At 38.7% G+C, this 72089-nt stretch overlaps 5 protein-coding genes and 1 long non-coding RNA gene across 6 annotated transcripts; 1 reads left to right on the top strand and 5 right to left on the bottom strand.

Annotated features, from left to right (window-relative positions):
• Positions 1–2294: 2294 nt before the first annotated feature.
• On the bottom strand, positions 2295–5705 carry LOC113286186 (serine/threonine-protein kinase HT1-like). The gene is made up of 6 exons (XM_026534873.1): positions 5452–5705; positions 4812–4938; positions 4132–4327; positions 3737–3861; positions 3465–3623; positions 2295–2969 (listed from the first exon to the last, which is right to left on the bottom strand). The coding sequence occupies exons 1-6, from the start codon at positions 5646–5648 to the stop codon at positions 2580–2582; spliced, it is 1194 nt and encodes a 397-aa protein (XP_026390658.1). The 5' UTR covers positions 5649–5705; the 3' UTR covers positions 2295–2579.
• A 25644-nt stretch (positions 5706–31349) lies between these two features.
• On the top strand, positions 31350–34549 carry LOC113289309 (deSI-like protein At4g17486). The gene is made up of 4 exons (XM_026538542.1): positions 31350–31725; positions 32788–33045; positions 33302–33589; positions 33939–34549. The coding sequence occupies exons 2-4, from the start codon at positions 32835–32837 to the stop codon at positions 34208–34210; spliced, it is 771 nt and encodes a 256-aa protein (XP_026394327.1). The 5' UTR covers positions 31350–31725; positions 32788–32834; the 3' UTR covers positions 34211–34549.
• Positions 34550–35548: 999 nt separating this feature from the next.
• Positions 35549–36681, bottom strand: LOC113286185 (homeobox-leucine zipper protein ATHB-40-like). Its single transcript, XM_026534872.1, has 3 exons — positions 36482–36681; positions 36042–36355; positions 35549–35937 (listed from the first exon to the last, which is right to left on the bottom strand). Exons 1-3 carry the CDS (start codon positions 36555–36557, stop codon positions 35689–35691), a joined length of 639 nt encoding a protein of 212 aa, XP_026390657.1. The 5' UTR covers positions 36558–36681; the 3' UTR covers positions 35549–35688.
• Positions 36682–41092: 4411 nt separating this feature from the next.
• On the bottom strand, positions 41093–41738 carry LOC113286184. The gene is made up of 3 exons (XR_003329157.1): positions 41595–41738; positions 41380–41443; positions 41093–41190 (listed from the first exon to the last, which is right to left on the bottom strand). It is a non-coding gene; the product is annotated as an uncharacterized LOC113286184 (long non-coding RNA).
• A 17535-nt stretch (positions 41739–59273) lies between these two features.
• LOC113291492 (lysophospholipid acyltransferase LPEAT1-like) lies at positions 59274–60320 on the bottom strand. The gene is made up of 2 exons (XM_026541017.1): positions 59796–60320; positions 59274–59399 (listed from the first exon to the last, which is right to left on the bottom strand). The coding sequence occupies exons 1-2, from the start codon at positions 60318–60320 to the stop codon at positions 59274–59276; spliced, it is 651 nt and encodes a 216-aa protein (XP_026396802.1).
• Positions 60321–66710: 6390 nt separating this feature from the next.
• On the bottom strand, positions 66711–68153 carry LOC113286183. The gene is made up of 2 exons (XM_026534871.1): positions 67327–68153; positions 66711–67191 (listed from the first exon to the last, which is right to left on the bottom strand). Exon 1 carries the CDS (start codon positions 68053–68055, stop codon positions 67372–67374), a length of 684 nt encoding a protein of 227 aa, XP_026390656.1. The 5' UTR covers positions 68056–68153; the 3' UTR covers positions 66711–67191; positions 67327–67371.
• Positions 68154–72089: the final 3936 nt, after the last annotated feature.

The raw sequence follows: 72089 nt of genomic DNA, 5'->3' as shown, positions 1-72089 counted from the left end.
TCTCTAACACATGGTATTATGATTTTCAATGTGCCTAAGACATCTCATATTCCATTACCTTAGATACATATGGATCAATTGCTCTATCTGTAGGTATAAGGGAAACTCTATACACAAATTGTTTTTTTGCATGTCCAAGTGGATGGACAAACTGACTTTTAGGCACGGGGAAACATTCATCGAAACAGAAGAAACCGATTGTCTCATATTGCCTTGTCAACGGTCTGATTACAATGTCTACTTTTTTCCACTCTATAAATAATCAATCCTTTCAAACATTCAAGCTACTCCAAAATTCAATCTTCTCTTGAATTTTTTCCGTTATAAATCTTTCTCTTGAAATGTCTCATAAGGCTATTTCTCTTTTTTGTGAATCCAAACTCGAGGCTATTGTATACAACCTCTTGTTTGAAAAACGTAAATCGTGCACAAAGCTATCCTCTTCTTGAGTAGATTTGGGACCACGACTCTGGCGGCCATTATTTTGGGTTTTTTTTTCTCTCCAAATTTCAAAAGATTAGGATTTTGAGATTGAAGTGAAAATATAAGAGATTGTTGGTGTAGAAGGTGGAGAATGTGTGATTTTGGAGTTGAAAATTGTTGAATTTATATGGAGTGGAATTAAAGTCGTTGGATGAGTGTAGCCGTTGTCGGTGAAATCAAGGACGGTGTGTTAATGTGAGATGAGGGTCGTCTTAATGTGAACCGATGTTGGTCTCAGGTGAGGTCGACCAGCCCTACTTGAAACACTCGTCTCAACCTGAGACACTATTGGACAAACCCTTTTATTTGAGAGTTTCTTTATCCATTTTGAGTGTTTGTCAGTCCTATTGTAGGTACAGATTAGACAAAATTTTCCATGCCCACTAGAGTTGCTCTAAGGCCAAGCACTATGATGAGGGATTTCCCTTAGCTATAACTTATTTAAAGCTAAGGAAAAAGGGTCTCAGGGCAATTTCACCATGGTGTTGTGTCATCCCTTAGCTATATTGCAAGGAAACTAAATAGTGTAAATCGAGAACTTAGTTTTCGCTTTTTTTTGTCTTTTTCTAAAAAATTATCCTGGAATATTTGTATAGGTTAAAAGATAATTAAGAGAAAAAAAAAGAGATAATAGGTAAAAAAAAAAGGAAGAAACTTTAGTGTAAAACTTTGAAAACCATGAACAAATACTCAATTTCCATGTAAAATCCCACGGATACTCAATTTCCATAAAGTAGAAACTTACACTCTATAACCCATACCAGATGTGATGTACTTTTAAGTATAGCTAAAGAATATCGCGACACTTAAGCTACACGGAAGACCATAGTGGATGGATTTCGCTATAAATAAGGGATAGCTAAGGAAAATCCTTCACCGTAATGCTTGACCTAAACGTCTCATAAAAAATGAAATAACTCTTTGCTATTCTAGATTTTTATGTCTTTCTTCACTCAGATAGAATAAATCATACCTTATATTGTTTCTTTCTTTTTCTAGTACCCAACCAAATTGTGATATCATAATAATATGTAAAACTTGGAATTGTGCTTCTAGGAAAACAAAGATACTTTTGTTGTCGGTATACCGGAACACCCTCTTAGACTGGTTTTGTATCTGGGGTTTCCAGCACATCCCATTGTACCAACTTCAACGGTCACCGTATTATTAACGATATAAAGACAATTATTGTCGTACATTCCTCTATAATATCTTACGAAGAGCTTCTCGAATGATTGATGTGCGTATTTCATATATGTCAACGTCGTCATGACTTTTTTTTGGTAAAAAATTCATTATATAGAGATAAATTCCTAAATATGGGGATCTAAAAAAATTCATCCCCAACCCAAATCAATTTTAATCTTTTGTTTCTTAAGTGTCATTTAGTAATTGGTCAACAATCATTTTATAACTTATTTCACTAACATAAAAATGACTAGGATAGGAAGACATTGTCATGGTAAATGTCTAAACTAGACATTTATCTTGGCAATATTTTCCCAAAATTAAGTCACGTCATTCCACATTCATTTAAGAAGTTACGGTTAGAGAAGAATTTTAGAAAAAATTGATGTGTATCCTATGTGGATTTAGATATTTATCCTCACATACATTCCATTGGAGAAGCTCTAAATTTTAAGGAGTCCGAGTAATTGAAAGTGCGACTGTTACCACCTCTAGTGATTAGCCAAGATAACATAACCTAGACAGAAGGATATCATTAAGAAACTCGAGCAAGAGATAAGGATCATAATTCATAAAGAAATGAAAATGACAGCAAAATAACAATAACCACTGCCTGTAATTGTTGGTAATTGTTTCTTTATTTCTCAAATTCATTAAGACTCCTCTTTTTTGAGTAATTGTTTCTTTATTTCTCCTATGTTTTTATGAACATTTTCATTGTTTTGAAGCTCCTCTATGTACAGCATCTTTATGATATAGTAAGGCAAGTGGAAGAACAACCACTGCCTGTATACAACCTATAAATTCGTCTCTCTAACCAGTAAAAAAATAAAAATCTACAGAACAACAGTTCACAGATATATCTGATTTTCATCTTTCTGTCCGTTGCCCCGGAGGCAATTGGACTATCAACCCAAGGAACATTTACCAAAGCAACTGTCAGAGCCGGCGGATGAGTGCTTCTTCCTGATGGATAACAGCTTCGTGAAGATAACCTTTTCGCCCATCTGTTCCTTAATCAGTTTATGGGTATCAGGGGAATCAGGTTCTACCGGACTGGAGACTCGTTGAAGTTGCTGCTGCTGCTGCTGCTGCTTATTTGTTTTATCCTGACTTTGATGTTCAAGTGCTTGTTCTGGAGGCACCAAATGTAGTGCGGAGGTGATGGAATTTAGGTAGTGTGACAGAATGATGCTAATCTCTGTGAGCTCTGGTCGGTTTTTTGGGTCTAGATCCCAGCAAGACTCGATGAGAGAGACAAATTCCTTTGGGAGCTTCTCTATGTTTGGCCTCACGTTCTGCAATAAGAAAAGCATACCAAATAATAGATGAGCTATTAATCTTTGCAAACAGTAGTTTTATAAGCAGTGAAAGTGCAAGATAGCGGCAACAATGCAAATGAGTTGTTTTTCCAACTTGTTTCAAACAGTAACCTTATTTCTTGGGACTTCTTTAACTGCAGTGAAATAATACCATAGCTTTAATAGCCCAAGAAACTTTAAATATGACAGATCTAGGGGCGGAGCCAGAATTCTAGAAATGGGTGGGCAAGTTACCAATCAATGCACATTTGTGGGGGTGCAAAAGGGTTTAAAATTGCAAAAATGGGGGAAAATTAGCTTAAATTAGGCTTGGGAGCTCACATATGAGGGATTTGCAATTGCACACCCACCTCTCAATGGGGCTCCGCCCTTAGACAGATCAACTAAATGGTACAATTCCCTGAATTCATAAAAGATAACTTGGGTCACGTTTTATAACGAGTTTTTAAATCAGAAAACAAGATGGCACACCTTACTAGCTACCGCGAATGCTGCCTGCATGCTGGACATTCCCTTGTATGGTGTACAATTTGTGAGCAACTGCCAGAACACTATGGAGAAGCTATAAACGTCGACCTTCTGATCATAATGTTTCTTTTTCCCACGTTCAAGTGGCTCCATGCTATATAACTGATTTAATGTGGGGTGCCAAGAGAAGAAGGTGAAAAAACAGCAATAGTAGAATTCTTCACATGATATATGTTCAATAAGAGCAGGCCAGTATAGTTAGACCGAATGAATACCTCAGGAGCCATCCATTTGTAAGTACCAGCTTCACAAGTCATCATTTCTCCAGCTGTCTTTTCCCTGGCCATCCCAAAGTCAGCCAGTTTAAGCTTCAAACAGTCTTCTGTGAGTAATAAGTTTGCTGCAAAAGAAATTTTTTTAGACATGGTTTTACGTTGTTGGTGATGCTTGAAGTAAGTCCCACAATCCAGCAGAAATATCCACAAATCTCTATTTGAACTGAAGTTGTTCTTTAGCAAAAGATAAACTATTAAGGAATGCAGGAGGCACCTGCAATCATGGGATTTGCAGCATAGATGATGCATCTGTATAACAACTGATCCTTAATATATGAATGGTATATCTTAAAAAGGAAAATGAAAACGTAAGAAACTGAAAAGGAAATGATTACCAGGTTTGAGATCACGATGGATGATGCCATTTAAATGTAAGCATTCCATTCCCCGAGAGATATCTAAAGCAAAGCTTATAGATTGCCTAAGTTCAGGACGACGAGGGCTCATATTACGCAAATAACTTTGTGGTGAACCTCCTCTCATAATCTCAGTGACTATTATCATTTCTGGTTCTACTGCTGCGCCAATGAACTGTATCAACACAGTAGTCTCTCAGTTCGAAAGCTATATATATTCAATGTTATAAAAGAATCGACATGCTCAAAATATTACAGTTAGCTGCTGAATTTCTATCACACAGTTTTTGAAAAATAAGCAATTAGGATTACTGTGTCCACAACAGACCAAACTACATGCATATTTAGAAAGAAGAACAGTAAAACAAAACAGATAAGACATCAATCCCTCTTGTCCTCCTTACATGCATCTGTAAAACTTATTGTCATCGCTATCAGCTAAGACATTAAAACGATAATCGCACATACATATTTGGCAGCAAAAATAAAGGGAAGCAATTAATTCATTACGGCATGCCTAGTACAAACGCCGCAAAATCTAGAGCAGGCCGGCTAACAAAAACAACATATATACACCTTATTATTCGGTGTACGGCTTAATTGAAGTCCATTTTCAAAATCAACATCAATTTAGAACAAATAACTATAACAGTAGATACCTTAACTAGATTATCGTGTTCTACACGCGATAACATCATAACCTCCATCACAAACCTATCGCTGCGTTCCGAACTAGCTTTAACATCTTTTTGTATCATCTTAACAGCAACATCCATGTCTTTGTACCTGTTTATGTAGAAAATCATTATGTAAGCTGTCAGCTAGCAAACAAGCACTGAAAAAAATACTCAAAATGCTCGATGTTGTATTGGAGCCTAGGAAAAAAAAAAATTTGATGATTTTTTTTTCCCTGCTAACAAACAATCATTTTTCTATAAAGCATTGCCCTAGAACAACCACACCAACACTCAATGGGAGGATCATCATCAGAAACCCATTACAAATAATAGGGCTCCACAAGTCTATAATCAAATCATAATTGCAGAAACAAAATTAGTAGTAAAAACCCATCCTTCACCCATTCATTAAACTTAACAACGGCACGAGAATTCTCACTGAAATTCCTAAAACTCAAAACCCCACAATCTATTCAGTATCAAAAATCCACAATTTTTAAATTCAACATAGAACAGCAGAAACCCTTGATTTGTTCGCAAAAACAAGAAAACCCCACTACGAAAAACTAGTTTTTTATACAAGAAACGAAGAAATTAAAGAGATTTGGTACAAGAAACTAACCGGCCATGGTAGACAGTGGAGTGAGAACCTTCGGCTATCTTAGACAGAATGGAGATATGCGTATAATCAATTAATAGGTTTTGGTCGATTTCAATCTTTCTGGGTTCATTTTCGCCAAGATTAACACCACTACTGTTACTACATTGATGATTGAAATAAGAAGAAGAAGAAATAGAGGGTTCTTCTGAATAAGACATTCTCAAGTCTTTACACAGTCAAAACACTCAGAGAGAAACCAGAGAGAAAGAAACAGAAAGAGGAGAGAGAGGGTATCAGAAAAGTAATGACAGTAGCGGATTTTGTCAGATATTTAAATTTTAAACGGGAAAAAATGAGGGACAAATTTTCTTCGACTTTTGTTTTTACTGGCTAAAAAAACACACTTTAGAGAGTGCGTGTATGGTTCTTTTGTGCCAAAATGGCTGCTTAAGGAAATTTATGGATGTTCCGCGGATAAATACTAATGTACATTTCGAACTTAATGGTTGGTGTTTTTGGCACTTTATTAGGTCAAGTGATATTAATTGTTACCGGATTTTGTCTTTCTTGGAGCGGATTTTCGAACGTGCACCTTCCAAAAGAGCACACTTTTATTTTGTTTCTTAAACAGGATGTAGATGTGTTCCGACTTGAATTGGTATTAGGTAAAATCACTCATTTTATAAAATACGCGCCGGAGAGTAGAATAAACTCATCTGGAATCAATAAATTATTAATAGACAATGAGTTAATTGCCGACTAATAATAATGTTTTTCATTTTGATAGACGATAAGTATATAACTATTATGTTTTTGTTATTAATTTCATGTTTATATTTGCTATATTTCGTACGTTATATTATTCTTATTTTCTTTTAATTGTCTTATTTTTATCAATAAACTCATTTGGAATCAGGAAATTTTTGTTAGGCAGTTAGTTAATTACCGACTGAAAGCAACGGTTTTTAATTGTTACCAGATTTTGTCTTTCTTAGAACGGATTTTCAAATGTACACCTTCGAAAAAAGCACGCTTTTCTTTTGTTTCGCAAATTATGATGCAGATGAGTTTCGACTTGAATTGGTATTAGGTAAAAACCAACTCATTTTATAAAATATCTTATGGACATTTTTAGAGATAAGTAGATTAAATTTGAGGAACTGCTTTTTTTATCTTAGAAACGAGTACATTGAATTTGAGGAATTGCCATTTTTTCTGTCTGTTTAATAAACTCATTTGGAATCAATAAACTCTTGTTAGGTGATGAGTAATTAATTACCGACTGATAATAACGGTTTGCATTTTGATGGATGATAAGTGCATAATTTACTATAGTTTGATGGTAATAAGTGCATAATTTACCATACTTGTCATTTTTGTTTGTCTTATTTAGATAGAATCATCCAAAAGAAGTGAAAAGAGTGAAGAGTGATAAAATGGACATAGAAGTGAACATAGACTAAGGACTAAGTGGAATTCGACCAAAATTTAAGAATATTCTGCTCTATGTGGCAGAAAATGAAGATGAAGAGACAAAGGCTTCACAAAAAAGAATGAGACCATTCTGAGTTCGTATTAGGAAGTTATGGCAAAACAATTTTCAAATGATTCAAGACAGATCCCACACTTTAATAATTGCAAAAATAACTTTTCAAGGGAGAAAACTTGGTTCCGAAGTAAGCCCAAACCCTAAGATTGTTAGGGGTATTTAAGGCGACTTTAAAACTTCTTAAGATACGTTTTACTAGGTCGTATCATTGAAAGATAGAGAGGAGGCGATAATCTACACTGAAAAGACGAGGCTACCAAGTACACCATAATTTTTTCGGTATCAAGTCTGATAACTTACATGATCTAATATAAACAGAAACTGTCAAGAAGATAGCAAACCATAAGGTACAGTCTTGGTTCGAACCGAACACGGCTATAGGGATCAACCTAAGTGTTTGCGGTTAACGTACAATGTATTTACTTTTGATTATAACTAAAAAAATAATTATAATTGCATAGAGTAAAGACACAACAAGATTTTGTTAACGAGGAAACCGCAAATGCAAAAAAACCCCGAAACCTAGTCCAGTTTTGAATACTCTCATAATTAAGTCGTTATACAAAGACCACTACCAACTTTGTATAGTAGAGACCAAGTAAACTACTTCTAGTTACCTAGTTTCATCAGTATCCCTGCGCCTACAACCAATCTGGCCAACACACGTGAATCGTAGTATATAGTCCATTATCTTAAGTTGTTTCACCCGGTTTGAAGACTTCAAGCACTCAACCCTTTAGATCATCTTTCAAACAGTAAAGGACTAATATGTCTGGTAACCATTCTTCTTATCTCAAAAAGTTAATCAGAGATTTTATAGTTGAGTTTCTAACAAAGGGTTTTCAGTTTAAATCAATAAACTTCTTTGACGGGTTAGATATTCCAAGATCCGGATTAACAAGTTAACCAGATCAAGTCAAACAGAAATATGTGATTCATGTACTGAAGAGTATCACCAAATGATATCTTATCGATCTAAATAATACAAGTTAATCAATCGCCTATCAAAGATAAACGAGATCTAGTAAGTTCCCAGTCGATCAAGTTTGAGAATGAAGCAAATTAAAAAGATACGAAACCAATAAGTAAAAATCTTATTATCTTTAAATCTTCAAAGTCTTCATCTATACCTGCACAATGATTCCAATTTATGATCGATCACACACATAACAGAGTCTATTAACAATAGATGATCACAAGTCAACGTCAGATCTAAAGACAGATCTGAACTACCGTTAATCTCTTATTCTTTATGAATCTACTTACTTCCTTGATTGCATAACCACCAAGGGATAAGTGGTGAAATTTAATCTCTATGTTCGTACATGGCTAGAGAAGTTATAATACTTATGTTGAGTCATATTGCACTAATTATTCTCTTGTTCGTAACTTACATAAAAAATACTTTTTGTAAATGATTATTTTTCTCACAAAAATCTTATATCTTAGAGCCTCTAATATTAAGATCGTTATTTTTAATTTCTTTGTTCATAACTGGCGAGAAGATAGAAAAATATTGGGATACGAATTTACTTTGTTCGTGACTGACGAGTAAGTTTGTATGTACAAGGGAAATCCTTCTCTTGTGATTATAGTCAAGGACCCAAGGTTGCTCATGTTGTTCTTTCGGATTGGTGAGAGTTCTTTTGAACTTGTGCTCAATCGTAATATCTTTATTAGGAGTGATCGCTGTCGTATGCGTCAAAAATAATATTACTTTCTCACTACTCAAAATATATAAATATAGCAAGCGCAAGAAAGGATCGTTCCCACAGAGAGGACTAAGGTTGTCAAGTTGTTTCGGTTTCCTATAATAACAATTGGGGTTTTATGATTTTAAAAAGTAAACTAAAATAAAAGCAAATAAAGCACGCAAATTAAGATGTAAAGATATTGGTTAAGGATTCATCTTCATTCACAAACATTCTTTTTAACTATAACTAGAATTGATATTTAATCTCTTTTTTATCAAAGGCTCTAAGATATCATGATCGCAAGTATATCCCGCAAATCTCCTCCTGTCATCAACAAACACGTTAAAAGATGCGAATATGAATTCTATCTTAGAGAACAACTTAACGTGTAAAAGCACTAATCAAATTTAATTCCCTAGATGCATTAAGTTCTATGAAATCAGGCCAATCAAAGCAATCGAACGTGTAAAAGCACTAATCCGATTTAACAAAGGTTATGACTCACTTGTGACTACTAGGATGTATCACTACAAGCAATAATCACAATTATGCTACTTGTAGCCAGGAATCTATCACTTTTGCGTATAATAAATCCTAATCTAGAAATAGAGATGAAAACAAACTCGATTGATTCTAGACTCAACCGAACAAACATTCAAATCATATAACAATATTAATGGTGAATCATAAACGATAATATGGAGACAAAACTAATTCATTGCATAAAAACCCATATTTGGAAATCCAACTTATTCCTTAAACCAATGATAAAATTAAGTACTCGTGTTAAAGGAGTTCATCACAAGAATGAAAAGAAGTTTCATGTTTCTAAACCCTAGAACCAAAGTAGAGAAAAAGATGAGATCCCTCTCCCTAATGGAGATATGTTGCTTTTATATCACCTTCAGGTTCTTAACCTAGGTCGCACCCATTTGCTAAACAATGAAACAACCCATGAGTGAAACCCAGTCAGACAGGTCCAAGTTATTTCGAGTCAAATCATCCACCTCACTGAGTCAACTCAGTGATAACCGATTCCGCCGGAGTTTTGATTATTTTCTGGTCAGTTCCGGCCGATTCCAGGCCTTTCAAATCCTTGCCTGCATTCATTCCTACGCATTCATCTATATGCATCAGCAGGCCTTCTCTTGTCTCAGCTCACCTTTTAGTTCAGATCTCTTTGTCACTGCCACTGAACCTTGACTAACACCAGCAACATATCTTAGTTCAAGCTTCTTCCATCAGTTCAACCACCACTGTTAATCTGTAGCTGCATTCTGACTCCAACAACAACTTTGGTACTTCTTTTGCGCCACAACATCGCCAGTAGCAACACCTGCACCTCAACCATCATCTCAGTCATCCACGCAAGTACCAGCTTTAGCACCCATTTCAGCTCCATAACCTGCTCAGCTCATTTGTAACCACATCATTCTGCACACTCCCATCCTATGCATCTCAAACACTTCCAGTCCTATGCATCTCAAACAATTCCAGTCCCATTACTTTGTACCACCACTTGCAGTTAACACAACCATCCTCTCATGGCAGTGACCACCAATCTACATCCTCAACTCCAATTCAGTTACAAGAACCATTCCCACCTAATTCATCCACCAAAACCCATCTTTGCCATTCATTCCAACTGCAGCTGCAACTCTTGTCAGTTTCTTCTAGCCATTACAACTTGAAATGAAATCTCAACCATCACACATGACCATCTCCCACTGCATCGTAACTAGTGCAAGCAACTCAGCTCAGGCCAATTTCCCGTATGTAACAGTAGCAACATACAACTGGACCTCAAGCCAACATCGTAACCTGCAGCACCTCATTCATTCTTAGCTTCATCTTATAGTTCACCTGCAACATTGCCTCCAACAGCCTTCTGTTACAGTTGCAATCAAAGCAACCATCTCAAGCCTGCATTCCTGCAACTGCAAGAGCTCCTGATTCACTTCCATATCATGCTATCTTCTATTCCATTGCAGCTACCACATCTACATAGCATCAACTAGTCCATCCTAGAAAACTGCACCACCTTTTCCAGTCTTACTGCAACTGCATCACTAGGCATCAACACCAGCTCCTGCAAACAATCTTCATTAGTCTTTTCCCGTTGCCATTTCACTGCACCCAGCTGACCAACGTCTTCACTGTCTTCAATACTGTCTCTACCAACAGCTACTTCTTATTCTTGGCTGTTCAGGCATGAAACAGCACCAACTATTCTTTCTCCATCCACTGAAACCGAACCCATCTGCTCATTTAAAGTTGCACCTTCACGAACTCAGCTGCATCTCTTTTCGAACTGCACCTGCAATCACAACTCAAGTGCAACTTCAGCCTGTTGCAAAAACCAACAATCACCACCAACAGTTCAGCTCCCAGCTGCATATTGAGCTACACAGTACCCATCTCAGCTTCTCTTGAATTCCTGTTTCAATTGTACTCAGAAACATCATCTCCTTCTTAATCTTCAGAAACCCATCTTCAATTCCAACTGAAATGAACCAGTAACAAGCGTAGTTCTCTGATTTCTTCTTCCATTTCTCTAATCGACGGAAACAACAAACCCATTCTCCAATTTCGACATCCTTGCAAGACAATCATTCAAAACCCAGAATTTCAACTCGGAGAATTCAATTCCTAACTCAAACCCTAACTTCCTTCTTCTTTTCTGCCTTCATCTGAGTTGCACAAAGTTTGATCTTCTCCCTTCATAATCCATCTTCTGAGAACAGCCATTGTCATCCCTGGTTCTTCATCTTCTCAAATCGAACTCATCTGCTGAGATCTCGAATTTCATCTCAATTACCACCATCTTCTATGAATTTCACAGCAGCATCATCTCCTGCAATTTCCGCTTCAAACCCTTCTCGATATGATTTCATCTTCATCATTAACTCTGTATATTCCTCAATTCCTAACGCTCACAATGCCTCCATTTCTTGTTTCCAAGGGAGATGTTTCAAAGGATGAAAGAAAGAATGAGTTGTCTGAGAAACCACTCGACCTAATTAGGTATGATTAGTACGGCCTGGATAGTGGCAACAGTGGAGAGGATAGGGGCTGCCCAGATAATATGTGGTACGTCAGTTTCAGAGAACTGACAGCCTATTCTCTTTCTTGCTCTTTACGCTCTTGCACAACCTAGTCTGCTCCAAATATCGCATGTGAATTGATCTTTTTGCGCTTTTCGCTCCAAATGGTTAGTTTCTTCTTCTTTTTATCATAATGACTCCAAAGTACCTAAACACTCAAAAGCAAACATAAGATACATATTTTACAGGAAAGTAGCAAAGAAAACATAAATACTAGATATAAAATTAGGTGTTTACAACACCTATCAAGGAGAGTGGATGTGGAATTGTAGGAGATACTTGTAATTATACGTCTCCTTGACGCAAACCGAGTTTTCTTGGTGGAATCGTCTAAACTAAAAGATAGTATGTGTTCTCTAGTGTTGCACACTCTTCTGTTTAATTCATTGTGATCCCTATTTTTCGCCTTTGCAAATTTTGTTGACAAAAAGGGGGAGAATTATTATATAGTATCCTACTACAACATATAGATTCTCAGAGCATTATGAAAGTGGGAGTAGATTAGTATCTATAGGTTTTACCTATTTTGCAAAAAATATAAGTATTGACTAAGGGGGAGAACATATCATCATAGTATTGCTTCAAAGTTGCGGTGCAATTGAACTTTGAGGAAGGTATCAATACTATCTTCTATATAACAACCAATGATTAAAGTGAATTTTCATTCTAACAAAGATCTCTTTGAGTATTCTCATAAGTTTTTAATGTTATGGATCTTCAACAACAAAGGTGTTGAACAAACACACGCAGAACCATAAAAAAAACTTGAAGTACGAAGAATTCAAGGCGTTTTTTAAAGAACCAAGGAAATCAAGCATAATGGATTTTGAGCTGAAAAGTTTGTTTATGTTGAATTCATATGTATTGAATTGTTTTGTGACTAAAATTAATAAAGAGGGAGATTGTTAGAGCAATTCTCGGTTGAATCCACAAGTTTTTCTATCTCAAGCTTGTTGTCAATGTTAGATGATCAAAACTATTTGTTTATTTCTAGTCTACTAAGTCAAGTCTCTGACTAGGTTAGAACTTGGTAGTCGGGTATCAGCCATCACCCTCAAAGATTGAAGATCGACGAAGACATTTGAAGAACTTGTGTTCTGTATCAGGTATGTGAATAATGAACTGGTCTATTTTACTCACTATCTTGTCATTCTATCTATGGAGATTATGTCGTATGATTTTCTAGTGGATTTATAAAGAAGAAATTTTGAGTCAAGCTTGTCTTGTTAAAAATCTCGAAATATGATTCTAGCATACATGTTCAAAGGTCCTTAACATTGTTAGTTCGGAACAATTTATTGTTTGAGAATTAATTCGTGGATCAATTAAAAATAGAACCTACAATTGGTTTAATCATTTGTGAATATTTCAAATATCATAAGAGAGAGTTTCATGAACTTTTGATATTTCTGTCCAGGGTAGGTTGGCAAACCCATTTGCAAACCGTAGATATCTGATTTTAGAAATATAGGAAGGTTGGCAAACATGTTCGAAAACCTCAAGTTCAGTTGGGAATAGTTCACGAAATCGGTAGGCAAACCGTGTGTTAATGGTGGGTTTTAGTTCAAGGATAAAATTGTAAAACCATGTATTTAATACGTTATCAACCCGCAAGGGGTAAAGTCGTTTAAGAAGCGACGAGTGTAAAAAACCTCCTCGCTCACTGAGCAATTCAATAAATATATATATGAAATTCACTTAGAATGGTGCGTGTAGTAGAAATCCCAAATATTCTATGAATTCTATAATCTGTCAGCATTATTAACTAATGCATAATTTTCCTGGTATTTGCATGTGCTATGTTCCCATCCGAACTCTCAATATTGACACGACATGACGATTAATGCTCACTCTCAGCAGAGTAGCATGAATCCCGAAGTGGCAGTATTGGGATCTGCACAAAAATACTCATATGGGCTGCATCGCTCTCTGACAAAGAGATTTTCGTATCGAAGCACTTTTAATTAAAAGGTAGCTCGATCGAATATGTTTAAGTTCCTTAAGGAAAATCTAGAATGTCCATATCAGTCTCAAAAACGATCAAGACCACACAATTTGGCCACAAGATCCAACAAGCATAGCCTACTCCTAGCAGAACTAGGCAATCACCGTAGTGACCACAGGCGGGCCCACTAATGCCCTAGTCGAGCGAGTCCTATTGAATTAACTTCCCAGCGCTCCGAACGTCAACCCTAAAATGGGTGTTCACGTTATTTTGAAAGAAATCTCAAACGAGTTAAGACCGTCAAAAAAGGTCTTAAATACATCATGACCGTCCAACTTTGCCAGCCTTGTTGGACGGCTGAGATCTTCCCTAGGATGATCAAAGAGGCGTCAGCATGCACATTGGCGGCCCAGCATCTCACTTGGTCGACCGACCTGCCTGTGGCAAGCATATATGGCGTTATATCGTTTTCCCAAACTCGAGTGAACGCACTATTTCAAAACCCTAAATTTAGGGTTACAACAGTATATTAGTGTCGCAAATCATTACATCCGTACAACTTAGCCAGCCTAGTAGGACGACTTAGATCGTGTTTCAGACGATGAAGGAGGTGCATATGAGTTCACCACCGGCCCAACTTTATTCCCACTCGATCGACTTGCCCAAGGTAAATCAATCACCCATCAAACCGCTTGATCAAACTAGGGTGAATGTGGCCGTCTCAAACCCTAATTGGCGTTTGCAGCAACACACTACTGTCGCAAATCAATCACAACCATCCATCTTTGCCAGCCTAATCGAGCGGTTTAGATTTAATTTTGGGCGGCCCCGAAGATATCAATGTGATCATCATCGACTCACCTTCACACGTGGCCGACCAACCTACACAAACTAGGGATTGATCCCTCGAATCGCTCGCCCAAAGAGGGGTTGGTCGCACGACCCCCAAAACCCTAAATTACATCAACGACAATATTAACTGTTGCAAATCATCTCGTCCATCCAACTTTACTAGCCTAGTTGGATGATGTAGATTTATTTTCAGAAAACCAACAAAGTAGTATGGTGATCACCGGCCACCCCTCCTTCACAAGGAGCGATCGACCAAGCAATAACTTGTCCCTAGGGATACCAAACGATCATTCAAAGGTGGCCATCCATGCTGCCTATTTTAAGACGCCCAATCCCCGACTTATTCAATCGATCTCTAAAAAAACGATGCTTCATGCACATCGATTATTTTGAGCTACTTAAAGGCGATGTTTTACGTGTATCGAATACATACGATATTTTATGTCGGCTTCATAAACAACTTAGTTGTTTAACCTAATAGCACCATATGCTATTCTTTGCGGCAAGTCTCACGACTTGACCCACTTGCTCGAGACATCAAACATGTCACAAACTGGGAGATACTTACCGGAGTATTGGTCTGGCGGTTTACAGCGTGCGGCGTGCAACGCGCCCATTACGAAAATGTGTCAGGAAAATAAGAACGGTTAACAACGATGGGAGTAGTGGGTGAAGGTGTGACCACGTGATGATCACCACCTCTTACACAACTCCACTACTTAATCTTTTCCACTTCCTACGAGATCAAGGTTGCGCTGAAATGACTTGTATAAATAGGTTTTCAACCTATTTTCGACAAGGAGAACACAAGTAACCAGAAACCATTTTCTGATACAAGTCATAAACAGCCACACCTTCATAATTCAACATTCTGATCTCAAACACCTTCTTCGCTTCCCTCCCTAAGATCAACCCTTCTCCTTCATCTTGTGACCGAATTGAATCTGGAACGACCATTTCTTGGTTTAGGCTAGAGTCTTACAGATTGATCTCTCGAACTCAAAAATACTCATGTGCAGTACATTTGTTTAGGGTTTGAATTCGTTTCTCATCAACACACCCAAATTTACCAAAAACAGCAGAATCGTTTTTGCCCTCAAACAACTGGCGACCACAGTGGGAGACTAATCTCTCGGTTGTGAAGTCAATTTTTTCAATACCCAATTCAATTTTCCTAATTTTAAAATGGTAGATCTTAGGTCTGAATCAACAACTAATTCCGATGGTTATAACGCTGACAACACTCTTGGCGTTGATGTTCCTGTCAGCGGCACTATTGTGCAACCTACCAATACGATTAATGCTTCTCGTGGTACTACATCCTCTACCACCAACACCAGCGGAGCAGGAAGCATCCATTTGGGAGTGACACCTCCTATCATCATATCTAGAGACGCTGTAAACCCCAACATTTCTTCAAGTGTAACACCTCCGGCAGTCACCAGAGCAGCTGCTACTCCTCTATCAGGACGAGAGGCTGGAGGAACCAGGGGAAATCAACCCCATATTACTATCCCTGATTTGATTGGAAAGACAAGAAGTTCTCGCTAAATCCCATACAGACATGGCTACAACTCAGAAAGAGGTACTTACTTTCCTCAAGACACTGACGGAGCGGTTACCACAAGAGCCACGTCAACCTTCGGATCCGATAAGGACTACATTTGACGCTCCTGGCGCAAGCACTTCGATAGGGAGAGTCTTCATGGATGAAGAAGTGCGTGTTTCTCCTGAGCGACCGTGGGAGAGGAATCACCCGTCAAATTTCATCACTCGTGAGGATCTGGAGCGGATTCTCCAAAATTGAGTCAAAGAAAATCCAATGGACATGCACCAGCATCAACCCCTGTACTCTCCTGATGTACAACGAGTTCCCATTCCGAGAGGATACACCTCTCCTCATTTCTCACTCTATGATGGCACTGGTAATGCTCGTGAACATATTTCCCGTTTTATGGAATCTTTGGGGGAACATGAATACAACTATGTCCTCCGCCTGAAGGAATTTTCAAAGTCACTTACTGGAAGAGCATACACCTAGTACAATAACATCGCACCAAACAACATATCCAACTGGTGTGAGATGGTCACTGGTTTCTATAAGAAATATTTCTTCGTCTTTGAGAAAATCACTTTCTCAGAATTAGGAAGAATGTTTCAACTAAACAACGAGCATCCAAACGATTATGTCAAGAGATTCAGAATTCAATTGGATTGTCACGACCCAAATGTAACTGAGCAGTAGTTTGTGGAATCGTGCATTAATGGTATGGTTCCTATCTATCATGATTTATTGGAAAACATGCATTTCCAGACGTTATCCGAACTCCATGAAGCCGCCAAGCGTCCGGCTACGACCGCGTCAGCGCTATTAGAGAGAGTCAGACCGTTCAGGGGTGAAGATGCGCGCGAAACTCGGGGAAACAGACGTCTTATCAACTAGAAATATAACACCGACCCTTCTGTGAGCGTGGTAGGTGAAGGAGGAAAAAGTAAAGCTCCAGCAGCGAAACAACAACCCAAGCGTACGATACCAGTGCAGACAACCCCATCCCGGAAAGCCGTTAAAACTCTCGTGCAAGAAACTAGGGATGCTGCTCCAAATTTTCCACTTCCAATGAACGAAGTCATATAACTCTTGGAAGCGTGGATTAAAGATGATGCTATCAAACTACCTCCTCTCAGACGTCCGCCAACCGAGGAAGAAATGGCAAATCCCAAATACTGTCATTACCATAGGTTCGTCAATCACCCAACCAGTGACTGCAACAACTTAAAGCGCATTTTCAGAGAAAAAGTGGATGCAGGATAACTCCAATAGGAAATGAAGGTGTTCACAAAGATCTTCTTCCTGTCAGGAGCTGCATGATTTCTGGGGACTCCATTCACAAAACCGTACAGTCTATGATGGAGCATTTATGTGAAATACTGTATTTCTCCAAGGCATAGAGTAAAGACATATTTGCATCCCTCAACCGCATTGTATCAGGCAAGCGTTTGTTTCCAGTCGAGGAAGTCGTTTCCATGCCCCAAACTTTCCTGGAAGGCGCGACTAATAAGTGCAACTGGGGACTCTTAACCGTCGCTCATTTGAAGGATGTCGAGTTCGACAGCACACTGATTGACGTAGTCTCTGATTTCAACATTGTCACCTTCAAGACTCTGAAAGCTGCAAAAATTTCAAAACAGGAAGTTGTTCACAGCCCAACCATAATCAAAAATTCAGAAGGAGGAGACAGAGATGCCTACGGGTACATCGATCTTGAAATTAAGGTGGTAGATGCTCTAACACACGCTAAATTTCATCCAGTTAAAGAGTACCCGAGTTATGATCTGGTCCTGGGGCGCTCACGGATACACGACAACAAGGCGAAGCTAGGAGTATGTCCTTTGTCGATGTCTATACCTGAGAGGATCTCCAAAAGCCATCCAATCCCTAGGACTACTTGTTGCTGTACCAACCACTCACAAATGCGACGCAACTTCCTTGGGAGAGTCTGTCAGCATACTTTCGAAGGTTCCGATCCCGAGTAAGTCTTATTGAACAACCCTTTTTGCAATCAGTCCCTCCCCCTTCCGCTAAGGCTCGGAGACTCGCTTCGATCAACAACCCTACTGCCGCTAGGAGATGTGAATGAGATGCTGGTCCTTTCAATTGCTTTGTCAAAAATTTAGAAACTGTCTCGGTCAAAGACAACGGGCCCCAGAATCAAGTAGTTGTACAACACCCAAACCCATTTAAAATTGGAGATATGGTAGTGAAGGTGACCACGTTTAGAGTTGGAGACATGATAGTGAAGATGACCGCTCAGTTTGTTTTGCCTACAGAAAGGGAAGACGAACCATACCTGGTAGCCGATGTTATCTTGGGCGGTTATTGCGAGCTCATCAATGCTGACAAACTGGAAGGCATGACGATTCACTCACGATGGCTCAAGCCCTACAATAACTAAAACGTTGTGCTACTTTTTCCTCTAGCGTTCTCCATACCTAAAACGTTGGGCTACCTTTTTCTCCAGCGTTTTCCGTAGTATTTCTTCAAACAATTTCCTATTTCATGCAATATTTGTAATTCCTCCAAAATGATTGCGCTGCTTGCATTCATGATTATTAGGGTTCCAATTTTTCAATTAAGTATTATTTCCTTTTAGAAATCTCTTTACCCCTGAATCGTGACACAAAGTCTTGAACCGGTCTAAACCCTCATCATCACCCATCAGTTCAAACCAGAAAGACAAAACCCGAAGAACCTAAAAAGAAACATCTCATTCGAGAAATATTGAAGGGATACGTGCTGAAAGAAGAAAGGTCAAAGGAATCATATGATTGCTAGGGCAAGCGATTCGAAGAGCAGTCTACTCCAACAATGAAGCGGCCTCTCGATCACCACATGATTAGGTGGATTGCAACACGTTATCAACTAGAGGACAGGCAGGTTCGTGGTCAATATTTGATTTCTATTATTGTATCCCCTTCATTATTTTTGGGGTCATAAGCAATCATCATGAAGATAGCGCACAGTCACAAAAAATAAACACTACGTATATGTGGTGGCTGCACGGATTGATAAAATGGGGGATTCCATTATATCCCTACTGAAAAGCTCCGCAGTTAATGTCTTAAGATGACATGAATAAAAGGTATTGTTCAAACCAAAAATAAAAGAGTCTAACTTAAACTCAGTCGCCACAGAGTGTAAGGAGAAGATGTTTACAAGAATAAGAAGAAGTACTCAGCTAAAGAGAGGAAAAAGAAGAAGAGGTAGTAAAATGGGAGATCTAGTCGACGGAGAGATCAACAGTGCATTCGTCGGAGCCGTCAAGATGCTTCAACACCTTCATCACGAGCCGCCAATGCGTCCTCTCCTAGATCTTCCTCAACTTCCATTTTGGACACTGCTTCAGCATCCTCTTCACCGCCGCGATTTCTCCTTCGGAAGCTGCACCAACACATCTTTCTGCTTCAACGTCCTCTCCGGAAGTCTCTTCAGCGTCCTTTTCAAAAATGGTGCTAACAACCTTTGGATGTTCGGGTTCGTCCACGTCAGAGTCGAGGATTATGGATCGGATAATCACACTTATTTTCACTGAGAGGTTATTTATGTTCGATCCTTCGCCTCTTCAACCGGGCTGAAAATATCTCAGCCCTTGCGCTTGTCGGCAGCTGTGACGCTTCGTCATGCCTCCATTTCTCCTCCATGTTGACTGAAGCCAAAGAAATATTGATTACGCTCTCGAACGATGCCCAAGTGCAGAAGAGACATGCCATGTATAGCACGACCGGCTTCGCGAAACGAAGAATCTATTTTGGCCATCACCTCCTCGAACGGATCGGCCTCGGGTTTGTTGACTTCAAAGCTCTTTTCCGGAGAAGTAAAAGAGTCGTCATCACCAGCAGTCACCATCATATACTGCAAAAAGGCGTTATGATTGTATCAACAACTGGTATACACAAAAAAAATCATCAATCAAAAGACTAAATTGCATGGTGAACGTGGAACGATACCTGGAGCAAAAAAAATAAAAGAGCAACTCTGCGATGGGAAGAAAGACTCAGCGTCTTCTTTATATTTCACAAACCATCAATATCCGGGAAGAAAATGAGTCTCTGCTTGCCGCTATAAAGGCTCTAGATACGAGATAACGATCAAATAGATACCTATCTATCTGAAGACAACTGACGTGCGCTAAAAGGAAATGTATCTTGCTCAAGAGACGAGCCAGACTCTATCCTGGTAATATGCGTTAAAACTCTTCTTGTGAATTTATTTTATTGTCACCATCTAGTGCTTACCCCGCAATGGCATTATCATTGCGTGCTAAGCAGGGGACTTAATGTTGATGGTGGTTTTTAGTTCAAGGCTAAAATTCTAAAAATCCTATATTTAATGCGCTATCAACATACAAGAGGTAAATCTATTTAAGAAGCGACGAGTGAAAAAAAACTCCTCGCTAATTGAGCAATTCAATATATATATATATGAAATTTACTCAGAATGGTGCGTGTAGTAGCAATCCCAAATATTCTGTGAATTTTATTTTCTGCCAGCATTATTAACTAATGTATGACTAGCATGGTATTTGCATGTGCTATGTTCCCAGCCGAACTCTCAATATTGACATGACATGACGATTAATGCTCACTCTCAGCAGAGTAGCATGAATCTCCCGAAGTGCCAGTATTGGGATCTGCACAAAAATACTCATACAGTATGCATCGCTCTCTGGCTAAGAGATTTTCGTATCGACGTACTTTTAATTAAAAGGTAGCTCGATCGAATGTGTTTAAGTTCCTTAAGGAAAATCTAGATTGTCCATATCAGTCTCAAAAACGATCAAGGCCACATTATTTGGCCACACGATCCAACAAGCATAGCCTACTCCTAGCAGAACTAGTTAATCACCGAAGTGACCACCGGTGGGCCCACTAATGCCCTAGTCGATCAAATCCTATTGAATTAACTTCCAAGCTCTGAACGTCAACCCTAAAATGGGTGTTCACGCTATTTTGAAAGAAAGCTCAAACGAGCTAAGACCGTCAAAAAAGCTCTTAAATACATCATGACCGTACAACTTTGCCAGCCTTGTTGGACGGCAGATATCTTCCCTAGAATGAACAAAGAGGCGCCAGCATGCACATTGGCGGCCCAGAATCTCCCTTGGTCGATCGATCTGCCTATGGAAAGCATATGGGGCATTAAATCGTTTGCCCAAACTCGAGTGAATGTGCTATTTCAAAACCCTAAATTTAGGGTTGCAGCAGTATATTAGTGTCGCAAATCATTACATACGTCCAATTTAGCCAGCCTAGTTGGACGGCTTAGATCGCGTTTTAGACGATCAAGATGGTGCACATGAGTTCACCACCGACCCAAATTTATTCCCACTCGATCGACTTTCCCAAGGGAAGTCAATCACCCATCAAACCGCTTGATCAAACTAATTGGGGTTTGCGTCAACATACTACTGTAGCAAATCAATCACAACCATCCATATTCGCCGGCCTAATCGAGCGGTTTAGATCTAATTTTGGGCGGCCCCGAAGATGTCAATGTGATCATCGTCGACTCACCTTCACACGTGGCCGACCGGCCTGCCCAAACTAGGGCTTGATTCCTCGAATTGCTCGCCCAAAGAGGGGTTGGCCGCACGGCCCCTAAAACCCTAAATTACATCAACGACAATATGTAACTACCGCAAATCATCTCGTCCATCCAACTTTGCTAGCATAGTTGGATGATGTATATTTATTTTCAGAAAACCAACAAAGTAGCATGGTGATCACCGGCTACCTCTCCTTCACAAGGAGTGATCTACCAAGCAGTAGCTTGTACCTAGGGATGCCAAACGATCACCCAAAGGTGGCCAGCCATGCTGCCTCTTTTAAGACGCCCAATCCGCGACTTATTCAATCGATATCTAAAACAACGATGCTTCATGCACATCAATTATTTTGAGATGCTTAAAGACGATGCTTTACGTCCATCAAATACATACGATAGTTTATATCGTCTTCATGAACAACCTAGTTGTTTAACCTAATAGCACCATATGCTATTATTTGCGGCAAGTCTCACGACTTGACCCTCTTTCTCGAGACATCAAACATGTCATAAATCGGAGGATACTTACTGGGGTATTGGTCTGGCGGTTTACAGCATGCGGCGTGCAACGTGCCCATTACGAGAACGTGTCAGGAAAATACGAATGGTTAACAACGATGAGAGTAGTGGGTGAAGGTGTGACCACGTGATGATCACCACCTCTTACACAACCCCACTACTTAATCTTCTCCACTTCCTACGAGATTAGGGTTGCGCTCAAATGACTTGTATAAATAGGTTTTCAACCTATTTTCGACAAGGAGAACACAAGTAACCAGAAACCATTTTCTGATACAAGTCATAAACAACCACACCTTCATAATTCAACATTCTGATATCAAACACCTTCTTCGCTTCCCTCCCTAAGATCAACCCTTCTCCTCCACCTTGTGACCGAATTGAATCTGGAACGACCATTTCTTGGTTTAGGACAGAGTCTTACATATTGATCCCTCGAACTCAAAAGTACTCCTGTGCAGTACATTTGTTTAGGGTTCGAATTCGTTTCTCATCAACACACCCAAATTTACCAAAAATAGCAGAATCAGTTTTTGCCGTCAAACACTGTGACGAACCGAATTTCTTAATCTTAGTACTAAAGGATAAGGTTGAGGAACCGGGTTGGCAAACTATGTCCATCTGAGTTAATAAAGCACAGAACGGTTGGCGAAGCTAGCTCGCAAACTATGTCCATCTGAGTTCCCGATCCCAGTAGGGTTGGAGAACCCGGTTCACAAACCGTAGCTCCCTAACTGGTGAACTATCCTTACGGTTGGAAAAACATCTCACCAACTATCCTAGTAAATTTAGCAGATGCTCAAAGACTTACTTTTTTAAATATCTTAGCATTTCTATGACTCTCTTAAACACTTCTAATACTTCATTGATCACGTAAAACATTCTCACATAGAGTTTTATAATTTGTATGTTATATAGATTAGCAAAACTATGATAAAAGAAAATACTAAGGAGGGATTGCTTTATGAAATAAAAAAATAATAAGAAAGAGATTATTATGGAATCCTTCACCTTTACCGAACAGGACTCTGAAAACGTGGGGGTACCAAAATACACCAGCAACATTTTCTTAGGCAATCTGTATGGACTAAACCAAAATACAATTCTGAGAGTTAAAACTTAATGAATCTCAATCAGGAATAATATTCAGAGTTTATATATCTTTCTCTCACAAACAGAAAGTTTACAGAAGCAAGTCTGTGAACCTGATTATGTGTGAGAGTACTTGGACGATTCCAAAGATCAATCAAGTCGTATCCAACAAAAAAGGACATATATATATCTAATTTGATTGATTTACATACAACCTGTGATATTTCAATTGTAAAGATAAACAATATAATGCGGAAAAATAAAATAACACAGACACCATAAATTTTGTTAACGATGAAATCGCAAATGCAAAAAAAAAAAAAAAACGGTGCTAGTCCAGATTTGAAATACAAATTCTATAAGCCGCTACAGACACTAGCCTACTATTAGAACTTCGGACTGAAATGTATTTGAGATCGAATTAAACCGTCACAATAATTCAGTTACAGTCGCGCTCCTTACGCCTCTTGAATTCCAGCAGGAATCCGCGCAATTCATTCCCTTAGCTGACGTCCTTTGCCTAAAGTTGCTTCAACTCAATTGAAGACTTTAAACCAATCTGCCTCCCACAGATAAGCCTATATGTGATTTCCATTCTGATCAAAGATCAAGGTGGGATAGGAAATCGATTGCAACAGACAAAGTCAAGCAAACCTCAAAATCCGGTCTTATGACTCCCAAAGAGCAACCTTGATTATTATTCACCTCACAAGTATAAACTTGTGGAATCACAAAGTTTGAGACGAAAAAACTTTGTGATTTCTATCTATCTTGTTTGTTGGAGCAAGCTCAACAATCAAAGCAATATCAGGATACACGAATTGATCAAGATAAAGATAGTTGGACCTGGCTTCACGAATCCCTGGGTGAAGTATTTTTAGTCGCTAAACCCTAAAAAGGTTGGAAGGAGAGGCCGGATCAAGTTTACAACTAGGACACACAAGAATAGTGTAAGGGATTCAAAGATCCTAGTTGTTTGAGGTTTTCCTTATATAGACTTTCAAGGTCAAGGTTGCTTTAGATTTAAGATATGGTAGTTTTATAATAAAGCAATCAAAAATCATCATTAAATGAGAAACTTGACTTTGAGATTAACATATCAGAATATACACTCTCGTTAGAATGGACCATAACCGAACCGTGTACAATGACTTGTTAATGAAAGGTTAGCCGAAACTAGCCAATCGAACTATATGCTTAACCATTTTCATATAACACTGAAAAACTTTTAATCTTGAGTCATACTTGTGATCAATCATGTCTAGATAGTATTTTTAGAGAGTTGTTCAAATGACAGGGTAATTACGTGTACTTTACCTGTTCGTGAATATTTTTGTCATAGTACATGTATCTGATATGTGTACCCTTAAGACAAAACGGGTTCAGGAACTCACGGATCTTTTATGGTTTGCATACTGGGCATTCATACCTTTTTGTTTTTGAAACCAACGGATCTTTTCCGGTTTGCATACTAGGTATGCGTACATTTCTTGGTTCACGATTCAACAGACTTTTTGTGGTATGGATACCGGGTATGCGTACCAAAAGGTCGTTGCCGAACTATAGCTACGCTGGTATGTGTACTGTGGCTCCAGACTTATAACGGTTCTCCCAGTATGTAACTGGTATGCATATTGTCATGTATCCAGATTAACAATAATTATATCTCTCTCTAATAATCAGTTCGAAACATTCCGTATAACATCAATGATACATATCAGTGTTGCATGCTATTTTCAAATGATTAAATCTTGAATTATAATTTAGGTCATAAACAGTAAATTTTTATTAAACAAATTCATCAAGTATGAACAAATGGTCCCTAGATTCTATCCATCTAAGCCACCATGAAGTACGCTTTCAAGATGTAACTCAGTCAAATACTTTAACATTTTTGAATTTCAGTTCATCCCAATAGTTAAACTCATTATGCTCTGTTAACTTACTGGTCTCGTTTTCGCACACGGTTACTCCACAGAATCCCTCCGTAAGGTCTCATATTTTCCAGTTGCGTAGGATATGCTTGACAATTACGGATCACTCAACTCTCTACTAGCATTAAATTCATCAATAGATTAATTCAATTGTACGCTTGAACAGATCAATCATGAATATTAGATATGATAAAGACAACATTAGACATCCAAATAAACTTGTATAACTAATAAAGCTTCATGTTTAGAACATTGAATTCATCCTTAATTAACAAAATATTAGCTAATTATGATGCAAAGAAAGAGAAGAAGTAGATATATCACAGTTTCCCCTAAAGGGGTAAACCATAGAATATAGGTGTATGTCATAGCATTGTTCGGTTGAACCCACCAAGCGTTAGTATGTCAAGGTTGGTTTTCATATTTTAGTATCAAAACTCATAATTCGCTTGATTAGATTACTACAGTCAACTTCGTTAAGTTAGAGTAGGAAGTCTACAAATGTCGAGACATACAAGTATTACTCTGAAAACTTGAAGAATCCGAAGACGTATCGACATCAACGAAGACATCATCCTTCCACTTGAGGTTAATAATACATGACTTGACTTGTTTCCATTTCTAAATCATTGATTTCAAGTCATTTCTGATCGAAAACATAACATGTGAAGTTATATACATGAAACTATAGTATTAGAGACTTGATCATCTTATTACGATCAAAGTGTCAAGGAAGAATATGAAACGCGGGGGGTACCAAATACACCACCAACTTTTTTGTTCGGGCAACCCGTATAGACAAAAGCTAATACAATTGCAATTGGACCAACTTAATGTTCCTTGACAATATCTATATAGAGTTTATCTCTCTACCTCTTCTCAATCAGTATGTATGAGACAATGAGTATGTGAACCTAATTATTAAGAAGAGTACTTGGACGATCCCAAAGATCAATATAGTCGTATTCAAAAAATCCAATCGGAATTTTGCCAAGTAATTAAATTTGTTATCTATATTTCAAGATACGAATTCTACAAGAACGAGGCTTGTAATTGATCACAATTAGATGGATATATTTACTTAGATTTAATACATGCAACTTGCGTATATCCAATTATAAATATAAACAATATGGAAAAGGGAAAACACAAGACACCAATTTTTTTGTTAACGAGGAAATCACAACTGCCGAAAAACCCCGGGACATCATTCGGATTTGAACACCGAGATGTATTAACCAACTACAAACACTATCCTATATCAGATTTCGGACTGGAATGCAGATGAGACCGAATCAAACCCTCAAAGGGATTCATATTTAACCGCCCTCCTTACGTCTCTTGAACCTTGCAAAGTTCTACGCACTTGATTTACTTAGCTGATGTCCTTTACATCCTAAGAGTTGCTTCAGCCGCAGTAAATACTTTTGATACTAATCTGCCTCTAACAGATAAGCCTATTTGATTCCCCCGTTTAAATCGAAAGATCAAGATGTGGAAATATGTTTGCAATAGACAAGCTAGCAAACCTCAAAAATCCGGAACTTACTACTCCGAAGAGCATCCTAGATTCTTAACCACCTCTCAAGAAAAATCTTCAAAAGATCAATTAAGATCAATTATCAAATACTTATCTTAAGGAATCACAAATCCTGAGATGAAGAGAACTTTACGATTTCTATCTATCTTGCCTGAAAAAGATTAGGAAAACCTCGATAACAGAAAATCAAGATATACACGAACTATCAGGATAAAAGATAGTCGGACCTGGCTTCACGAATCCCCAAAGCGAAGTCTTTAGTCGTAAACCTAATCATGTTTCTCAGAGGAAATCTAGGTTCATAGAGGACGAATCTAGATCAACTAGGTGTCAGGGATCGAATTTCCTAGTTGAAAAAGCATCTCTATTTATAGATTTTTAATACTAAGGGTTGCTTAAAATTCAATCTAAGAGAACTTGGGAATCGAGCAAATACTATAGGTCTTGAAAAAATAATAGAATAAATACAGAGTGATACGCTTCTGGAATTGCATATAATGATTGTTCGGTTTGGTAAATATGCCATGTGAACAATAAACAATATAATGTTCATTAAAACACTTAAGAGTTTAATCATGATGCACACACATAACACTCACGAGAAGCATCAAATTTTGGCAGTTGTTAATTGATTTTTTTATTAGCTTATTTTAGTAGTTTATGATATTTTACGTTTTTCTTTAGGCCGTGTTTGACACCTTTGACAACATAAAACTTAACTGGGTTAGAGTTTTATCTTACATAATTAGGATTATCATAGAACAGTTTAGCAAAGACGTCTTTTGTTTTTCCATAAAATCCTGTTTGGGTGTATGTTATATTTTGTTTGTCTAAGAATTAATTTTACTATTAAACAGTTGATTTACCCATTATTAATTTTATTATGAAATTAGTTTTTAAAAAGAAAATATAGTAAAATTAAAAAATAAACGTGAAAATGGGTCAAATGAAAAAAAAAAAGAGGGATAATTACCTATTTTAAAGGCAAAATAACGGACTATTCCAGGTTAGTATATTGGTATCCTAGATATTTGGAGGAATAATGAAACCTTGCTTTTTTAGCCTACGAAAACTAAGGAAGGTTATGTTATCCCTATCCAAACTTAGAATAAAAACAAGACAAACACGTTTCAACGGTTATTTTGGTGATAACCCAACCTAGGATGGGATATCAAAGGGGCCAAACGCGACCTTAGTGTTTTCATGATTTTAGGTTTTCGTGGTGTCAACAACTCGTTGAAGAAGTTCGTCGCTCGTCAAACGCGGGAGAGAAAGAAAAGAAGCAAGATCTGAAGGTTTTCGTGGTGTCAACATCTCTGTGTTGATTCTGGTTGCTTTTTAAGTTGTGATGATTTTATCTTCAGATCTTGCTTCTTTTCTTTCTCTCCTTCTCATTCTTTCGTTCTTTTGCTCGTAGTTGTGGAATTTGAGATTTGTATCTTGGGGTTTGATAAGATGTCTTCTAAATTGATTCTCTTAATTTTAGGTTTCTTAAAAAGGAGTTCTGAACCCATAGGAAAAAGAAATCCTTGACTTTCTTCTTATTGCTTCTTCCTCTCTAATTTTCGTGCGGCTTGTTTAGTTTGATGGGTGTGCTCTTTCCATGTCCTGCTTCTTCTCTCCTTCTTGATTTCCTTTGAGTTTTCTGATTTTTGTTAGTTGACTAAGTTAGATTTTGTTGAAAATGCTCCTTTCTTTGACCCTTGCTCTTGTTCTGTTGCTCTAAAAAAAAGTGGTTTTTTGTTTTCTTAACCCCTTGGTTTGTCTTTTGAGTGTTTTTTTTTAACTTTTTCTCTGTCTTCTCGTTTAGAGATTGTAGAATTGGTTGATTTTTTTCTTTATTCTAAATGTTGCTAAAGTTTATCTCTCTGTTTTCTCTGGTCTTGATGTTCTCTAGCATCGCTTTTTCCTTTTTGCTTGTGTGCAGCCTTGTCCCTCTTGTCCCCCTTTGCTTCCATTTTCTCTTTAGGATTTTAGATTTTCCTATGATCTTAAGTCTCTCTTGATGTTTTTGGGGTCTGTTTTGCCTGAAAATTATGGTTAAAATGAAAAAATAAATCTCAATCTCCAACCCTAGCCCCACCGATATGACTACGCCCTCAGGTAAGTCCATCCTTAATACCCTTGAAACTTTTCATTTCGTTTTTGTGTTCTACTTCTCTTGTTTTTTTTCTAATCCTTTGTGTCCGAGTTTAGGAATCAAGCGCCTTGCCAGAGTCACAAGAGTCACAAGTTGGTTAGGTTATTCAGGGCCTATTTCTTACACTTTTATTTGGTTTCCTTCTTTACATTGTGAATTTCTTCCTCTTTGTATATGATGCGTGTCATTCAGGTCCACTAGCTTCTACAAATTTATAGTATCCGTCGATTTCCTTAGGTTTCTTAACACCAAGTTATTAATTGTTTGTAGTTTTGCTCTGTATTTTTGCTATTTCCATTTCTATTCGTGTTGTTACATGCAATTTTACCCTGAATTAGTTGAGACTGGACAGTAGACTAAGCTTCTTAACCTGCACTCATCTTGTATAGTTTCATCTTCCTTTTAGTAATAGGTTTTATTAGATTAAATTTCATGTTGGTGTTAGCCTTGAATTGTAGTTATTTCTATTTATTAGCTTCTCTCTTTAACATATATTATGTCTGTGTAATGTTAGCGTGCAATTTAATCTCCCTTTGTGCTTCTTCTTGGAATAGGAAGTTGAAGACTTCTGTAAAACAACATGATACTGAAATCAATACTGGCTATGTTCGACATGGTTGCATTTTTTTGAAGATGCTTCCCTCACCAACAAAATCTTCGATTGCGGGAAAGGCTATACCGTCATCCTCAATCATTAAGAAGAGATCTCTTTCCTGTACAGGTCGTAGTGACACTTTTATCAGACTAGTTCGTGATAGAAGGGCTCAGGAATCCATCTTTATAGTCTTATCTCGAGCAAAGATGCTCAATTTTCACACCTTGTTTGTGGATCCTTACACACTGCCAGTATTAGAAGACTACTCATTGGATACCGATGGAGAAAGCATGTTTCCTAGTCTCCTGAAGAATTACAAAGGCTTTGGTTGTCTCTGCTTTTTTAGTTGTAGGATTTTTTTAGGACTTATCGCGTTGTGCTCTTTTCCTTCGTCGAGGTTTTATCCTTTTGGTTACGGGTTTTCTTTGTCAAGGTTTTTAACGAGGCAACATATGTGTGTCCAACACCTCTTGGTGGTTTTATCATTTACCTTCAGTTTGTTTTCAATTTTTCTTGTAATGTTTCTTCTCGTATACCATTCTTATTAGATGGTTATACTTATGTTGTAATTTTCACTCCTTCGGAGTTTAGTTTTTTAATGCAATGTCTAATTCACAAAAAAAAAAAGAAAGAAGAGACCTCGACTGCATCTCGACGGGATTTTTTTTCCTTTTTTTGTCAAATTCAAATCTCATCTTGCCGAGTTTAAAGTCCGTCTCGAGCATTAACCGAAACTGAGATTCCTGACGAGATCTTCACCTATCGCTACACTGGGCGGAACGATAATCCACCTATAGAATTGGGTGATTAACTTTCTGCTCGGCAGTCGATTTCCCGCACACACAAAAAGAGAGGCAGATAGGCAAAACCCGTAAAGCATGTGGGCTCGATTTTACTTCCTGTCTTTCCAGGTGATACTAAAGTATTCTCTGTCTTTGACGAAGTTGTTGGCATTATCTTAATGAGTTCGAGAATCTAATGTTCATTGCAAGCTTCTATGATTACCAATGAAAGAAAGAGCTGTGGATTCTGCTGTATGATTACCAATGAAAGAAAGAGCTGGCAAGCTCTTGCATGGCTGTATACATATATACATTGTGAAAATTTGCAGGGTTGCCATTGCTCACTAAATTTTAACTCTTGAACTGAACGAGATGAGATTTACATTATTACATCTTGAAATGAAACTCCTAGTGTCATGCATACTGATGGCATTATCAAACAAAGAGCAAAGAGAAATGTGCTCGTAGATGAACAAAGAGTAACTGACAACCAATTAGCACCTTTCTATGCATTTAGCATCCCCGACTAGAGTGACACTAACAACCATGAGTGGAACCAACATGGTCCATGGAGAAGTTGCCCCCACAGCTGCTGGCAGACCAAGCACGCCTTACCTATGTTGCCCTGTCAGTTGCCCTGTCAAATCAATTTTCCCCCCAACCAATTACTCTTTGGTTTCCCCTCTGTACTAGTGGTAGGCTCTGCTGCCGGCGCTACAGTTCCAACCGCCAAATGGATTACGTTTCACCGCACCGGACGTTACCCTTAGTAAATACGCATTGAATTGCAGTACCTTGGGATGAATTAATATAACGTACACTTCATCATGTAATAAAGTTCCTAAAACGGAAAAACTTACCTTAATCTTGTAACATAAATATCAGCTATTTGTTCAGTGGATTTTGTCACAAACATCAAGTGAGATTATTGAAATACAGTGGGGAGAATAGAGAATGTTTATATAACAAAAGTAGTCTCTTTGGATAGGGAAAATAAAACATGCCTCTGTAATCCAAATACAAGTCAGAAAAAAAAATGAAGATTAAAAGCAAAGTAGAGTGAAAAACACAACAAAGAGAGTTAATAGAGACAGACAGAGAGAGAGGGAGAGAGAGAGAGAGGGGGGGCTGTACTTCATTGCCTCTTGTTTCATTGGAATTCATTTCCTTTATATCTCTTCTCTCTCTCATCTCCTTCTTTATATCTCTTCCCTCTATCTGGTTTCTCTTTTCTTTTCTTTCAATTTCTTTTAAGAGGAAGAGACTATATTCAAGGACTATACTGTGTCAGAAATGAGTAGATTTGAAGGAGAGCAAATTTGGGTGTTTTTGTTTCTACTGTGGTGATGATGATGATTATGAGAGAAATGGAACTTCAGAGACACAATGTAGGGTTCTCTTTATGATGATGATGATTATGATTATGACGAGTTTTTTCTTCAAACAGGTTAGTGATTCTCTCTGGGTTTTTCATTTTCTTTAAAGGGTTGTCAAGTTTTTTCTTCAGATTCTTCTCAATTATTCTGACATTGAAGGTTGAGCTAGATTCATTTTTTTTTACTGATTTTGTTGGGATTTTTGTTCTTGTCTTTAAATGCCAGATCTGTTCTTGAAGGTTGAGCTAGATTCATTTTAGATTTTCGTATAGATTTAGAGAATCCTAGTAAGGTGTGGATTTTTATTCTTTCTTGTTTGTATACTTGGTGAAACCCTATTAATTATCTTAGGTTTTTCTTTTCCTTCAGCTGCCTTTTTCTCTGTATAATTTTTCCATGATTTAGTTCTCTGAAGACTGCGTTTAACTTTATAATAAAACATAATTATGAAGTTGACAGTTTGGGTTTGTTAAAAAGATCTTCAATTTCTTTCTTTTTGTGTTCCATGTTGAAAAGGAGAGCTACTAAACATTTTGGGGATTTTCTAGGTTACTTTGGTAGGTTAATAGAGCTATCTCCATGGTTTTTACAAGCCATTTTTGGTCATGTTTAGTGATTTAGAAGAAGCAATTATGTGATTATTACTGAAAAATTAAGAATTGCCTAAAATTTGATATTTCCGTGTACTTCTTTTCTGTTATTGTCAATTAGGGGTTGTCTCAGTTTTACATAGTTTATGATTAGATAAACTTTTAACTTTGTCAGCTGAAATATACTAAATGGAATTATGCCGTGTCTTCCCTGTTCGAAGCCATAGTTAGCCAGTTGACAAGAGCTTGTTTGTACATATGAAGGGAGCTTAGGGGATAAGCAAGAGTGTAGTGTGCAGTCAGTGATTCTACTTTTGAGATGACCCATGGTGACACAAAGCCTACTTAGTGCTACTTTTGTGAAAAACATATGTTTTGGCTTAATATCTGCTTAGTGCCTTTTATTTGAAGATATTTTGAGCTTTTCTGGTCCAGCAATGCATGTTGTTTGTGTTCTTTTTTGGGTTTCTCGTATTGGCTTCTGTTACGAAAATTGACCGATACAATACATGTATAGCATTTGATTTGTTTCATTTTTTGCAGGTTGGAACTAGGCTTTAGTTTTTCGTGGTTCCACTTTTAGGTTAAACATGAAAACAGGATCAAAGAAAGGATGGTACTCCATTGTTCCTCTCCGCTTAAGAAACAAGTCTGCTACACGTTTCTGCTTGTTTTCTAAAGTGCGTTCATCAGGCATTAGACCAGGCAATACACCAGTTTATCTCAATGTGTACGACTTAACTCCCATGAATGGCTATGTTTACTGGGCAGGCGTAGGAATCTTTCACTCTGGTGTGGAAGGTAATATAGTCTACTTTCTAGTAGTCACATAGCATGCACCGCAGTTACTTCTTTGTAATTACAATTCAGGCAATAATTACCCATTTTTATGTACTAATGCTTGAAATGTGATAATACTTCCTGCATATGCTCTCTTTTTTGGTGGAGTATCTTGTTATTGCAGAACCAATCCTATAATGGAGAATCTATTTGATACTACCTTATCCTGCATTTTATCTTTTTATCTTGTGTCCTACTGATCATGTTCATTTTACAGTTCATGGCGTAGAATATGCATTTGGAGCTCATGATTGCCCAACAAGTGGTGTTTTTGAAGTTGAGCCTCGGCAGTGCCCTGGATTCAAATTTAGGAAGTCAATATTTATTGGAACAACAACATTGGACCCAATTCAGGTTAGGGAGTTCATGGAGAGACATTCCACGAGTTACAATGGTGATACATATCACTTGATCGTTAAGAACTGCAACCATTTCTGCAAGGATGTTTGCTACAGGCTGACTGGAAATCAAATTCCGAAATGGGTGAATCGTCTTGCCAGGATAGGTATGTGATTGCTCTTTTTCATGTTCACAAACATATTTTCTGGTGTGTGCTGCATTCTAGATGTTGCTTCAGAAATAACTTAGGCCAATGTATAATATTTTCCTCTTGGGGTGGACATGCAGCTTCTTTGATTTCCTTCTCCAGTTGTCTCTATATTTTCTTCACATTGCAATACGATGTTGTTGTTGGAGCTTACATTAATAACTTAGGCCAATGTATAATAGCTTTACTCCTTAGTTATTTGTTCTCCCTTATTTCTCCCCTTTTAACTTCTCTGCTTCTAAAGATCCACACATTTAATTTATCTTCTGCATTCAGATTCATTGTCTCGATTTCTTTGTTATGACAGGGTCTCTTTGCAACTGCCTGCTTCCCGAAGCCCTTAGAGTATCTGCGGTTAGAGTCCACGATCCCGATTCCAAACTGAAATACCAAAGCTACGAAGATGACAATGAGAAGAAGAGGTTGAGAACTACCACATTTAGTTGCTGGTCTTCAATTTCAACTAGGCAAAAGCAATTGTCAACATCATCAATGTTTCTGCACTCTCCCTTGAAAGGTTGCTTACCACAATGGGATTTAAGAAGGTCCAGTAGTAGAGCATCAAAGGTACGAACATAGAAAACCATTTCTAATTCACTTCAACTGGAAACTGTCAAAAGTGTGGATCTGCTTCAACCATCTCTCCTACAACTAGGCGGAAAAAAGAAAAAATCCCTCTTCACAGTTGGTCATTGAATCTCTTCTGTATAAAGCTTCAGAAGTAGAGGGCGACTGATGGTTGGGATGATTGATTTGTGTTTTGTATGCAATGTAGGCACATCTTGGGATTGGATTTCATTCTCTCCCTTGATATTTTGTTGGGGATGGTTGTAGTTATATATTATTGTAACCCGCTGTATTCCCATGTAGCAACAAACCCGGTCTCTGAAAATATGCTATTTCTGATTGTAAGTCTTATGCTTGTCACTGTTATGTGTGTTTATTCTCCGAGCTCCATACCGGCTACCGGATGGTTTCTGAGACTAGTTCTTTGCTTGAAAGTTCGAATTCGACGTGAAGTTTCAAGGTTATCGCATTAGAGCATGTTAGACTAGATCAGGAAGTAATAGAATTCATCAGCTCATTTAGAGGTTGACTAAAAAAGATTTGGATAGCGAATGCGAAATTCGTATTTCTTACCTATGGGAAGGGTATTTGAATAATGCTCCCTTAAAACAAATATTAAGAACTTGTTTGTTTGCAGCTGACTCGGTGTCTGAATCTGAGTCAACCCCTGACTCGGACCGAGTCAGCAGTCAGACCGTTTGTTTTTTATTTTGAGTCAGATCTGATTCGACCTCTGACTCAGACATAACCCCTGACTCGGATTCATTTGAATCAGGTAACAAAATACCCCTGATTCATGGGACCAAACCACTGACTCACTTATTTCCGAGTCAGATGAGTCAGATCTGACTCAAAACAAACATATCGACTCAGATTCAGATGAGTCAGGTGATTTCACTCAGATCCAGATGATTCAGATCCAGACGACTCAGATGAGTCAGGAGTAAACAAACATGGTGTAAGTGCTACCTAAATGTCAGGGTGTGTTAATTAATTTTCTAATCAGAAGCGATAGCGGTCACTGTTTACGTCAAGCTGTGTGTTTTCGAGGGAACATTATCACGTGGAATCGCCGGTTAGTTTTGTTTATCTTTGACCTCATTTTCCTCGAAGATTAATATACACTAGTATATGTTTTTGTAAAAGCAAAAACTCATCCGATGAATGGGATTATGGGACCATAATTTTGTTTTTTATACATTCGTCAATCAAGTTTAATGGTGATGAGCTAGCTTAAGATAGCGATGGCACAACAAATGAAAAACAAAACAGCCTTAAAAACAAGAAAATGATTTTCTAACATGTACCAAACTAACAAACACTGATGAAAAGGAAGAGCAGAAGAAAGAGTAAATCAAAATGCTAACCAATTGATAGATAGATAGATGATTAATTTACAGCAATATTTAGAACCTAGATTAAGTTAATTTACAAGATAGATAATAATGAAGATTGAAGAACCATACGACTACTTGAGAACTGGTACTTGTTTATTGCAAGCTTCCATATAGATCTTGAACCCATTCCATACCATGAATATAGTTAATATCTCCATTTGGAACATAGAAAAAGTTATTATCGAACCCGTCTGGCATGAACATTGGATCGCCACCATCAACTGTGAAACATGATGAGCTAGGACTACCCATTGAAAGATTGCTTGTATGATCAACAGATCGCTCCTTAAGCTGTTGTATTTGTTTTTCAGCTTCCATTAGTTTTTCTTTGAGCCTTGATACCTACAAACCAAAATAATTTCATCAATAATCTGTAAGCATTTCTTCAATATGAATGAGTGGAGAAAGATAAATATGTTTAGCTTAGAATATATGTATGTATATACCTCAGACTGGAGATGACATTTTTCCACCATAACACCATCATGAGCCCGTTTCAGTTCAGAGTATTCTTCTTCTATTTTCTTTGTCTTCCACCTTACTCTTCTGTTTTGAAACCAAACTGCTACTTGACGCGGGTCTAAACCTAATTCCATAGCAATTCGATCTTTCCTGTCTGATTCTAGCTTGTGTTCGTTTCCAAAATTTAACTCTAACAGCCTAACTTGTTCATCGGTTAGTTTTCTCTTTCGGAAACCAATATCTTCATTGATCTTTTCGACTTTGTTCTTCTTTCTCCTCCTCCTACATTTTGTTTCTCCTGTGTAATACAAACAACAACACATTTAGTTAGTAAACATAATAGTTTGAATGAAACCCATGAATGAACCCTGTTTTTGAACATGAAAATTATGACTACTGTATTTTGTATGTACTAATAACTAACCTTCTGTTGGAACCATTTGATTGTATGAGTTGGCATCACTTTGTTGGGAGTACAGGAACATTTGATCATCTTCCATTTCTCTCTAAAATTTCTTTGCTTGATTTGACTAAATATTCCTCACAATCTTCGTTAGTCTCTTTCTCTTCTGCTATCCAATGGCAGATAAGCTTTTGAGTTTTTTTTTTTCCTTCTTTTGTTTCTTTTTCTTCGAAGTTGTAGTGAGTTCGTGCATAGCATGTAGTCTATTTATAAGGAATAGTTACAAGAATATCCTGCATTTTCGAACAATTTACAGTAGTGGCAAATGTTAGAGCTGTGAGACTCTGTAATGACTTTTATATCCCCAACTGGATGTAAGATTAGATTAACCAAGCATTAGAGAAGGCCACTGTGGAGTGTGGAACAACACTTGAGATAGAATGTGAGGGGTATTTACGGAATGCTGTGATCAAAAAATGAAAACGGGATGTTTGGTATTACGTAAGCACGGAATATCTAGTACAACGCCACTATTTTTTCTTCCTGAAGCAGTCTGGTACAAGGATACAAAGTGAATGCGGACATATACATTATTCCGTACCCATTTTACCCTTGTTCTTCTTCCCTCGACAAAATTTTCATAAGAATCCAAAAGTAATATGTACGGACGCATATGGATTAGAGTTGTAGCCTTAATTTTTTAACCTAATCTTCGTGTGAACGGGTTATTCGGACAATCTTAAGGGTCCCCAATCTTAAACCTTAGGTACGTCGTTCTCTCCCTCAATTATTACCACAGAAATGGTTCAATCAGGGGTTTGTTTAGTTCCTTAATTTTTAGAGACATCACTTAGGTTGTTTCTTGTCCCATTATTGTCACCCTTTTTCTGAAATTTTGGCCATCTCTAGCTACGTATAGATACATGCCCATGCATTTCCTGCCTCTAAGAGCGTCCACAATGGAGACTAAACCCAAATATAATGTCCAGTTGATACGCGTAGTGGGACGGACCATCGATCAAAATTTGATCAAAGACTAAAATCCAGATCAAATTTGGTATGCGACCAAGACCAAACCCAAATATAATCGGGAGTTTATATAGTCCACGCCCCATAACCAGGCGGACGTATAGTCCACGTCCCACCCCAGGCGGACGTATAGTCCACGCCCCACACCAGGCGAACGTATAATGCACGCCCGCCTTTTTTCTTTTTAATCTTTTGTGTGGGGCGGGCTTAATACCTCCGCCCCACTCTTTACAAACTTCAAATGCATGGGGCGGGCATAATACCTCCGCCCCACTTTTTTTTTTTATTTTTTTTTTATTTTTTTTTCTACACCGGGCGAACGTATACTCCCCGCCCCACACTAGGCGTTGGTATATTCTACGCCCCACACCAGGCGTTCGTATAATGTCCGTCTGACCAAATTTAGTTTTTCCACAGTAGGGTCACACACCAGATTAAACCCAAAATTTAATCTTTTTTTTCCTATTTGGTCTTTGGTTATACTCGCACCACTGCAGTTGCTCTAATGGTGAAAAAACAACGACCAAAAACCATACATAATTTGTTCTTGTTTATCCAGTTAAAATTTGCTAATCACGATGTAAACAGACCGGTTGTTGTATATAAAATTAATTTTTTTTAATCAAATAGTGATTAGTACTAATCTTATCTTAACGAGGGTGTGTTTAGTAATTTAAGACTGGGCAGTCTCTGAACCAGGAACGACTGAACGGAGTGAGGGAGAAATGAGTGATCTAAAAGTGGTGTGAAAGAGACAGCTCCCACGCCACTGACCAAATTTCTTAAACCCCACATGCAGATGCGAACACGTGTCGTGGTTTCCAAACCCCTGGGGGACCACTGTCCTTTGTAGTTACAAGTGTCACTAATTCAAGCAACGCTAAACCAACCCCCCATTTTCGCACTTTAATCCTATCCAATCAAAATATATTTTGCGTTTGTTTATTTAAACAGGTCAGCCAGCCGCCAGCTTATCGTGCCTCTACTTTGACAAAACTAAAAACAAAAGTTTATAAAACCCTAATCTTTAATTTAGCTGGTTAAATGGCTAATTAATTTTTCCTAATCTGTGATAAATTACTGTTGATCCACGTGAAATGATGCTATCACAAATCGTCGGTCTACTGAGTTGATTGGTGGGAATGTGACGATCTATCAAAAATGAAGCCAGTAGTGTAGAAGGTCTTCCAATGGCTAAGATTGCGCATTCACTTAATTATTGGGCCTATAAGCACATTGCTATTTATGTGGTTCTCTTGCTTTGACTACGTTTGCTTGATCAATAGAATTTAGGGTCATATATAGTTGGTCCCATTTGAGTATCATGATTCGTTACATTGGATTAGAATCATTTTCCTTTTGTGTACTGGATAGAAAAAGAGAATCCCCTGTGAGGTGGAGCAAGAGCTAGCCGAGTCCAAAATCCAAATGGATGACAAGGAAAAGCATTTCTGTTTCAAAAGCAACACACTTATCATAACTTGCCAATATAGTTCTACAAAGTCTTGGTAACAGTTTTTACGTCCAATTTTGGCAACTAAATTTGACTACGCCACTTACATTCTAACAATAAATCATCAAAACTGAAGTAAATGCGAACTGGGACACGTATGGTAGTATGAAACCCATCCAGATGAATTTTACTCTCTCATGCACACCGGCTAGCTAGTTTTTCCATGCATGCATGCACATAGAGGATTGAGTTCAAAGATTGGGTACCGTGTGTCAGAATTTGTGGGAGTCACTGTTGGATTTACCTGCGATAAATGCTTCCTTCTAATTACTATCGGTTCAAGAGATAAAATTTATCTTTTTATAGGAAAAGAAGATGATATCAGTACATATAACTGAATAAAAACACTTCAAGGAAAGCAAGATAAAGCCACATTCTTTCATACTTAATGAAAGAAACTGACATTGTAGTTTGGCTGAATCAAGTCATGTATTGGGTCAAATCCAAAATTTTCTACCCTACACACACCTAACTAGCTAGGTTTCCAATTCAAGTTTATTAGGCAATCCTATATATAAGTAGGTTTTACAATTATCTACTCATCTTTAATCTTTTTTATGGTCAGGGTTATCAAAGTAGTAGAAGTTAATTAGAGAAAGTTTAGTTAGCTAGTAAAAAGATGATGATAAGGATGATCTAGAGATATACTCTACATAGTGGTTGTTGTGGATGCTAGGTTGGCATTTGGAAGAATTCTAGTATTAGTATTTGATTAAGAGTAACTCTTAAGTCTTATAAGTACACTAAGTAAAGAACTAGGAATGGAAATAATGATAAACCATGAAAAGAAGTGTTTATTGAATATAGGAGAGAAAAATTGATTGGATTCCCTTTCGCATGCAATGAAGTAGTCTCTTAATGATGGATTAGAGTACCAAATCCCTTTGCTTTGTTTTGTTTTACCACTAATTTGATAATCTTTTGAATCCTAATTTTAAGGCTGTCATGTTTATCCCGACACCTCCAACGTTTGTTTCCTCATTTTCCAACTTCAAATTTTTCTCCTTTTGAAAATTATTATAATCTTACCTAATTATCTATGGGCATTTACTAAGTAATTGCATTCTATTGGTTAACATTAAAATACTCCACTTTTAATCGTACGAATCAATTAGTATTAAAATCATTAATCAGTCTTTAACACCTAAGAATACCTAGCCAGCAACTACTAGCACAATCTGTGGTCCATGACTCCATGATTTACTAGTTAGAATCTAGATCTAGATCTAAATCAATTTAATTTAATGTCTAATTCATCCATTGGATAATTCAAATCTAATCAATCAGAACCGTCTAATCGCTAATCGTTAACTCTACGTCGACAACCAAGTGGCACGTGTAATATACATTTCCATCCTCACCGTGTTTCCCTGCCTCAATACAATGTGGCATGACCAGTTACCAATGACTATATGTTTAACAATTTGATTTGATTGCGAATGAGCAATCAGTTTTTTTTTTTTTTTTTTTTTGTGATTTATACTATATTCATTGATTTAATTTAATAATTAAACCCTCAAAGCAGGGCTCAAAAATCGCCACCCACCACCTCAGGGTGGAAATCAATGATCATTCATCAACCATTTGTTTTGCTAATCTCAAAATTATACCAGTATTGATTTTAATTTGAACATGATAAGTGGTTGAGATTCCTCCATTGACAACGTGATGTTAGATGATCCCTCCAGGAAATAAGGTATGTGGATTTTACACAGGAACATCCAGTGGTCAGGACAACTTGGAAAGAAAATGATCTTTCAATTTTAAAGTGTAGGTGAGATGAGTCGGAAAGTTAGCTGCTTTTTCCATTCTTTTGAGTTTTCTAGCTCTAGGGTTGGAGAATCGAGTCTGTGGGGTTTAGTTTATGAATGTTCCGTACGTGACAAACGTGGTTAATGGGACAGGGATGATAGCTTAAAGAGTTTAGCTTTTGGATAATGCAAAGACTTGACTCTCTGTTTAAGACGTGATGATAGAGAGATTAGGATTAACCTTCAATCTTGTCATGTAAAGAGAAACAACAAATGGCAGGTCCTAAAGAAAGAAAAATACTAATAGAACCACACATACACAAATACATACTATAGAAGAAAAAAGGTCGATGAAAGAATTTGTATCAAACAAGAGAAAACAGCCTTTAAAGAGTATTTACAGGTCCCAAGCATCCAAGTTTAGCTTTGGAGGAAATCTGCAGAATGAAGGAATACACATATAAGTACATGTTTTTTTAAGTGTTAAAACTTTGACCATGGATCTTCCTAATTACATAGGTGTAAAAACATTTGCACCACAATAACTAACGAGGCAATGGCAGAGGATCAGGTAAACAAGTATCGGGCCATTAGCAAAATCAATCATCTTAAAGACGAATTATTACCATTTAGCGCAGCATGGTAGACTCGCTTCTCGGCTAGCCCAATATCTGAGAGTATTAGATTACCCTGCAGACAATTATTGTCAACCATGAATAAGAAAGCTACTTCAGCAATGCAGATTATAGTTAAGGGACAGTTCCACTGTTTCAGGAACAACACATTATAAACAATAATTATCAGAGCTTTCAGATATCTGGAGTTGGAAAAAATCATATACCTCACACGCCATTAATTTCCGTATATTATGTGCATAAAGTTTTGGATCATCCTTTTCTTGATCTGAGGGGTAGTATATAGGTAACCGGATCACCTCAATGTAATTCACGAATTGACAAAGAAGTAAAATCACATGGCGCAGCTGCAAATGAACATATGTAGAAAGATAAAATTCTGTCATGAGAAGAAGATTGATGATAAATGGAATTCAAAGATAGAATGTAACTCAAGTTACATCATTGTTAGGGGTTAGACTTCTAGGCAGAGATTGGTTGAGATAAAGCTCGACCAGATGAACTTTAAACTTGGCAAGGCTAGGGTTCGTGCTGACTCGACTAATCCAAAACACAACTGAAATTACGAATGCAGTGATAGACACATTACTCTTTTTTGTGACTCGGGTGAAAACTTAAAACGATATGTGGTACTAGTCGTCTTAGAATGACCAGTTGATGAACTGAAATATGTATATCCTTGTACTCCTTGAAGTACTAGTTACATCATGGATATTCATTATGTAATTCCTTTACAGCAAATTGTCGGAATACTTAGCTTCGGCTTATTATGAACATAATATTGATAAAAGCACATAAGAAACAAGTCAAGTGTTACTCACACCGGAAATGGAGTCCCAAGCAGGACTAAATCTTTGGTAAGGATATCTTAGAATCACTGGTAGCACTGGTGCTTTTGATAAAAAGGCACCTGACATAAACGGAAGCAGGTAATCTCCATTTGAGGTTGTACCCTCTGAAAACAACGAAAAGATCAATCAAACAGGGACTATCATTTCGTAAGGATCTTAACAATATCAGGTGAACACAATAGAAAATTTCAGGTATCATTTTTCTATTCATGCGTCAAGTTTAAGCGTTGCATCCCTCAAGTTTGATGGCAAATGTCCCAGGATCACTAATTTTAACAGAAGGTCAACAAGAACATAGGGGATTAACGTTTAAGTATGATTCCGAATAACAACCTGGAAAAAGCATCATCATTGGAGCCGTTCTGTTTTTCTGGGCTTCAAGAACCCTTTTTGTTAAGACACCTGCAAACAACAATATTGCTTTTCAGATAGCAAATATTAGTGACATATGACAGCATATGAAAATAAATCTTATAATAGTAAATGAGAGAAATGAAGGATAGACACTTCTAATCACATTTAGAAAAGCTATAATATACAATTTATACTTTCCCTAAGCTTAACGGTAAGATAGATTACATGTTTCAGTATTTCGTAGCAGTATATATCTCTATTCAGTGCAGATTTACAGCCATTTGATTACATACAGTGAGGCATTGCTGGAATTTATAGCAAGTGCGTGGAGTCAAATATAGTCCAACAACTTTTAGTCCCTGGAGCATTCATTCATTAGATAATTTTCTTTCTGATAGGTAGTAATTAGATACACATGAAGGAACATCTATCACACAGTACTGTAGAAACCGTATTTTCTCAAAATGTTGTTGCTTGCATACAACAGAAGTATATTAAGAAACTAAAGATTGCAAGGCAGTAAAGAAAAATACAGATCCTATTCAAGAAACGATCAGAGAATTTATTGAGTAATTTTACAGACGTATAGGAATAAGAAAACTTGTGCAGTAAAATGGAAAACAATGACACATCTTTTCTTTATTGTGTCTCTTAGTGTAGAAAATAAGCAGCGTAACATAGGAATTCACTGACTAGTTTACCAGAAACACCCTTCTGTTCAGATGACTTCAATTCCCGCTGAACATAAACACATCCAAGGCACTTGCTGTGGCAAACAGAAATTTTAAACCATCATAAATATCTAAAGATGCTGTTCGTCACACTGAACTAGCCTATTAACGAAAAAAAGGAGTTTTTTGGGTACTCCAATATAATGGTATAAGGCATTGAAGGACAACGGCAATCGCTGTTTGCTCCAAATATGTCATATATGTCTAACACTGTAGATTGCGAAGGAAGGTCTTAAGCACGCTTATTAGGGCAACAAAACGGTAAATTAATATGGGTGAAGAACAAACCTTATAAGACCAACTAGAGGAAGTTCAGCCACTGATCTCTTCAGCAATGAATGAAGTTAACAAAAGGACGGCAGAAACATGTCATATCAAAACAGAAGTGAAAAATCCTAACAAATGTTTCTCATGGATATCATATCAAACAAGTTTCTGTAAACACTTAAATCACGAAGGCATCTACGTGTTCACAACCAAAGTTCGTAATCTAGACAGACTCATACTGATGATACATTTGTGCCGATTCCTTGACTCAAAACCCTCGGGTTTATCACAGCCTCATCTAATAACAACGTGCGAGGCGTTTGAGCACGAGACCTGAGTAAAAATAAAGAAGACTAAACATAGAAATAGAGATTCATGGAGTTTTAGACGAACGTAAAGTGCTGAAATGTAAATGAGACTGGGGTTTACGTGGTTCAACACAAAGGCCTACGTCCACGGGGTTTGTTGTTTCACTATGTATTTGGGAGTTACAAGGATAGTCGAATGACTTTGGAGTTTACATGTCTATCTTATTGTAAAAGACTTACACTCACAATTATTCTCTCTCCTTCTCTCCCCTTCTCTCCTTGATTTTTCCGATCCCCCTTACTCTTGGTGGAGAGGGGGTATTTATAGGGTTAGAGTCTAGGACCCATCTCTGAGGACCGTTGAAACCTTATCTTCTTGTGTTTCGTGTCCGTCCCGCGGAGGTCTTCGTTCATCACTTGGTCACGCAGGACCATCCTCGTTCGTTCCACGGGTTGATCGACACGTATACTGCTCAGAGTGTTTAATGCGGGTAGTTGAGGCGCCTGCTCGTGTCAGACAAGTGTCTTCTGCCCTGTCACATCCGTGTCAGCTAACTTTCTCTTCACCGTTGATCTTAGCTCCTTTTGGGGATGGGATAAAGTAACTCTTCGGGAGTTATTTGGTGTTCCGCGGTACATCATGTTTTGATGTGTTGGCTTGCATGCTTTCCACGTATCTTCCCATATACACGTGTTTGATGATGAGATATGTACACACAATTTGCCCCTTTTCTTCGGGCTTGAATGTTTAGTGTGTGCATTGAAGAAAAAAGTCGTTGCATATTTTTCCATCTCTCCTAATAACTTCTCCTAGATACTTGGGCACGTCTCTTATTCGTGCATTTAACTGCTCATTTAATGGGCACGCTTCCCATTCCTCCATTAATTTCCTTCTCTTTCTTTCAGGTATATTAAGGAGAGAAAGAGAATTAATTTCATTCTCCCTACAAATTTATTTCATTCTCTGTCAGTCTTCATTCCTTGTTCTTCAGCCCTTAAATTCTCTCTGCCTTAGCATTCATTACGCTTGCTTCTTCTTTATTTCTGATTTGTCCTTTCTGCTGTTGTTTCTGCTGGTAAGTTTTCTTTTCTTTGTTTCCACTGTTTTACGCTGTGTTGATTTGTGAATTTTCTGCTGTTGATCACATCGTAGCTTCCTATTTCTGCTGCTATCGTCCCTTGTTTGTGATGAAGAACCTTTTTTAATGCTTGCATGCTAGTTTGCCCCTATTCTTCGTCTCAAATCAAGGAGGCCATTGTTTTACTTGTATTGATTAGGTTTTTGAGGTTAGGGTTTTAGGGATTTTCGAGTATGTATGCTAGTTTTAGGGTTTCTGTGCTTTCTGAGGTGGATTGTTATTTATGTGGTGATGTCCTTGTGTTTGTTTCTAACTTGTTTATGGTTTATCTTTTCGCAGCTATGTCTGACCGTCCGCGGATTCCTTATCAATCTCCGGGTGCTGGTCTATCGAGATCCCCTCCGCGCAGAGAGTCTCACAATGATCTTCGTGGTATTAGAGTTTCTTCTTCTGGGGCGAAGGCTTCTTCTCCTAGGGAAGAGGGTCCTTCGAAAAATCCTTCCGGGTCTCGAAGTGCTGTCGATCGTGCGGTGCCTCATCCTCGTGATGAAGTTAGGAGTACGCAGGCACCTCCTCGTGCTGTCGCTTTTGATGTTCCTCCTCTGCGTTCTGTAGTGTCCGAGCAGCATCCTCTACCGCCCCCTCCTATAATTTCTTTAAAAGGGAAGAATACAAAGGGTGGTGTCCCGAGGGCTGAATCTACTAAAAATCCTTCTTTAAAGAGAAAAGCTTCCGAGGCTTTCATTGGTTCATCCGATCCCGCGGAGGAGGATGAGGCTGCTACGTCGATACGCAGCGTTTCGGTCAGCAAGAAAAAAGTAACGTTTAAACATATTGATCTCGAAGTTTTCAAGGAAAAGCATGAGCTTCAAGCCTTCGATGTTCGTTTCTATGCCCCTGAGGATGATATTACTTATGAGCTCATCTCAAAGTATCAGTTTGATGAGTTTCACTTGTTGACTACGGTTGGAGCCTTCGAGGCTGGTCTTATGCTGCCGTTGTACAAGTCTGGTGACTCCTTTTATTACGATGTGCTTGCTGGTCGTGAAGTATCTTCCACCAATACTCAAAGTCGTTCTGTGTCGCAATTATCGGGGAATTATCTCCGTGCACTAAGGGAGTGTTATCTGCGGAGTAAGGGGGAGACGATGATGACGTGTTATGTTCCAAATCCCGTGGAGAGGGAATGATATACTCCGGAAAACTTCAACAATTCCTTCGGTGATTACGTTAATAGTAGGAATCGTAAACCGTGGAGTGTTAGCCTCCGGAATCTCGCTGCTCCTCGGGGCGAAATTCGTCTGTTAAGTGAGGTTAGCGATGCCAAACTGAAGTATGTTCCACGCACCGAGGGGTCTAGTCAGCGGAAACTTTTTCCAGCACGTGAGAGGATCAAGCGTGACCATGATTATGAGTGGCACGCTACTGTTATTGAAATTTTTGGTCCTTGGGCGTACGGTTGGATTCCAGGTCCGCGCGGTTGGCGTCCTTCTGCGAGTAGCAGGCCACGTGAATCTCCTTCTGCTCGTTATGGAGATTTCTGTCCCTGGCGTTTAAACTTCGAAGGCATGAACTTTCCTTATTCCCTCGACGTTGTTGAAGGAGACGAGGAGGAAGGTTCTGGTGCTATACTTCCATCGAAGGGTGTTCCTACTGTCAAGGTACGCGGATTCTACCCACCCTTCTCCTCCTTTAAAATTCCAACTGTTCAGGGAAAAATAACTCTTTTTGTGGAATGAGTTGGTTTTCAGGTGTCGAAGAAGAAAAAGATCAGGCCGAAGCAGTCTTCTACCATTGTGATGGGTGAGGCTGAGGTTCATGAAGAAGTTACCAGTCCGGTAAACGAAGAGTTTGCCGAGGATGAGGAGATTACGGATGGGGAAGAACGTACTGATACTTCCCCTCTCAATGCCGAGGAGGAGGTTCGTGCGGGTTGTGATGGTGATGAGAGAAGAAACAATGCCGCGGTGGCTGACGGCGGTGTTATTGGTGATATTTCTGTCCCTGCTGCAGAGACTCTCCCCACCCTTTCTCAAGAGTTTTCTTTTGACCGGGTTTATTCCGCAGGAGAATTCTTCGGTGATGCTCTCGATTTTCCTGAGGACTTCTCTCTACTTTCCCCCAATGATGATTGGGATGTGCTCGGGGGTGCTGGTAAGGAAGACGTTGCTGTTCGAGACGGGGGCGCGGATGATCATGGTGCGCATGTCGATGCCGAAACTTGTGTTGAAGGGGCCATATCGGAGAAGGGGAAGTCGGTGATTGACTCGCCTTCCGCGGATTTCCCTTATTCGCCGACATCTGAGGGTGAAGACGCCATAATGGATTGGCTCAAGAAAAAGAGTCTGTTGTTCGTCCCTCATCCTGCTCCGGTGGTTACTGGTGAAAAGGATTCCGATGCGTACACCCGTCGTATGATGGAACTATCTTCCAAGGCGCGGGTATCTGAGGCCTGGGGGAAAAACTTGAGTGTTCCCGAAAATACCCTTGTATCGGAGCCTCGTACTTATGTTGCGGATATGATGGCCATAGCCGATGGGTACCAATATGGTTTTCCTCAGCAGCGTGTCTTGGAGGTAAGTCTTCGTACATATATCTTCGTGATGATCGAATCCTTCGGTGAAATAATGTTTGTTGTCTTAATGTGTAGATGATGAGGAGTGAGCATTGTAACCACGTGTTGTATCAGTTCTTTAAAGCAAAATCTTTGAAGATGGAGGTTAAGCTTCGTCACAGAGAAAAGGAATTATCTACGGCTGAGGTGGAAATAGAAGAGCTGGAGAAAAGCCGTAAAGAGAAAGAAAGGCTGGGTGAAGCGGAGGCTGGTCTTCGTTCTGAGCTTGCTGCCGTTCGCGCCGAATTAGAGCAGACTCGCGGCCAAGTTTCAGCTTTCACAGGTTTGGTTCTTTTTCCTCTTTTTCTCTCGCCATGTGTCGTAATTCCTCTATTACTTAGTTTTTCTGTCTGAGTCTCCCCACCCTATCTCCAGTGGGTGGCGTCCCCGAGCTGATATGGCTTCGAAACGAAAGGGCACCGCAGAAATCTCGTATCAAAGAGTTGGTCGAGAAAATTAAGAGCGAAGCCAAAAAGTGGGACGCTCGGGCTGAGGTATGGCGCGCAAGGCATGTTCAGATAGTTGATATGCAGAATCTGTATAATCACGACCGTGCTTTGTTCAATGGTACACTGCTGTGGACACGTGAGAATCTGCGGGAATCCCGTGAGCGTGCTTCGTTGTTGGAGTCTAGATAAACTTCTGGAAGAGGAATTACGAAAGGCTCGATCCCTCCTTTTCCAGGAGTTAAGGATAGCATGCTGTGTCTAGCCAGGGAAAGGGACGATGCCCGTGCCGAAGTTGGGGCTCTAAGCAAGGCCCTTGCCGCGTCCCGTGCTGAAGTAGCTCGCCATGCTGAGTCTGAGAGAAATCTTGAAGTGTGTATGTATAGACTTAGCAAAGGGGTATCAGAGATAAACAACGAAGTCAACCATCTTCGTCACATGGATTCGATGAAGCAGGTAGAACTAGATGCCTGTCAATTTACTCTCACCAACCTTCAACTAGATTATAAGAAACTATCAGCGGAATATGACCATCTTGATGAAGCGCGAGATGCGGTTGTTAATGAGTATGAAGAGGCTTCGGCTTGTGTCGAAGGTATAACCCTATTTCATCGAGTGTGACTGTGTCTTTTCTGTGCTAACTCCCTGGTGTTGTCTTTTCAGAGCTCGAGGGACAACTCCGTGTGCAAATGAAAAGTTTGAAAAGGCTCAATCTTCCTTAGCGCGGCAGGAAGAACAGACTAATCACTTCAAGAGTTTGGCGGCATCCCGCGAGGAGGCCGTTGGCGCTGCTTCTAACGAAGTGAATCGTCTATCTTCGTTGTTATCCCAAGCCCAGCAGCGGACGACAGTTATTATGCACAAGGCTCGGTGTCAATTGGCTGAGGAGACGAACAAGATGTTGGAGAAGATAGAGCTTGGCCTGAAGACCGAGCATGGCCTCGTGAAGAACTATCCGCGTCGTCCAGTACCTGCTGCCTTGCCTGGCTCCTCGGGACCCTCATCTGGTGGGAGCGTCCCTTCAAGTCTTCGGAACAATCCTGCTGATGGGGCGGCATCATCTAAGTAGAGACCGCAGCTTTTTGTAGAGACCGTGGCATCACTATCCTTCCATTAGATTTTGCTAGTATCATGTAAAAAGAATATTTTTGATGTGTATTCTTCCTTGAATTGGTCTTCCGCTTTTTGTAATCATCCTTTATGAAATGGATCTTTTCTTGATATACCTGCAATGTTGGTTTGTTTTTATTTTAAGCATTGTAAGGAAAGACATTACAAATCAAAGTGTTTTAAGTTTGGGTGCGATACTGAAGGGAGGTACCTTCGTGATCGTCTTGAGACCTGTCACCCCGCTGGCGAATCCTGGGCCAGAGGATTCCCAGACGGTGGGGGCCGAGGCAACGTTCTAGGATATGGGGTTAAAATATTTACATACACCCATTCCGTCGACCCGTTGCCTTAAGATTGGTTGGGTATCTCTTTCTGCTGGGTGCCTTCCCCCTGGTCTTACACTTATGGACACTGACGGGGGAGCCCTGAGAGATTGTAGATTAACTACTTTCCCCAATATTGTCGATAGGTTTAGTTACTTGATATATAGAAAGCTTGTTTGATTGATAGGTTGAGGCCTGCAATTCCTCGTCCAGAGATAGAAACATGTAGAGTGGTCACGCTCCCTTCTTCTTCTGGTACGCTTCACGCAGTTGCAAGGCTGCGTTGCCCCTATGGGAAGTATGGTTTGAGCCACTTAGCATTCCAAGGATGCCGGAGGACCTCGCCTTTCAGATTACGAAGGTAGTAGGAACCGCTTCCCGCAATATCGTGTATTATAAAAGGTCCTCCCCACGTAGGTGCTAACTTTCCCCATCTCTTCTCTCGTTGATACTGTGGGATTGTTCTCAACACATACTGCCCCTCTACAAAATTCCGAAGCTTTACCTTTTTGTTGTACTCCCTTGCAAGTCTTCGTTGGTAATTTTCCATCTTCTGCAATGCTGCTTCCCTTCTTTCTTCTAGGTCGTCCAATCTCTCTAACATCATGTCTGTTGTGAGATTTTTCTCCCACGCTTCGGTCTTTGTGGTTGGCATGAGTATCTCTGGGATGACTGCTTCAGCTCCATAAGTGAGGAGAAACGGGGATTCCCCAGTGGCAGATCTTCGCGTTGTCCTGTATGCCCATAACACATTGTGTAACTGTTCACACCACCGCCCCTTATGTTCGTCTAATTGTTTTTTGAGGATAAGGGCGAGGGTCTTGTTGGTGGCTTCCGCTTGTCCGTTGCTTTGAGGGTATAGGGGTGGATTTGTTCTTCCTTATTTTGAAAGCATCGAAGAGCATGTCTATGTTTTTCCCTTGTAATTGCTTACCATTATCGGATACGATTTCTGCTGGTATGCCGAACCTGCAGATGATGTTCTGGAATATGAAAGTAAACACATCCACGTCTCTGATCCTGGCTAAGGCTTTAGCTTCCACCCATTTACTGAAGTAGTCCGTGGCTACTATCAAAAATCCTTTTCCCTGATCCTTCGATGAAAGGCCCGACGATATCTATGCCCCATTTTGCGAATGGCCACGGGCTATCTACAGAATTTAACATTGTTGCTGGCGCGTGTATCTTTTTGGCGAAACGCTGACATTCTTCGCATCGTCGGGACATTCTTGCGGCATCCTGTATCATCGTGGGCCAGTAATATCCTTGCGTTTTGGCTTTGTCGGCTAGTGATCTCATACCGCTATGATTCCCTGCGTCCCCATAATGGATGTCATTTAGAATTCGGTGCCCCTCTTTTCGAGATAAGCAACGTAGTAACGGTCCGAGGAAGGATTTCTTGTACAGGACCCCATCCCGAAGATCATATCTTCCTGCTTTGGAGAGTATTTTCCTAGCCTGTTTATGGTCCGCGGGTAAACTTCCCTTTTCGAGAAACGCATGGATCACCTCTCCAATCATCTTCGTTGCTGAAGTCTTCGTCTTGATTTGCTCTTGACAGGATATTCTTCGTCAAAATCGTTATGGATGTCCTCTCCTACCTGGTCTTCGGTATTTTCTTCCACTGTATCTTGATTGGTAGCGAAGGAGAATTGAGGTGTAATCGAAGGCTCGTATACCCTTGTTATTTTAATAGCTTCGATGCTTTCGTCCTTCAGCATGGATGATATATATGCCAGGGCATCTGCGTGCCTGAGATCCCTTCTGCATAAGTGCCGGAACTTGATGTTCGGAATTTGTGACGCCAATGTTTGGACCAAGGCCATGTAAGCTGAGAGGGTGTCATCGTACACGTTGTACTCGAGCCCTATTTGCCGTATGACAAGCTGTGAATCACTTGTTAGTCTTACGTCGGCTACTCCCATCTCTATTATTATACGGAGGGCATGTACGACTGCCTCGTATTCGACGATGTTGTTGGTATGCTCTTTGAATTCTAACCTGAGTGCCTGTACAATCCTTTCTCCGGTTGGGGTGGTGATGACAATGCCTATTCCTGCTCCTTCCTTATTTTTGGAACCGTCGACGAAGACTTCCCATTGTCTTTGACTCGAGGGTTCGAGGATATCCATTGGATCCTTGCTTTCTTCCTCGGCTTCTGGTATTCCCTTAATCTTCGTCGTTGTCCAGGGGAAGGTCTGCTAAGAAATCCGCCAAAACTTGGGATTTTCGAGAATGTTGAATTTCATGAATGATGTTGAATTGGTCCAGGTGGGTGTTCCACTTGGCTATTCTGCCCACTTTTCCCGCGCTTTTGAGGACTGCTTCCAGTGGTGCTTTGCATGGGACCCGGACGAAGTGAGTTAGGAAGTAGGTTCTCAGCTTTTGAGTAGCCCATACCAATGCTAGGATAAGCTGTTCGATCTTTGTGTAGTTCCTTTCCGCAGAATTGAGGGTCTTACTGACGTAATAGATAGGTTGTTCTATCTTCGTATTGGTTTTGACCAACACTGCGCTGACTGCGTCTTCGGTTGCTGCTATGTATAATGCCAAAACCTCATCAGGATCCGGCTTCTGCAGGATCGGAATCGAAGCTAGGTGTTCTTTGATTTTTTGGAAGGCTTCTTCGCATTCTGCGGTCCATTCAAACTTGCTCCCTTTTTTGAGAATATTGAAGAAATGTTGCATTTGTCCGAAGATCGGGCAATAAATCTGCCCAAGGCTGCTATGGACCCATTGAGCTTCTGAACTTCTTTTAAATTCTTTGGGGATGGCATTTCTACTATGGCCTGAATCTTCACTGGGTCTACCTCGATGCCCCTTTTTGTTACCAAATACCCGAGGAATTTCCCTGAGGTGACACCGAAAGTACATTTCTCTGGATTTACTTTCATGCGGTGTTTCCTCATTGCTTCGAAGATGTCTCTCAGATCCTTGTGGTGATCTTTGCGCAGCTTGCTTTTGACGAGCATATCGTCAACGTAGACTTCTAAGGTACTTCCGATCCATGGCCTGAAGATAGCATCGACCATTCTTTGGTATGTTGCCCCTGCGTTTCGAAGTCCGAAAGGCATTCTAGTGTAGCAATAAAGACCATGTGGTGTGTAGAACGCTGTGTGTGGCTGATCCTCTTCTGCCAGGGCCACTTGGTTGTAGCCAGAATGTCCATCCATGAATGACAGTTCTTCATATCCTTCTACTGCTTCTACCAGCTGATCTATGCTTGGCAATGGATAGCTATCCTTTGGACATGCTTTGTTGAGGTTAGTGAAATCGATGCATATCCTAACCCCCCCCCATTTTTCTTAGGAACGACGACCATATTGGAGATCCACGTAGGGTACTTGACCTCCTTGATGAAACCTGCGTCTAGTAGTTTTCGAAGTTCTTTTTCCACTGCCTTATGATATTCCGGCGCAACTTTTCTTATTTTCTGTCTGAAAGGTGGCGTGCCTGGTTTGATGCGCAGCTCGTGTTGGATTATTTTTGGGTCAATCCCAGGCATATCTCCTAATTTCCAGGCGAATACATCTGCGTATTCTTTAAGTAACTTGGTCAGGGAATCTTCTCTCTTTTCGTCCATTATGGTCCCTACTTTGATCATCTTCGGGTTTTCCTCCGTTCCTATGTTGATTTTTTTACGGGCTCTACTGGCGTGAAAACCGGCTTCGGATCCCCGAGGACTGGGACGTTCTTTAATTGCTACTTGGTATGTTTCTGTCCCTCGTTGGCTGCTGAAGTACTTGTCTCTGTGTTCCGGACATTATCATCTTTGGTCAAATCCCTTCCTGTAGTTTCCTTGAGGAACTGGTCTATGGCCTTCTCTTTCGCAGCTTCTTTATTTTTAAGTCTTCGGGTTTTGTGTTGCTTTTCTTGTTCGTTGTTGATGCGATCCTGAGTGGCTTGGCACTCTCTTGCAGAGACCCGATCTCCCTTGATTTCCATTACTCCCTCAGGTGTAGGGAATCTGAGATATTGGTAGTACGTTGCCGCCACTCCCTTGAGTTTATGTAACCATTTTCGTCCAATGATGGCATTGTAGGGGGACGGGGCGTCCACTACGCTGAACCGTGTTTCTACTTTCATGGGTCCGGCGTCAACCTGCAACACGATGTCTCCCAATGGCTTCGTGGGTGCTCCATTAAATCCGTAGATGGTGTAATAAGAGGTCATTAGCTGTTCTTCATGGAGCTTCATTCGTTTGAATGCATCGTAGAATAGAACGTTCACTGAGCTTCCCCCGTCTATGAGGATCTTTTTAAGGTTACATCCAGCCACGGGTAGTGTGAGGACCAAGGGGTCGTTATGGTCTTCCATATCTTCGTCGATATCTTCAGCATCGAAGATAATAGGTGAGTCCATCCACTCTTCATGTTCGTCCACCTCTATCCCATCGATCTTATACAATTCGCATCGGTCCTCGAACTGCTTCCGTAACCTCTTTCCTATCTGTGCTGTAAGTGAGGGCCATGCGGTTTCAGAACACGATATGGTGTTGATTGTGCGGTTTCCTTCTGGAAGTTGGACTGGATTGGTTCGTTTAGATCTATCCTCTGCGACATCCTTTCGTATGTAATGTTTGAGCTCGCCCGCATCAATCAATTTCTGGATCATTATTTTGAGGTTTTTACATTTTTCGGTCTGGTGCCCGTTGAAACAGTGGTATTCACAGTAATCTTTGGATTTCTCGGTTCTTGGGGGTTGTTTTCCCTTAGACCATGGCCATTCCAGATTTTCCGTTCCTTTGATCTCTCGCAGGATCCGAGCATAGCTAGCATTGAGCTTTGTGTAAACTTGATCTTCGAACTTCCGATCGTCTTTTCGCCTTTCGTCCCTTCGTTCTTTCCTATCTTCGTGAGGTCGTTCCACCAAGCAATTCCTTTTGTCTCCAGTGGTTTTTTCTGCGGAATTTGTACGGTGAGTTCTCTGTGGGTACGCCCTCGGGTTTTCACGCTGGATTTCTTCAAGACGAGCGTGTTTTTCAATAATTATTCGAAGATCCCCCTCTGTCTTAGGCACGCTTCCATGAATCTCAACAAAGAGTGGACTCATTCGGTCTAATCCCCACTTGTAGCAGTTGATACTTACCACCGGGTCCACACTTCCTATGGATTGGCAGACCTTGTGCCATCTGTGGTAGGCTTTTAAGAGTGTAAAATAAGAGCAAGAAAGAAGCCTACTTGTTATACCTGCAAGTGCACAGGGTCTGTTGTAGTAGATGTGTGCAAGTCAGGGTCGAACCACAGAGACTAGGTGTGTGTGATTGAAGGTTTCCTAGCTAAGCTAGATCTCTAAGTGTAGCAGTGGCAGTGAGCTAATGAAACAAAGGCAATGAGCCTAAGGCAGTGAAGTGACAGCAAAGAAGTAAAGGGAATCAAATAAAAACAAGAAACAGTAAAGGAAAGAGGGATTTTGGGTGAATACTAGGGATTCGATTCCACCATTTCACCTAGACTAAGTTATCCTAGTTCCACATAAATCTTGTCCCTTGTATAGTTATCAGTGAGCTTCTTGGCTCAACTGACTAACTAGATGGCAGTGGAGGTTCTATGCCTGCTGCTCATCAAAGGGTTGGGTTAGAAAGGAAGCTAAAGGCACTAAGATAATTCTAATCCTAGTAGTAGTTGGGGCTCTCACACTGCAACTACCCACAGAGAAGCCACTTAGGTGTTTTAACAACCTAAAGGATGTTCTAATCACAACTAAAGTATTCATCCTAAGTACTAATTGTCTGATTTAGAGTACAACTAGTCATAGGATTCATAACAGACAATTAAGCATGAGCTGTAGCACAATCACATGGTGGTGTTCTAACTACAATGCATACATGATATGCACTGTGAGAGCAAAATGTAAAGTGCTTTGATTAAGACTATCCTAAACATTTCAAGCACAACAAGAATTATGTTTATAACTGAATGAAACTTAGCAATGGCTCAAAGGGTTTCCTCATCACCCTAGTTATGAGCTTAGAACATGGAAATTACACTTGAAACAACATTGCATTCAAACAAAACATGAACTGAAGACAGTTGAGGAACTGGCTAGTCCAATCCTCTTGGGTGAAGCTCTGGCTAGCCCAGGCATACCTTCTACAACACCCACACATCCCTATTTATAGTTTACATGAGTTTCCCCCAAATACCTAATTTCACAGAATTTAGGGTTTCAAAAAAAAGTTGAAATTAAACTTTACCTAAACACTGATAGCAATCAAATTCGTCGACCCATGCTTCTTATTCGTCTTCTCCTGCTCTTCCCATGCTCCTGTGATGTGAGATGTAATGTCGAATCATCCATACTCAATTCCTACTCCACTGTCTTCGACCTAATGGTTCACAGCGCTAGAGAACAACGGATTAGGTTGATAAAAGTGGAGATAGGGATGATTGTGATGATGGGTTCTCGGATTTGTTAGAGAAAGTGGTTGGGAAAAGGCGGTGGTGATGATGGCGGACATGGGTTCTGCAGACGGAGAGGGGAAGAAGGTGGAGTCGATGGTTTTGGGAGAAGGGTGTGTTTGGTTCGATTAGGTGAAGTTGGGTTTGGTGTTGTAGTGTTAGGCGGGTGTAGCAAATGTTGATGAACAACGAGGATAAGTGTTGGATTGTCACTTCTGAAATGGATCTAACGGCAAGATGGAAGCAGGCTTGGAGCGACCGTTGGATGTATGATACATCAAAACTGACGGCTTAGATTGGAGTTAGGTACTATGATGTTTGACAGGAACTTCAGAGTTTGATGCACGATGATGAGGCGACCGTAGGATGATGTGATGGATCCTATCTGACGGTTCTCATGGAAATGGGTATGGATATTGGAAATGGATTTGGGTAAGGGTTTTGGGACTTGGGTATGCCAAGCCCATATCTTCTTTAAGAATAATTGTTCCTATTCAAGCCCACTTCTAGTTTATCCGGCTCTTGCAAACATCATTCTTCGCTGCCTTCCTGCGGGAGTCTTGACCGTTTCTTTGCTCTTTTCGCTCAACAATTCATCCAAGCTTTATTTAGTACCTAAAAATACAAAATTAATCAATAAAAATATTTATTCTTGAAAACAATGAAAATACAGAATATGGGATAAAATGTAGAATTAATGCACAAAAGATGAGTTAAATGCCAAGAAAAATATATAGAAATATGCACTTCTTAGCACTCATCAATCTGTTGGTGTATTCCCTCGTGGTTTCCTTATAGCCGATTCCCAGTGAAAAGAGCTTATCCATTCCAGTATTAACAGCCTTGTTGTACATGTAAGTTCTTAAGAACTTTTCTGCGAGTTGGTCGTAGGAGTGGATGGAGTTTGGCGGCAGATTATCAAACCAAGACAATGACGATCCCTTCAGACTCGATGGGAAGTATCTACAGAGTACTGCGTCGTTCTGGATCCATCTAGACAGTACACGGTTATAATACCGAATGCGTGCAGCAGGATCGCTGGATCCGTCATAGCATTCGAATGTCGGGACATGGCATTTGAGTGGAATAAGGGTGTTGGCCAGGCGATGAGTTAAGGGCGTGGAGTTAGCCTCTCTCATGACTTCTTCTAACCTTCCTCCGCCTTGTCTACTTTTTAATTGCCTGATCTCTGCCATTATTTCATCACGCAGCTCTTCCATCGCGCGGTGGTGTCCTACGTTCCTCTGCTCGTGATAGCTTGACTCTCCATCGTTATAATCTGGTTCGGATGCGCTACTTCCTCTGGCCGCGTTTCCATTGGCTGCTACGATGACTCTTCGGTCTCGGTTTGGTTCGGGTGCCTTTGAATTTGCTTCATCGAGTTGTTGGCTCGTCTTGTGCTTAAGGCAATCCGGTCTTTTAAATCCTGGTTTTCTCTGGCCAACAAAGCCACAACATCCGCGTAAACCTTTTGGATTTTCTTCAATTCTTCAAGTTCGGCCATCAATCGGTCTGATTGGTTCGACCCTTGATTGGGAGTCCCAGCTCGTGCTATTACGACCATCGTGCCTTCTTCTTCTATGGTTTGTACTAAAGGCGGGGGAGGTTCAGCTTCGATTGTTGGCATTCCCAGATCGGGCGGAGTGCCCATCTGCGGTGTTAGAGCCACCTGCACAGTTTGATTCAGCTCGTTGGTTGATGGCATTCCGAAGGTTGGCGGATGCGCGGGTTGGTACGTTCTGGATTCATCCACCCTTTCTTTTGGTTGGTGAAATTGATTCGTAACAAGAGTTTTCATGGCTTCCGTAGTCTTCGGGACTGCCGCTGTCGTATTATATTTTGTTGCCGCTGCTCTGAGGGCCGCGGCTGCAACGGAGTTAGCATTCATAGGCGAAGTGATTTCCGCAGTGTCCTGTCTCTGACTGGTCATTTTGTCTTTGTCTCCTTTCTGCTTGCTCCGGGTGATGACCGGGGTTGTCCTCGGTGCTTCCTTCGACGTGGCTCTAGATTTTCCTACTTCTTGCATCTTTCTGCACAAGGGAATTTCAAACAGCGAGAAACAGAAATGTCCGTGCGGATCGGGTTAGTTTGCGAAAATTCCTAATTCCACGACAGGGAGAAACTGCCCGAGGGCCACCGAGAACTCTTAGGGAAGCTCATTTGATTAAAACATGAGTTAAAGTATATGGATTAAATTCTTATTAAAAGTGCGGATTCATTGAAAGTATGAGGAAACGCGGGAAAATCCCTTTTAAAACTGCACGTAAATCCTTTGAAAAATTACGGAAACCCAACGGAAAGATAGGTCCGTACGAGATCTAGAAAAATGTAGATCCGTGGATCTAAGTAATAAATCTTTTAACCAGTAAACGACGATACTGTCGGTGGTACCGAAGACGGGTGCGTTTTTGAACATGGTAAAGTTAATAAAAGATAAATACTGTTAAAGATAATGAAGCAGAGCAATCTTACGCTAATTTAATTATGAAATCACAGGATAAGATAAATCTTTTACCGGGACGAAGTCCCTGTTTCTAGCGCCAAATTGTAAACACTTAAATCACGAAGGCATCTACGTGTTCACAACCAAAGTTCGTAATCTAGACAGACTCATACTGATGATACATTTGTGCCGATTCCTTGGCTCAAAACCCTCGGGTTTATCACAGCCTCATCTAATAACAACGTGCGAGGCGTTTGAGCACGGGACCTGAGTAAAAATAAAGAAGACCAAACATAGAAATAGAGATTCATGGAGTTTTAGACGAACGTAAAGTGCTGAAATGTAAATGAGACTGGGGTTTACGTGGTTCAGCACAAAGGCCTACGTCCACGGGGTTTGTTGTTTCACTATGTATTTGGGAGTTACAAGGATAGTCGAATGACTTTGGAGTTTACATGTCTATCTTATTGTAAAAGACTTACACTCACAATTATTCTCTCTCCTTCTCTCCTTGATTTTTCCGATCCCCCTTACTCTTGGTGGAGAGGGGGTATTTATAGGGTTAGAGTCTGGGACCCATCTCTGAGGACCGTTGAAACCTTATCTTCTTGTGTTTCGTGTCTGTCCCGCGGAGGTCTTCGTTCATCACTTGGTCACGCAGGACCATCCTCGTTCGTTCCACGGGTTGATCGACACGTATACTGCTCAGAGTGTTTAATGCGGGTAGTTGAGGCGCCTGCTCGTGTCAGACAAGTGTCTTCTGCCCCTGTCACATCCGTGTCAGCTAACTTTCTCTTCACCGTTGATCTTAGCTCTTTTTGGGGATGGGATAAAGTAACTCTTCGGGAGTTATTTGGTGTTCCGCGGTACATCATGTTTTGATGTGTTGGCTTGCATGCTTTCCACGTATCTTCCCATATACACGTGTTTGATGGTGAGATATGTACACACAGTTTCATTACAAAGTTGTAAGATATTTCAACTTGGCAACAAAGCTTGGAAAGAAAGAGTATGTGTGATACAAAATATCCAAATACGAAACATGGTTCGATATGATTGTTCCAGGTCTTTCCAATTCTTCAGACTGAAAGAGCAACATCAAGACTAATCAGTACAGGATCAACATTCTCCAATCTCAACAAACTCTACCAACAAATTGAGAAACACCACACCCAACATTTTTGGACTCCCACCCTTAAACATCTCTAGGTCAGTCCATGCCGTAGTCCATTTTCTCAATTCATGTCGAACTATGCTACAAAACTACAAAGCCTACCATTCTCTACCTAACGAGATTTTCACTTCATTCAAACAACAAATTGGAACTAGCAACCCTACATCACCATAGTATGACTAAATCACATATGGTTATCATATTCTAACAATGTCACTACTTCAAGGTAATAATTTACTGAAAAATGCTACCAAACCTCAAAAATTGAGGAGAAAAAACACAAAAAGAAAAAAAGAAAATGTTTACCTCAGTCTCAGGACTCTCCGCCGCAAGCAACTCCCTATATGATTCGCTAATCCAATAAACCCCCATGTTAAAAAGCATAACTCTAGCAAGAAATCTACCATAATTAACAATAATAGACCTTCTCCACCCAACCATATGAGCATAATCTTCCTGTTCTTCTTCTTCATCATCACCTTCATCTCGATTTGGAACAGAAAACAAAGTACAAAATCGACAAATAAAGTAATAAAAGAACAACAAGTTCATCCCAATAATAATACGAATCGGCACAATACTCACAAGAGCAAACCCAAGCAATAATTTCTCAGTCAAAGGCAATTCTCCTCTACCCATTGTCCCATAAACATCATTTCTAACATAAGCAGCATATTTCTTCTCAAGCTCCAGTATACTCTCAGTTGTTGTAGAAGAAGATTGATCCGAATTTGATTCCGATTTCAACAATGGCCGATCATCCTTTACAGAACCCTCTATCGGTTCAAGAATTTGATCTTTGGATGAAACTTCTTTCATTTCGGATTCCATTATTATTTCCCCGAAATCCGCAATTTGAAAACCCTAAAAAGAGGTTTTATTTAATCGACATTGTGAAATTTTAGGGATCCAGAGAAATGATGATACGAGGCATAGTAGATCTGATGAAATGTGTTCGTTAAGAAATATTATTTGTCAAAGTGGCGGGTACCTAAAGGGAAGAATAAAGTGTTAGGTGTGTTCTAAGTTTGATGTGACAAAGTGTATGAAGAGTTTTAAACCGTTCGATTAAAAACATCTCCGCCACCAATCCCTTGAATAAGCGCATTCAAGGGTCATGCAATTGATTTTCTGGGCTATCACTAACGGCTGGCATTTGGCAACCATAGTGAATGCGTTTGAAACAATAAATCTATCTTTTTTTTGGGACAGATAGTGCACAACACGTTTGATTTGATATGTGGTTTCGGAAAAAGATGTCAATAAGTGAACCTCTTACCCGTTCTAACTTAACTTGATAGAGTCCAGCAAAAGGAAAAAATCGCAAATTTATGGAATGTCTATCCTAACATCAAATCCTATTGGTAAGTCTCCAAAATGGAGACTAACTCAATCAAGAACGAGAGAACCCATTATAGAAAAATACAAAAAGAGACACTACACGGGAAACAGTCTCCCGTACAATAAAAAGAATTGGTATTTTGGTCAGACGGGGGACTGTCCCCCGTCAAAAAAGAAATTTTTTTTATCCAAACGGGAGACTGTCTCCCGTTTGGGATTAAAAAACTTCTAAAACGGGGGACTGTTCCCCGTTTGGTGCAAATTTTTTTGCTACACGAGAGACAGTCCCCCGTGTAGCCCTATTTTTCCTGACGGGAGACTGTCCCCCGTCTAGTGTTACACTCCCAACCACTCGTTCATCTGAACGAGTGCATGAACGGATTTGGAGGAAAAGTGGGGTAAAGATTACCCATAGCAAGCCTCTAGTTAGACCAAATTGGTAGTCACTCTTTCAAAATGAAAGGGTTACACTATCCATAGGATTTGCTCCAAATGAGATGACAATGTGAAAGTCTGTAAGCACGTAACAGCTCACTTTGAGTCTGATGCAATAGTGGTTTTCTACATATTGTGTGTCGAAGGAATTATTAGAGTATTAGATATAAGTGTGTCATTAGTCTGTGTCAAGTCAACTGGTCAACATTGACTTGACTTGTATTATTACAGCTAATGATTATCTTTAAATACCTGTAATTAATCTCTGTAAGAACAACTGAAAATACTTCTTTCAATAATAATATTTGTTTCAGTGTTTCTCATGGTATCAGCCGATCCTGAGAGTAAACTTTTCTGCTAAATTTTTTCAATAATCCTTTGCAACAACATACGAATCTCAACATCTTTTTCAATACCTATTGATTCAAGTTCATCATATTCTTTACAACAATCTTTTCTAGGTCAAAATACATCAAGATTTTATTCAAGATTTTTCAAGAAATTTATTTGGTTCTATAGATCTGGTTCATGTCATCTACAATTGTTTACAGAAGACGCAAAGGCATGGCTTCTACCTCAAATTCCGCTGCTAACCCGAGTAATTTTACCCTCCTTTTACCAATATTTTGAAATTTTTTCTGCAAAATTAGGTCCAAATAATTTTCTTTTATGGCAAGATCAAACGGAATCCATTCTTGTCTCTACTGATTTATATGGTTATGTTACTGGTGATATTGTTGAACCTGTTAAGAATGTAGAAGTTGATGGAGTCTTAACTCTTAACCCTCAATGGGTCCTTTGGAGGAAAATCGATTGTTTTGTTACTAGCTGTATGAAAGCTACTTTTACAGATTCTGTATCTGGTGATGTATTAGGTTTATCTACTGCTGGAGAAATTTGGGAGTATCTTGCAATTACTTTTAGGAGTCAGTTCATAGCCAGAAAGAGTATTCTTAGAACCCAATTGCATAATATTAAGAAAGGAAATCTTACAATCTTGGTTTATTTGCAAAATATCAAAACAATAGCTGATTCTTTAGCTGCAATTGGAGAAAAGATGAGTGATTCTGATTTGGTTATGTATGTGCTTCATGGGTAAGGAAGAGAATTTGATACATTTGTAGTAACTGCATAAAACAGGGAAACTCCATTCACTTTTGCAGAATTAAAACCAAGACTCTTGAATCATGAGCAATGGCTTCTTGAACAACATCAAGATGCCAGTAGTATTTTTGATACTCAGCATCCTACTGCTCTTTATGGTAAAAATGGAAATGGTGGATATAATTTTTCTGGGAATGGTAGAGGCAAGCCAAGGAATAATGGGTATAACAATTTCAAGCCTAATACTGGTTTTCCTACAAGAAGTAATCATAGTCAAGGTCAACGCAGTACAACTGGGCAAAGTAATGATAATGGAAGTAGAGGGGATTTTTCATCAGTGGATTGTCAGATTTGTAAAAAGAAAAGACATTATGCTAGCAGGTGTTATTTTCGCTATCATCCTCCAACTTTTACTAATCCTGCTAATGAGGCTCAACACAATTCGACTCAACATGCTTTTACAACTTTTAATGAAGCCAGTAATTCAACTCAACATGATTATGATGCTCCTTCTACTTCAACTACAACTCATTGGATTTCTGATTCTGGTGCCACTACACACATGACTGGGGATGAAACTCTACTTCATAATTCTTCTTCTTACAGGGGTAAGGATCAAGTACAACTTGGCAATGGTAAGTCTCTTGTCATAACTTCAGTTGGTAATTCTCATGTTAATACATCTGCAACCAGTTTTAGATTAAATAAGGTTTTGTTAGTTCCAGATATGAGACATAATTTGTTGTCAGTTGCAAAATTTACTAAAGATAATTCTTGTTATTTCAAGTTTTATCCAGATGGGTATGAGATTATGGATATATATTCTGATGTTCTTCTTTCTTATGGAAAAGTAGTCAATAACTTGTATCCCATTACTCATGTTCATAATACTCATTTTTCTTTATCTGCCACTTTATCTGCTCCTTCTCATGTGTGGCATACTAGATTAGGTCATCCATCTAATCTAATTTTTCAAAAACTTCATTCTGCTAAACAGATTGTTTTAAATCCGGCTTTGCCTTCTACTCTGTGTCATCCATGTCAACTTGCAAAAAGTAAAAATCTTTTATTTTAGTTATCCTACTCTCATGAGCAAAAACCTTTGGCTTTAGTGCATTGTGATGTATGGAGGCCTACAGTTCCATGTCTTAAAGGTTATAGATACTATATTCTATTTGTTGATGATTTTAGTAGGTTTCACTGGATTTATCCAATGGAACTGAAGTCTGATGCTTCTCAGTGTTTTCTACATTTCAAAACTCATACAGAAAATCAGTTTTGTACAAAAATTTTAGCTTTTCAAGTTGATGGTGCAGCTGAACTTGTTAAGGGACATTTTAAAACTGTGTTACAATCTAGTGATATTAAAATTAGAATTTCTTGTCCAAAAACACCACAAAAAATGGTTTGGCTGAACGTAAGCATAGGCATATAACTGAAATGGGCAATACTCTATTGTTTAACTCTTCTTGTCCAAAAGAGTATTGGTATGATGCTTTTCTCACTGCTTCTTATCTTATTAATAGAACTCCAACTAAGATTTTAGATTTTAAAACTCCTTTTGAAATCTTATTTGGTGTTTCTCCAGATTTTAGTTTTCTTAAAACTTTTGGCACCATTTGCTATCCTAATCTTGCTCATTCAAGAGCAGATAAGTTGTCCCAATAATCAGTAAAATGTATTTTTATTGGTTATAGCCCTCTTCATAAAAGCTACAACTGTTATAATCCAGTCACTAAAAAGCTTTATGTTTCAAGACATGTTACTTTTCTGAAACAGAATTTTATTTTACTTCTACATCTGATTCTTTACATTCCATTCCTTGCATTGAAAATGTTTCTCATCCCTCATCTTTTGTTGAACCTGTTCCATCTAGCACCATTGTTACTAGGTCTCAAAAAGGTATTTCAAAGCCAACAGTTTTCAAAGATCATGTTACTTATCATTTTGTTAAACATCCCATTTCTTCACAATATACATCTTTATTGACTACTATTACTGAGCCAAATTTTTTTAAGAAGGAAATGAAAAATCCTGATTGGCGTGTATCAATGAAGGATGAATATACTGCATTAATGGATAATGATACTTGGGTTTATGTTGCTCATGAATCTCATATGAACATTTTAGGTTCTAAATGGATCTACAGAGTCAAGAGAAAATATGATGGTACTATTGATAGGCTTAAGTCTAGACTAGTGGCTAAAGGCTATGTTCATCAAGATGGTATTGATTTTAATGAAACTTTCAGTCCAGTTGTTAAGTCACCTACAGTTAGAGTTGTTCTTTGCTTAGCATTTACTTACAATTGGCTAGTCAAGCAATTAGATGTAAGTAATGCTTTCTTACATGGATTTTTAGATGAAGATGTATATATGTCACAGCCACAGGGATTTCTTCATCCAGATTATCCTTCTCATTCTGTGTGTCTTCTTAAAAAGAGTTTGTATGGGCTTAAACAGGCTTCAAGAGCCTGGTTTCATAAATTCAGTTTTTTTTCTTATTCAATGTGGTTTCAAGAATCTGTTTCAGATAATTCAATGTTTGTCAAGTAAACTAGAAGTGATGTTCTTATATTACTTTTATATGTGGATGGCATATTGTTAACTGGTAGCTCTTCTATGCTTATTACTAAACTTATTACTTATTTGAAGCAAGAATTTGCAATGAAAGAGTTAGAGGATTGGCATATTTTCTTGGTATTGAGGTTGTTAGGAACAGTGATTCTATAGTGTTAACTCAAAAGAAATACACTTTAGAACTTCTAGAAAAAGAAAATTTGTTGGACTGTAATCCTTGTGATACTCCAGTTGTTAAGTCAAGTAGACTTTATATCCATGATGGTGTCAAGTTGGATAATCCTAGTCATTACAGAACTTTGGTTGGTGCATTGCAGTATTTAACAGTGACTAGGCCAGATATATGCTTTGTAGTGAATTATGTTTCACAATTTATGCATTCTCCATCTGATTTGCACTTGCAACTTGTTAAGAGAATCTTAAAAGTACTTGAAAGGGACAGTTGGTTTGGGAATTACTTTAAGAAAAAGTGATGTTACTACATTGAAGGCATATACTGATTCAGATTGGGCAGGCTGTCCAGATACCAGAAGATCAACTTCTGGATTTGCTATTTTTCTGGGTTCTAATTTAGTTTTTTGGTCATCTAAAAAGCAGCCTACAGTCTCTAAGTCCTCTGCAGAAGCTGAATACAAGTGTCTCTCTGTTGCTTCTGCTGAATTGAAATGGTTTACATATTTATTGAATGATTTACAAATTACAGTTAAGTCTATGTTGTTGTTATGTGATAATACAAGTGCTCTGGCCTTGGCATCTAATCCAGTTTTTCATGTCAGGACCAAGCATATAGACATTCAGTTTCACACTGTTAGAGAATTGGTTGAGGAAGGATTTTTGCAGCTTCAGCACATTTCTTCAGCAGATCAGCTAGCAGATATCTTCACAAAGGGTTTATGTTATCCAGCTTTCTCCAAACTCTTATGCAAGTTGCTGGGGTCTTCTGCAATATCTTCTTCAGTTCCTTCTTCAGTTCAGATCACAGACATTACTTAGTTTTTCCTTTCTTTGTTTTGTATTTTTCAAATTTTGTCAATCTGATACTCTGTTCAGTTAGTATCAGCTTGAGAGAGGTGTATTAAAGTATTAGATATAAGTGTGTCATTAGTCTATGTCAAGTCAACTGGGCACTTGACTTGTATTATTACAGCTAATGATTATCTTTAAATACCTGTAATTAATCTGTCTGTAAGAACAACTGAAAATACTTCTTTCAATAATGATATTTGCTTCAGTGTTTCTCAGGAATGCCGCACGTATTAGCTACCTATACCGCATTTACATTGAACTGCCTTCCAAAGCTAAATTGTTAAGAAGTTAGAAAAAAGATGAGACATTTTTGGGAACGAAGTGTACACATTTGGCAAGCTGGAAGACTGTTTGTGCTGCAAAGAATTACGGAGTGTTAGGAGTGCTCAATCTTAAAGCTACGAATCAAGCAATGTTGAGCAAATGGTGTGGGAGGTTTGGTGTTGAAAAGAATCACTTGCGGTATAGAATCACAAAGGAGAAATATGGATCAAATTCTTCGTATTGGTTTCCCTGATAATGTGAAGACTGCCCTTAGGAGTCTATTGCTGGCGCACTATGCATTGAGGCAAAAATCCTTGGTTCTTCAATGGGCGTGTACGGCATGAACTCAACTTCGTATCAATTTCTCTAGTTCAGTTCTTAATTGGGATACAAAACTTGTTTGTAAGACAATGGTTTCTGAAATGCCACAGATAAACCAGACTTGTTGATCAAAATTTATTCTTTAGAGTACTTCTTTTATTATTTTTGGAGGATTAACTCCTTTCTAACAAAAATGAATTCAAATGTAAAATTTACATTCAAAACACAGATGTCTAAGAAGAATACAAGAAAAGAATACTTAGATATCCACATTTTGTTTGAATATGCTATACTTTTTTATGCTCAATTGTTCCTCAACTCTTTGTAATAATTGGAATATAAACAAGATGTTTGTGAAGCTTCGGATAAACAAGTGATTCAAGTCCTGTCCACCTGCTAGCAGACTCCGTCCATTCCCCTTCTGCTTAGATTTTCTTGAGTTATTATGGAGGCAAAATTGTGTCCTAATTGATGCCAGAGAATGAAGCTTTTTGAGAATTCATTCAATCTATGACAGTTTTTCCTTGCAGTCAAGACCGCAGTGTAGAAACCCAATTGTTGAAAATCCTCAAACTGAGATACTGCAAATCCATCTCTTTAAATCCCATTGCACGGCACCATTATTATTTGACCTTGTAGAAATGACAAATAAAATCAGATAAATTTCTAAATAAAATTAGAATGACTACGGATCTGGGTTAATTAAACATAAATTAAAATCTTAGAATTGATCTGGTAAAGTATTTCACCATGGATTAGATTATTACCTTTATAAGAAAATGGAAGAAGAATCGGGAACCCGGAGATCAGCATCAAACACAGAGGATGAATCTGCTAACAGGGAAGATGAGACCTGAAACACAAACAAGACAGATTGTAACAAAATACTGAGAAAACCAAGAAATAGGTCTCCATTTGATTTCAACACTTGAGCTCTTCATCCTTTTAGCATTTTGATGATGAGGATCTTTTGATAGATCAAAACTAGCTCCTTTCATCCTTAATTCTTGAATACATCTAGTAAGTGTTCTGTTATCAGTTTTTTCTCTTTGTAATTCTCTTGACACTTTCCAGTACCTGTAAAGTTTCATTTGTACTAAACAAATAATAACCATTGAAGTAAATAAAGATACGAATGAAGGTAACCACCATTTCTTACAAGAATGATGATCATGAGAAGAATTGATTGAAGATGTGTAAAGAAGTGTAAGAAAAAACCCAATAAAAAAGTAAAAACAACAACATAATTGAAAGATTTCTGATTTAAGGTTATCCATTCTAGTTTCTTTCATGGTGACTCTACGCCCAAACATATCTTCTTCTCTTTGCCAGAGTTTTAAGAGTAAAAGATGGCCTGGGCTTTGAGAGATTTCCATTAATGGGTGTTGTTGAATCACTGACATTGTGTTGTTTATTGATGAAACCATTTGCAGATTTTGATGTTCTTCGTCTACTGGGATTTCAACAACAACATGTGTATCCTTCACTTCAGCCATTAGAAAGAAAATACTGAATCAGAAAGTAAGCGGTAGAAGTAGAAGAAGGAGATGGTAAGAAAGAATATCTGAGCACTTGAGATTCGTAGAGAGATTAGAATTAGATAGCTTTGTTGAACGAAAATAAAGGAAGAAACCAGGTATTTGAAGTCATCTCTCCTAACGGTCATATTTTTTTCATCAAATTCATAAAAAAACGGTCATATTTTGGGCACCGATCCCCTGTCCACCTCTTCGGTGTGCCCTCTTGTCCAGGCGATTGGATCTTGACATGTATCAGGAATTATATGGAGCCTATCAATTTCCTCACCCAATCTAGAGAAAGGGATAAGGGGTGTCCATGTTAGTTAAAAGTACCAAGTTACGCTCACTATTAAATTTGAATCCTAAATCTTATCCTTCTAAACTTAAAACCCTTTCACAACCAAAACCTATTCTATTCAAATTATTTCTCTCACTAATTAAAATTAAAACTCAAATTCATCAATCGATTTTAACAACATCGGTCGACTAAAAGGAAATTTCATCATCCATTTAAAAAAAAAGTCAAACTAAACATTGTCGACTGCAACCTATTACTCTTAATTATACTTGTGATTGATTTATCCATTCAAGATTGAAAATTTCAATCAATCTTAGGTTATTGTGCTTAATTAACCATAATTGATTGACGTTCATGTCCATATTTACCAATTCCTATTACAATCGGTCGATGTCCATGAACACATCAACCGATTGTCCCGGATGTGTTTTCCGGTCGAAGAGAATTTAACCAGAATCGGTTTAAGTAAATACCCACATAAACCAATTCTGGTATGGAAAGAGAACTATTTTTCTGTATATATTTTTTTTTTAACCTGGAATCGGATTACATGGGCACTTATATAAACCGATTTTTTTTCTGTATTTTTGGAATCGGTCTATGTGTGTGTATCGTGATTACCAATTCTTACAATCCGTCTATATAACAAGTAATATTCAGCGATTCCTGATGTTCTTTGTGAATTAAAACAGCAATCCAGCATCGGTGTATGAGTGCATGAACATCTACCGATTCTGGGTTGATTTTTGTCAAAATAAAAAATAAAAATCAAGTTTCGTCGATGAATTAACATTAGCTGATTTCATGATTAACTTGATTAAGCATTTAATAATCACCAGAATTAGCACTAATTAATTGGGGGTAAATATGCCATTAAGAAAAATAATAGGCAAAGGTTTTTTCATTTTATTTCAAAATGCTTATTTTGTCATGTAGTGATCCATATAATTCTTATAATCCCCAAATTAGCCAGGTAAACGAACCGTGCGTTTGCAATAATTTAAAACCGATGGATTTGTTATGGGTCCTGGTTTGTGGAGTCCATTTTGTGTCTATAAGGTTTTTGTTTTGTCTAAATCCATGGTTCGTTTAGAATTTTGGTTAGACTTTTTTTTTATGGTTAAAGACCTAATAAAAATGAGAAAAGAAATAAAAAGAAATAAATACTTATTATCTTTTATATACTCTCCGAATTGGGGTATACTTAGGGCTGCACAACGGATAGGGTGGGTAGGATATGGCCTATACCCGCCACCCTACCCGTTTACTGGCGGTTAAGAAAAAATTTACCCGCCACCCTACCCGCCATTAAACGGATAAGATCCTACCCAACCCATTCTCTGGCGGGTTGGGTAGGGTAGGGTGGCGGGTATAACCGTTTTTTTTTTCCCATGACTTTATGAAGTCTGAAGTTCAGACTCTGAACAAGTTCTATTCTCAAGAAACAAAAGTATAACCATAAAAAATGTACAAACAAAAGTATTCTCAAGAAAAGAGTTCTATTCTTTTTGAAATAGACGATGAATCCCAGCCCAATTCCATGTTCTTCACGTGACCTTGTTCTTCATATAACAATATCATCACCAAAAGCTCTTCATATTGACCTTCTTGTTCAATCATCATCTACGATGATGGAATAAGTACTAAGATCACCAAATAAATATGCATACAAGTTATCTCTTGTTAGATTCAGTCATAATAGTGAATGATTTGATGCAAATTTCAGTCATAATACCAACATCAAGTAATAATATCACAACAAGTTCTGTACCTGTTAATGTTTGAAAGACAAAATAAGAGGCTAGGAAATTGCTAAATTCTATGAGTTCGAGATAGCAACTATACTTCAAAAAAAAGTATATTATTTCTGTATTTTTTGTTTTCTGAGTTCACATCTCTTTGCATATATCACCACTACATCAATAAAAAGACACCAAAGCTATATCTGCAACTTCACGGTTTCCTAATGAGATACATGCCAGGTAGTTCTACAACACCTAATATAATAAAATGCATTTATATGCTTGAATCATCCTTTACAGTCATCAAAAGATCTGATTTAGGCACTACGAACTGTAAAGCAATTCTGACTTCAAGCTACATGACACTTGATTACAACAACATGATAAAATAGAAATCCTTGCACCGAAGGAGAACCAAAAAATGTTGATTAAGAGGTCTCAGTATACTTACTAATGGAAATATACATATGGTTATACTATATTCTAAGAAACTGAAAACAGCAGAGACTTGACAAATGTAGGAGAATCAATGTAGGAAAGTTGTATACCTGACTCTCAGACGTCATCCTCCTTCTATTCAGCTCCAAATGTAGACGGATCCATATCAATCGGTGTCCTTAACCAGATTCCTCGTATCCTGCAACATGCATGAAACCCTATGATTTTTCAATCAATTTAACACACAAAAAAAATGAAACAAAATTCCTATTATCTTTTACTGAAATTGAAAAAAATAAAAATTGATTATACTTTTCCAAATGGTGAGACTAGTTGTTGCAATGCTGCAATTCTTTCTCCGATTTTTTCTTTCTTCACCTGTCGATTCATTATCAAAATCACTAATAAAATATCTGTTTATGAAATATAAATCCTTAATGAGACTAATTACAAAGAGTTTGATGACATGCAAAGATGAATTTTTTTACCTTGACAGGTGCTCCAACTGAAGGTGGGGTTTCTTTTTTAAGCTTCTTATTAGTAGTTGTTGTTGTTCTTTTGGTTGTTTGAGAATTCGTACTACTCCCTAAACCTGATACTGGGATTGGATTGTTAGAAGCATACCCATTATCTCTATCTTCTTGCTCTATCTGTGCAAGGTTTCCAATTTGACCCCTCTGCATCAAAAGATTCAAATAAACATTAAAAATCTGTGATATAAGAGGTAAACTGGGAAAGAATGTAAAAAAAGGAATCTGGGTTTTACTCGTACCTTTGAAAATTAGTTTGACTTTTAAATTAGGAGGAAGAACCACTCACTAAACCCTTCATTAGCTTTGCAAACTCAGATTCCTCGTATCCTGCAACATGCATGAAACCCTATGATTTTTCAATCAATTTAACACACAAAAAAAATGAAACAAAATCAACTTTGAAGTTAGATCTTACCTTGAATCAACCGATTAAAGGGTCCTGAACGAGATCTGTTAACAGATTTGATTTTGATTTGATTATGCTTCTGCGTTATGGGATTTTCTCTGCGTAGAGAGTCTTCTGGTTTGAGAAATGAATTCAGTTTTTAGTTTTTACTTTTTAGGTTGAGGAAAACGAAAACCAACGGCAGAGATTAAACGAAAACCAACGACAGAGATCAATAGTATAAAGATCAACGGCAGAGATTAAACAACCAACGACAGAGATCAATAGTATAAATAGGCGGGTATGCTGGTAGGGTAGGATAATTTCGAGCTTTACCCGCCACCCTACCCGTTTACTGGCGGTTAAGAAAATCTTTACCCGCCACCCTACCCGCCAAATAGTGGATAGGATAGGATACGGTTAAAAAACTGGCGGGTAGGGTAGGGTTGGCGGGTATGGGTAGGGTATGTGCACCCCTAGGTATACCCAGGTTAATTGTGATATGTGAATTTTGTTCCCAACCATAATAGAAGGTTAAGGGGTGTTTAATCTAAAATTATGTAATTACTCTTCCCCTAATAATAACTAAAACTCTTTTTTTTTAGATCTGTTAG

The sequence above is a fragment of the Papaver somniferum genome, chromosome 6 (assembly GCF_003573695.1).
Source record: "Papaver somniferum cultivar HN1 chromosome 6, ASM357369v1, whole genome shotgun sequence".
Lineage (NCBI taxonomy): Eukaryota > Viridiplantae > Streptophyta > Magnoliopsida > Ranunculales > Papaveraceae > Papaver > Papaver somniferum.
This window is presented reverse-complemented; position numbering and strand designations above follow the sequence as displayed.

Coding starts and splice junctions, on each gene's coding strand:
- LOC113289309 (XM_026538542.1), top strand. CDS start 32,835: ATGAAAACAGGATCAAAGAAAGGATGGTACTCCATTGTTCCTCTCCGC. Junction 33,046..33,301: donor CTTTCACTCTGGTGTGGAAG/GTAATATAGTCT, acceptor TTCATTTTACAG/TTCATGGCGTAGAATATGCA. Junction 33,590..33,938: donor GAATCGTCTTGCCAGGATAG/GTATGTGATTGC, acceptor TTGTTATGACAG/GGTCTCTTTGCAACTGCCTG.
- LOC113286183 (XM_026534871.1), bottom strand. CDS start 68,055: ATGGCTGAAGTGAAGGATACACATGTTGTTGTTGAAATCCCAGTAGAC.
- LOC113286185 (XM_026534872.1), bottom strand. CDS start 36,557: ATGGAAGATGATCAAATGTTCCTGTACTCCCAACAAAGTGATGCCAAC. Junction 36,356..36,481: donor TCAAATGGTTCCAACAGAAG/GTTAGTTATTAG, acceptor TGTATTACACAG/GAGAAACAAAATGTAGGAGG. Junction 35,938..36,041: donor AATGTCATCTCCAGTCTGAG/GTATATACATAC, acceptor TTTGGTTTGTAG/GTATCAAGGCTCAAAGAAAA.
- LOC113291492 (XM_026541017.1), bottom strand. CDS start 60,320: ATGGAATCCGAAATGAAAGAAGTTTCATCCAAAGATCAAATTCTTGAA. Junction 59,400..59,795: donor CGGAGAGTCCTGAGACTGAG/GTAAACATTTTC, acceptor TTGCTCTTTCAG/TCTGAAGAATTGGAAAGACC.
- LOC113286186 (XM_026534873.1), bottom strand. CDS start 5,648: ATGTCTTATTCAGAAGAACCCTCTATTTCTTCTTCTTCTTATTTCAAT. Junction 3,862..4,131: donor CCATCGTGATCTCAAACCTG/GTAATCATTTCC, acceptor TTTCTTTTGCAG/CAAACTTATTACTCACAGAA. Junction 2,970..3,464: donor CATTCGCGGTAGCTAGTAAG/GTGTGCCATCTT, acceptor TTCTTATTGCAG/AACGTGAGGCCAAACATAGA.